The sequence below is a fragment of the Mercenaria mercenaria genome, chromosome 13 (genome assembly GCF_021730395.1).
Source record: "Mercenaria mercenaria strain notata chromosome 13, MADL_Memer_1, whole genome shotgun sequence".
Classification (NCBI taxonomy): Eukaryota; Metazoa; Mollusca; class Bivalvia; order Venerida; family Veneridae; genus Mercenaria; species Mercenaria mercenaria.
In genome coordinates, this window is record NC_069373.1 from 67574508 (window position 1) to 67635455 (window position 60948).

Below are 60948 nucleotides of genomic sequence, written 5' to 3' on the forward strand. Positions count from 1 at the left end.
TTGCAGGAAACACTATCTACCAATTTGCGCAGAAAAGGGAAAATTTGAATCTTTTATTTGGATTTCTTTCGAACAGGGAAGACATTTTCGCCGAATTACTGACCTTATTCTCCAAAAATGTTTGCAGTGGTTTTTAATGCAAAAATATGTGACATTTTAAATGACAGTGTTTTTACCTCCTAAAGTTTGATCTTCAAGGGATGTTTTATAGCGGTTCTTCTTTTATTCGCTCCATGGGAAAATTTGCTTTTTGAGTTTACTTTCTTCTCTGATTTTTTAATTATGCCAAATGAAATTGTTTTGTTTGGTTTGTCTTCCATTTTCGTCAGGAAAATATCCGAGATATTCCGCTTACGTTTCCCAACGTTGAGGTCATAGACTGCTATATATTTTTATTACTTTCTTCTAATTTCCCAAAGAAGTATTTTAAATACATTTTTAGCTCTTTGTTATCTCCAATTGAAAAAAAACTTATTTTGGGCAATCTAGTTGTCTTGCCATTGGTTTACCAGAAAAGGGGGTTGGGGCTAGGTATGGAAACAATTCCTCCCAAATGTCAAGTTAATTTCTCCAAAAAGGAAAATCTGTCATTTAGCAAAATACCTTGGGTGGAAAATTTAAAAGCCTTTCGCGCCAATAAATACATAAATAGGTCAAACAAAAAGGCAAATCAAAACCCAGGAAATAAAAAGGGTTTTTGCAAAAACCCAAAATCGATGGGATATCAGACCCCCGTCAGACCACAGTGAAAGGCTTTTAAAATGCAAAGTCTGGTCAATCACACAAAACCCAAATAGGTCCAAAAACGGGGGGCGTGGGGTATTCCCCTTTGGCTGACCTCCCTTTCACTGAATTTTATATCGTTTTAAACCCCGGCGCATTTTACTCCCCACTTTTCCCTTTTGTAAAAATCTCAAAAACAATGCCTGGTTACAAACCCCCGGAAGTTATCTAATCCCCCTAACAAGGGAATCGTGCCACTTCTCGCGGTTTAGCAAAATATTTCATATACGGTCATTAAATTTTATGTTTTTTTTTATTCAGAACGTGTAAAAGTTTTTTTCGGAGTAAGGGAACATGGTTAAAACACGCCACGGAATTTTTTGTAATTTATTAGCACGTTGAGAAAACGAACGTTCTAGAATTTGTCTTTCCCAAAAGCATGGCAATGTTGGTTTCAAAAGCCATTAGTTCGATCGATTCTATAAAGTCAGTAGGGAAATTTCTTCGAAAAGACAGTAAGTGAAGGAATTATGCAATACGCACTAAAAAGTAGTAGTACGCAAATTTAAAAAAAAATGAGTTTTAAATAGACAAAATAAAAGAGACTTTTTTGTTGGGGGGCACCCACACAATTTAGGTCTGGGACTTTCAGTTTGATGGTAGAGGAAGATCCCAGGTGCCCTCCCGGGATTATTTATCAAGGGCGGGCACCCGGGAGAACCCCCGACCCACCCTAAGTCAGTGGATGGCTCCCCCCAATGAAGAAATTTTAAAAGCCCCCGGGGGGCTCAAACCCAACCCCCTCGCAATAAACATCAGTCATGGTGCCCCCTGATAAAAAGCAATCAGAAAATTTTTAATTTCGTTTTAAAGAAATTGCGTGAAAGAAATACATTTTTGTTATTGTATTTTTGTGGGAAATGTCATATAGATAAATTTCTATTTATTTCAGTCTATCAATCTGTTCTATTATTCCGACTTCTGTCGTTATATACTCCCCTAATTCAAACTTAACAAGTTACAATGCACGACTGTAGAGTCGTCTGGTACAATTCTTAAAATATGCAGAACAATTCTAGAACGGACAGTATTCTCAGACTACGCAGAACATATTCAGAAAATAAAAACCCTTAACATTTTGTATATAGCGATTAAAAACCAAAAAAAATTACTTCCCTTTTTATCGTGACAAAATTTTTTGCGCGGAGGTTGAAAAAATGTACGGTGTTTGCTAATTATCAGCTCGAAAATTCCCGTAAATTACTCAAAGTTTCGATTTTGGTTCTGGAAAAATTTTGGGTTATTTCGTTAATAGCTCAAAATTATGCTTGCCAAACCCGAACTTTTTGGGTTATAACAAAATTTTTTTTTTAACTAACCCCCAAATGTCGTTTTGTGACTCGAAAAAACGGGGTTATTAAAAATCTATAGATACTAAAATCCCCGGGCCCAAAACAGGTGTTTTAGTACCCCTGGGTAATTGATGTAAAAAGTAGTGACCCCTTTCTGTGTGTTCGCATTTTAAAAATTTTTATTTACTAATTTCGCCCGATCGAGCCTTTTTGGGTAGAAAAATATTGTAAGTCTTTTCCTAACGAAGCGTAGTTGTAAGTCATGGACACGGTTTGGGACCCAGTGGAAACCTCTAAGGTATTGTCCTGGCTTCATATTATATTGGGAAATCCAGGGTAGGTGATATATGTGTTGGGTAAAGGGAATTTTGTATTAGCAGATCTTTGTTATGTTTTAACCCTTTTCTTAAACCCCTAAGCCTGGTCCCTAGAAGTGTTTTGAAGTGTAGGTGGGTTTACTGTCTCAAAGTCAAAAAAATGAATTTTAGAAAAAGTTTAGGGAAAAAAATGGGATTCCCTTATAATATTTTTGACCCTGGACACGGGCGGGGGCTCAACTTTTTTGGATAAGGCAAGTGCAAGCCAGTTTCGGGTACGTAAGTAACTATGTCGAAATTTCGACTTACGCGTGTCGGAATTTTGAGATAATAAGTCGATCTTTCTGGTCACATATCTCGAAATTTCGAATTACAAAGTCGACATTTCGAGTTAAATACTGATTACATGTCCTTAGCGCAAATTCTTTTTTTTCGTGGAACAAAGATACGGCATAGAGTAAATCATTAACTTCCGTGATAAGTCAGGTGCTTTCAAATAAAAATGCAACAAATGATTTTGAATGAAAAATATAAATGGAATACTAGTCGGACGAAAGATAGTTAGCCTTATTACGTTTTATTGCATAATGTTCATACATTAAGTCTTACATAAAACATCCTTTTTAAATATGTTAGGCAAAAAGTATACCAATGAGCTTTATATTGTCATGGCAACGATCATGTAATTCTTGGAAAATATATCTTGTTTAATATTTGCTTCGATAAACGTACATGTCCTAGTTCGTGTGTTACAGTTTTTTTGTCCATACCCGCTACGTAGTAACTTGTTTTAATCAATTCAAATTTCACTTTGATTTTTTTTTTCTTAACAGGTTTCAAAAAAACAACAAAAACAAGTGATAAATAAGCAACAACGAATGATATATGTTGCAGGTTAAATGTTTTTTTTCGAGTAGGGGGGGCCGATTAAATATCCCGTTTTCGCCCGGTATATACACCGATTTCGTCCGCTTTGTATTCGTTTCAGTCGGGTTAGTTGCGCGCGCATGCGGGACAATTACTAAAAGCTATTAGAATGGCAATTTGAAGTTAAAAACGGGTCTTTTGGAAAAAGGGTAGATTGGAATGAAGTGGTAATTTTGGTGTAAAAACTGACCATTGCATCAAAGTTTTAATGCTTCTTCTGAGTTTGGGAAAAAAAAAACAACAAAATTTTAACTGGCCTCCCTCTCGCAACGAAAACATGATTCTGATGTTATTTATTTGTACCCGAAAAGTAAATTTTAAAGTAAAATTATTTTGAATTAAGGGGCGTCACACGTCTAAAAAATGTAAAAACAAAAAAGAAACGCTGCAAAAGAAAAAAAAAAGACTTGTTTTTTGAGTGTATGTGTGGGCGAAAATATTAAATTAGCCCTGTTTACAATGCAAAAACAACCAAAAAACCCAAAAACCCCACTGCTGTATGGGCCACGCAGAAATTCGAAATAATTGTTTTTTTTCGTTTATTCTCCCCCTCAAAAATTTTTAACAGCCAAAAAAAACACACTACGTCAAACCCCGTATTAACTGGCTTTTTCAAACTAGCATTTAGATTTTTTTGCTTTATTTGGGTTTTAACGTTTGTATTAATAGTTTTCTTTATATTTATCATATCATGCAAATAATTCTTGTACAAGAAATACACGAGTATGCTAGGCCGCCAGGCCGCTAGGACGTTAACTTCAGTCCGCTAGGCCGCTGACTTCAGACATGTTTTATGTATAGGTTAATAAATGGGAGAGCGGTGCCTTTGAGTGTAATGGCCCTGGCAAGGTGATAATAGCCCGAGGGCTTTAGCCCCATGGCTTTTTCTTTTCCGGGCCATTATCCTCAAAGGCACCGCTTCCATGTATTTTACTGTTTATTACATGTTTACCTTTAAAAAATAGTAAGAATGTTGTTTTTTTTTTTTGTCATTTTTTATCGGTCTTGATTTTGGCACAATAAAATTTCAGCTTTTCATTTTATATTAGATCTCTATTTTTTGAAAAAAGGGATTTACTGTATTAAATCAAAAATCTGGAAGTTGTATTTTTTGTTACTGCATAATTTGGGATAAATACGTTTTTCACGAAGAATACACGATTTTTAGCCCCGTGAAAATTAAAAAAGGAATTTCGTGTTTTACCCCCACGAAACGCCCATGACGTCATTTTTGTTGCAGACGTTAATTTCCCGTAACGCGGGCCTTATCGATAATGGCCCCCGGGTTTTATGAATGTGATAATGCTGACGCAATGCGATAATGGGGGAATTTTCAAAACAAATTTGTTACTATTTTAGGTATCATGTAATAAAACGTGAAAAAACAATTGCATTAAAACGTGTATAAGCAAAACGTTTTACTAGTGAAAAGTCTAAAACATGATTTGAATAGACGTTGTGAAATTAATCAATATTTTCAAATGCACATTTGTAAGGTTAATTTGGGAAAGGGGGGTGCCTTTGGTGTAAAGGCCCTGGCAAGGTGATAAAAAGCCCGAGGGCTTTTTGCCGGGGCTATTATCTTTTCCAGGGCCATTTTCACTCAAGGCCCGCTTCCCATTATTTACCTGTTTATTCATGTTTACCTATATATAGTAAGAAATGTTTTTTGTGTCATTTTTATGGGGGATTGCATTTCTGGCACAAAAATTCAGCTTTTTGTTTCTTATTTTTTGTATAAGAGTTATTTTCTGTATAAATCAAATATGGATGTTGTACTTTTTTGTTTTGCACATTTAGGGAAAAAAAAACGTTATTTCACGAAAGAATCACATGTTACGCTCAGATGATAAATAAAACGGGAAAAAAATTTGCTGTTTTACCCCCCATGAAACGCCATGCGTCATTTTGTTACGGACGTTAATTTCCGCCAACCCCGGGCCATTATCGATAATGGCCCCGGGGTTATTATGAAATGTGAAATGCATACACAATGCGATATGGGAGAATTTTCAGCACAAATATGTTACTATTTATAGGTACTCATGTAATAAATATAATTAACATAAATTCAGTTAAACAATAACATTTATAAGGTTTTAAGTATCATATGATTATTACATATTATACGAAAAATGTTTGATGAAATATACAAAATGTTTGTCTTCACTTGGTTAATAACTGCAATGATGTGACTAAATGTTCTTTGCCATAAACGCGGGTCACAGTATCAATAACATGAAATTCCATTATAGCAAAATGCTATCATTCGGAATATCAAGAAAGTACTGACTTGGTAGTGATCTCAAAAACTGTACTGAGACTAGATTGGGAATGCTGAAAGCATTTCTTTGCTATACTACAACAACCTACATTGTTTTTTTGAGAGAGTTGTTGCAAACTACTCTTCCCATGCATACACAAAATATCGTACATGACAAGCGCGCACTGTTACATCTACATCTTGCAGATAAGCAAGCCTGTCGACTTTCGCAACCACAATTAATCATTTGAAGTGATTTAAATGGTTGCGAAAGTCAGGAGGCTAGCTTATCTGCAAGATGTAGATGTAACAGTTGCGCGCCTGTCATGTACGATATTTTGTGCATGCATGGTAAGTGTAGTTTGTAACAACTCTCAAACAAAACAAATGTAGGTATTTGCTGTATAGCAAAGAAAAGCTTTCAGTATTCCCATTCTAGTCACTGAACAGTTTTGTGATCACTACCTAGTCAGTACTTTCTTGATATTCCGAATGATAGCATTTTGCTATAATAGAATTTCATTTTATTGATGATGTGACTGAAGACTTACTGTTAGACTTAATTAAATTTATTGGTAACAAATTGGTAACGTATTATAACGTAGACTTCATTTTTATCAAAATCTGTGTTGCATTTGTTGATCACATCATTCTGGAGAATATCTACTTATAAATGGAATTATCTGATGGCAATATTGTTTGATTAAATGTATGTTATCTGAATGTGGCATAAACTTATCATTTGCTTAAGACGCCATTTTGATCGCCATGTCTAATCCTCCATAAAATTGCCCATGGATGACAGGGTGTCATCAAACGGATTCAACTTCTACAACACCACAACAACTGAAAACCACCAAAACATTTTCTTTCTACCCCAAAACAAGGTCCAGCAAGAAACCAGCTTTCCTCGTCAGAACTAGAAATAAATCTGACTGATTTAACATCCGGTTTCTCTACAGTATTTCAGTAAGGTAACGGCAGTCAGTTAATTTGGATTCTGTACCAGTACTAACTTGTACTCCACAAGTAACCGACAACTTCCCCGTACAATTCCGATGTGGTGGTGAATAACTTCTGACACATAAAAATAAATTCTCGCAAGTAGTCACGGAGAACATACGCTGCGCCCAGGTATCAAACTCTCGACACCAAGTTATCTTAGTGTTGAGCTGTCCTTTTACTGAACAAACCGGGAAGGCTCCTGACCATGTTGTTATATGTACCCGAAAATACTTATATAATTATCAAAATATAACATCGTTTGAGGCGCACACAAAGTTGAGAATTATATTCACATTTATTTGTACTCGAAAATGAAAGTACAAATTAATAGTAAGGGGATTCTATATTTTCGTTATTTAATTTGTTAATTGTATGTGGTTTCTATTTTTCTGTTAAGGTATCGTGAAATTGGATGTTTCGCAAGTTTCTCTGATTTAATATTTATGTATTTGGAAATAAGCACCCACATGATAATAAGCTTAATACACATTTATGTTAAAACAGTAAAAAATTGCTTAATCACGAATGCATTTTAGCTCGATTCTCTTTTACCTCGGAGCATCAACGTTCCGAAATCAACATTATATTAGTTTTAAAAATCTATTTTTTATATTGATTTGTTTGTGTTAGGGTTATGGTCGCGACTTCGGATCACTTGACCCTCAATGTGAGGAAGCCATACAGCTCGGTGGTTCTACCCTTGTACCAGCCCATGTCTGAAAAAAGATAAAAGATGGAAAAGTTCTCAAAACTCTTCTTGAAAGTAAGGTAGTTAAACTTGAACCTCAGTGGCATCTTATCTCATTTATTGAGGATCAGTGTCAAATATCAACATCTGATTGGTTAATTTTATGCACAAATTTTATATTTACCAGTTGAAATATATTCTTTTGAGACAGGTATCTAAACCTTAAATTAGCTTTAATAGAAATAAATTCTTTCAGCTAATGCTTATTTTCGAATATATGTACAATGAAAGATTAATTTATCATCTTTTTCATTTTTTTAATAAAAATACATAAGATATTATGATATAAATCTAAACAGAGGTAGACATCTTAAGAGTGTTAGGTTTAAGGGTCTTTAATAATAATTACATAAGAGGCACTTGATTTATCTTCTTACGCTAGATAAGAGATACTATAGACAAATATTGGTCCGTACGAAGTTGCATATCCTGCCCATCACGTGTACACCAGTTTAATCATAATTACTCTGTATAAATTGAATGGGAACGTACATAATTATGATCTTTCGATAATATCAACCATTGTTTTTGTAATTAATTTCCGGCTTAAGATGTTTCAGTTCATAGACGGACATTGGCTTTTAACTTCAATATCAAAGTGTACGCTACAATGACTAAGGCAGAGAAAATTATTGGTTTCTTGTGACCTATGTTATGATCTGTACCCATAAGGGTACGGAATTCCGTTAGGGCCATCGCCTTTGTATGTGTTGATCTGAAACGCGATACTCGATAGTACGATGATGAAAACGCGAAATCACGAAACTACGATAACGAAAACGCGACAGCACGATGATGATAACGCGATACTACGATAACGAAAACGCGATAATACGATAGTACGATGATGATAATGCGATACACTATCGCGTTTTCATCATCGTACTGTCGCGTTTTCACCATCGTACTATCGTATTATCGCATTTTCGTTATTGTAGTATCGTGATTTCGCAATATCATTATCGTACTATCGCGATACGATGGTGATAACGCGACAGTACGATGGTGATAACGCGATAGTTCGATAATGATATTGCGAAATCACGATACTACGATAACGAAAACGCGATAATACGACAGTACGATGGTGAAAACGCGACAGTACGATGGTGAAAACGCGATAGTATATCGCATTATCATCATCGTACTATCGTATTATCGCGTTTTCGTTATCGTAGTATCGCGTTATCATCATCGTGCTGTCGCGTTTTCGTTATCGTAGTTTCGTGATTTCGCGTTTTCATCATCGTACTATCGAGTATCGCGTTTCAGATCAACACATACAAAGGCGATGGCCCTAACGGAATTCCGTATTAGGGAGGCATACGCACGCATGACATGTAGATTTTTATAAGGTTCAAACATAACGTTAAAAGCTATTTCCAATACAAATTCTACTAAACAAATATCGAAATTTGTCTTAAATGAGACTAAAAGTAGCCTTAACCTTGTAAATTTCGATAATTCATTTAAACATTTGCTTTAATTTCCTTACTCTAAAAAGTGCATAAATGTCTACTAAATGAACACAGTAGAGTAGATGAATATAATCATTTACTCCTCTGTTCGCAAGAGACAATAGTAAAAATTGATATAGACACCTTGTTAATGATGTATTACCGTGATCGTTAAATTGATAGAGCTCTTTCAAACCAATACTGATATACATTGACCAAACTAATGAACAGGACGGTAGCTTAATATTTTGTCAATTTTGTTTGTGAAAACAAAACTCAGAGACATCTAAAGCGGCCTAGGTGCACATTATTGATAAACGTTCGCGTCGCTAGCAAATGCTTTAATAAGGAAAGGGGTGGTATCTTATGAAGCCGATCAACGGAGGAGTGCGGCTATCTCCATATAGAGCGAAATATAGATATGCAATTTTAATAGTAAACATTAAATTTCACGGGAGTACTAACTGATAAATTGTTGAATACAATATGGAAAGGATATTTAAGTCAGAGTTTTCGAGCTAATATTGGCTGTGCGGTTTCATTGATCTAAAGCGCTGAATATTCAGAACTAGAGATTTTATTTTGGAATTAAACACTCAATCAGTTTTTGGATACTTTTCAGCAGAGTGAGGATTTGAAGTAGCTTACAATGGTAGTGACAGTGTGTTCACCCGACCCCGAGGGTCAGAGCAACAGCCAAGACCCGCACCGTGGAGCCCAGAGTCCAGAAATCCCACAGGAAAACAGTGACAGCCAAGCCAGATTCAACTTCGACCCCACAGAGACTGTGATAGTTGTCAGAAGAAAAAAAGATCCCGGGGGTCGGGAAAACAGTGTCATGTTGAAGAGTTTGCTCAAACAAAAATCTTTATTGACTAACAATAATATTAAAGGTGGACGGATAGAAAAAGTTCGTGTGGTTAAAAGGTATGTACATTTTCATTCATGTCTATGTATTAATTAATACGCCTTTTTGGCTGTAATGTACTCCGGACCTTATTTTATCATACCACTGTTTCGTAGTCAAAAAACCGGTGAAGTGTTCTTATTTTTGTTTATAATTTGGTTATCATTATACCTGATATGGTAACCTGATTGACAAATGGTTTAAATATCGTTCAGACTTGCGAAACATTTTATTTATCTGTACATATCGTTATACTATGCATATGTCCTTCCATACCCACATATACTATATCTGACCTTGAATATTAAGTATACCATATAGCTTGCTATACTAAATATAGCGTGCGAGGAAAATACAAACCAATACGCTACACCAAATTTAACAACATTGATTTTCCTACCATCATTTGTAGAGTGGTGTTATGTGGTTCCAATCGGGAAACTTGAAGCAGGTTTGAACGTAAGAACTGATTCGATTTCCTATAATATTTTCTCCCATCAGTGGATCTGCTTTTATCCCTCAGCCGCCTACTCAGCGATTCAGGGAAACAAAATGTTTTTATCCCATGCAAATAATTTAACATCTCTTCGCCTAAGACTTGCATAATGGAAACAAATCCAGCACATTTTTACAACAAACATCTCGCTGGCGTAATGGTGGGCTAGGTAGGTAGGTTAGGGCATTGCTTAACCAAACAAAAGACATGGTGCATCGGAAGATCAAATGTTTGCCTTGCCCAATCAATATCCCAACCTAAGAAATTGTGTCTCACTCCAGAACTTTGATTTTCTAGACTCCCCGTTTCCCTTTCATTTCGGGTTTTTAAACGTGCGACATCCACTCGCAAGATCGTTGCTTCAGGCCAATGTTGCCCCAAAAATATGAGGGATGGGGCTGCTACACCCCTGAGCATTTAAGTGTACTTAATTTCCTAAGCGAAATAAAGTTCATTGTTTGTTGACCAACAAAAATGATATAATTTCCTTAATATTACATAACAGATACAACATCACACTTAAAGAGACAATTTCATCCTTGTAAGTTTAAATCTCGTGCCCTTACAGATACATCGATTGTATCTATTTATCAATGACTGAGAGATAGTCTGGTGGATAAGGGCTCGGCTGTTAGTCCCGGGGGTCACGAGCTGGAAGATGTATTATTACGATACTGATACTTTTGAGCATATAGCTTTAAAGTCAATCTCAGCTGTCGGACGACAAAAAGTTAGGATGGTCGATAATGGCGTAGATAATTAGATCTCTATGTACGCTAATTCAAATACTTCATCTTAGATAATGAGGTCAAGATATAAAACGAGTGTGATAAGATGTTTTAATTCAGTATAGCGACTGCCCGAAGGGTTTACAACAAGCTTCAGCCCTGGTTCTCATCCCAGACCATTAAGAGACTAGTATACAAACTTCTAGAAAAATGTTGAGGCATAGAGTAACGACACGAACAATGGATTAAAATGAATGTCTAAATTTCGCTATATTTCAGAAAATAATACGATTTTCTTATCTTTTTGGAAGTGTTGAAGTAACCAGGGTGCAGATCTGTAATAATTACGTAACAACATCAATATTGCTTACTTGTAGTTTAAGCAACCCGAGAAATAGGTACATGTATTCGTATTGACAACACTGTCCTCTGAGGATCTTATCAGACAGAATAGCGATTAAATTCTGATGAGCTAATTTCTTGAGCAAAGAGACGAGACAAACTGGGTAATCCTACAGTTTAAACAAAATGGGCGTAGTTACGATTTATTAAAAGTCTGGGAGCGAATGTCATTGCTACGATGAGGAGACAATACTTACTACATTTATTTTTGAAAAAAGTTCCATTTGTTCCAGCCACATATATTATTCCATTGACACTGTAGCGACGCATGTGACAAGAAGGGCAATTGGGCGACTGGCAGACCTCAATGAAGACGAAAACCTACAAATCCTCTTTTGTAAAAGCAATTTTATCAGTACATCTTAAATGCTCCCTTAAAAAGTTTATTTTACATACATTTTTTTCTGTGAAAATACAGATGTGATGCCCCAAGCATATAGTATACCTGCTCCTACGCCTATGAATTCAACGTGTTTCATGCAGCCGTATGTACAATAAGACGGAACGGAAATAGTCAGTTCAAACCAAGTCATCCAATGTTGGAAGTACTTTATCCAGAAAGCGAGGTATCCGTGAGTACTTTGTCGTGGAGTACCTATCTCTGAATTGTTTTTGTATTCCGTCCCATATAGCACACATGATGTAAAACAGTATGAAGTATATATCGAGACAAAAAATGCAAACAAAAACTTACCAACTTTTGAGGATCGTTTAGAGCTTAAATGACAGCTTTGGTAAGAGTCAAGTTACACACTACAGTAAGCTGAAGACCGCTTTAATTGCTTACTGTAAAACAGTTCGAAATAATTTTGTATCAAGTAACAACCCACAAACTTTTAGTCGTATGGGGTCCAAACAAACAATTAAAGCCGCTTTAGGGGGACTTTATTCGCACACTAACGTCTTAGAAGTATTTCTGTATGCCATCTTTGCCTCATACTAAAACTGTTTTAAGACTGAAGAACCTTGCCACAGAGTAATGACATTTAAAGGCAGTTTTATTTATTTAGAATCTTACCACATATTTAGGTCGTTTGAAGGCCGCTTTAGGGGGATTTACTCACACACACAAGTCTTGTAATGATTTTGTAGCAGATTGCCCTGATTTGAAGACTGCTTTACATCACTGCTTGTAAAACATCAACGTCTTTTGAAGGTCGCATTATAGATCACCTTACCACAATTACTAAAGTCAACTCTATAGTAAATTTGAATGCTGCTTTTCAGAGAACCAAACCATGCACTTATGTCATTTGAAGGCCGTATTACAGAGCACCTTACCACATATCTGAAGACCAATGTCACAAACTGAAGTCAACTGAGGATTTCTGTATTGGCAACTTGACCTTACATTAAATTTATTCGAAGGCTGTTTTATAAAGGAAATCTTACCACACACTATAACACCTCAATCATTTGAAGGTCACTTTATTGCGTGTTTGTAGTGGTGGTGGTGGCGGTGGTGGGGTAGGGGTGCGGAGGAGGTTGTGCTCACTCAAACACTGCAGTCTTATGAAGATCGACTTTGTATTGGTAACATTATCTCACACTAAAGTCATTTGAAGACTGCTTTTAAAACAGCTTACCCTAGCACATATGGCATTTGAAAATCAATTTATATAGACCCTTACAACATATTCTTCAGTCATTCGACATCCACTGTTTTCACACAGCCTAAGTACATATTTAAAACTTCATGCAGAGCCTAACCGTACACTATTTAAAGTAATTTGAAGACCATTTCATTGAACACCTATCCGCGCATTTAAGACAAGACCATTCCACTTAATGCCTTACCACACACATAGTCATTTGACGGTCATTTCAACATCATTCCACAGATTACCTAGCCAAGCATTCAAGTCGCTTGAAGAACATTCCATGGTGGGCTTAACTTACACTGCAGTCATTTGAAGAACATTTCATATATGGAACATAACCATTTACTCAAGTAAACTAAACACACTAAAGGAAATAATATTTCATAGGGAATGGTAATAAAGGTCATTTGAAGACCGCTTCGTTGTAACCTTACCTACCTGCAGTTAATTGAAGATCAATTTAGAGACAGCATTATTACTCAAAAGACACTTGAAGACCTTTCTACCGACATTAAAGTCATTTGATACATGCATGGTGAACCTTACTCGAAGAAAATTTCACAGAACTGCTAACCACGTCATTCGAAGACATTTGTATAAAGGACTCAGTTATATACTAAAGTCATTTAAAGAATAATTCATAGAGCCCCTAACTACACACTAAAGGGAAGACCATTCCAAAATGTGTCTTAACCACGCATCCACGTAATTTAAAGACCGTGGTGAGCCAAGCCATGCATTAAAGTCATTTGAGGACAGCTTTACAGAGGTTTACTTCACGCTTAACACTTACCATGCTAAATTTCTATAATGAACTTGTCCATCTTCCAATTTGGACAGTACCATTAACTGTTTAAAGGGTTTGCACGGATGTGCAGGCTGATCATGATATACACTGGTCGCAAATGCAGAACCAATCGTGTGCAGCATGGTAAGGGCTAAGCCAATCATTTGAAGACCTTTTTTTATTGATAGCCAAACCCAAAACTGTAATTATTTACTAAAATTGGTTGTTTAAAACATTGATATGTGAGTACAAGTAGTACTAAATCATATATATAACAATAAAATTACGTCGGTAAAATGCATTGATCAAATTATGGAAAGTACAATTTACCAAGGCTTGGTTCAATGTCATGATAATTTGTTTGGTATCCGGGCATTGTGAGTGGATCATAAACGTCATATCCTGTTTCAATTCAATAGTCAGTATAAATATACCAGATTGTAAATTAAACAAAATTGACAAAACGCGTGGATATTATAAGAATTGATATATTAATGAGTGTTTTAAGTTCAACTGAATAATTTCGTTTTACATCAATTTTTTACTGCGCGACTAAAGCAGTATAGTGCGACACAATCGCACTAGACTGTGAGACTATCGGAGTAGACTACAAGACTAACGCGCTAGACTGCGAGACTAACGCACTAGACTGTGAAACTAACGTACTACAGTGCAACACTAACGCACTTGACTGCGAGACTAACGCACTAGACTGTGATACTAACGTATAGACTGCGCTAGACTCTAATACTAACGCACTAGACTGCAAGACTAACGCACTAGACTGTAATACTAACGTACTAAACTGCAAGACTAACGCTCTAGACTGTAATACTAACGTAATAGATTGCAAGACTAACGCACTAGACTAAAATACTAATGTACATAACCACAAGACTAACGCACTAGACTGTAATACTAACGCACTAGACGGCAAGACTAACCCACTAGACTGTAATACTGACGCACTAGACTGCAAGACTAATGCACTAGACTGTAATACTAACGTATTAAACTGCAAGACTAACGCACTAGACTGTAATACCAACGTACTAGACTGCGAGAGTAACAAATTAGACTGCGAGACTAACGCACTAGACTGCAAGACTAACAACCTAGACTGCTAGACTAACGTACTAGACTGCGAGACTAATGCACTAGACTGTAAGACTAACTCGATCACTAGACTGCAAGACTAACCCACTAGACTGCGAGACTAACGCATTAGACTGTAAGACTAATGCACTAGACTGCGAGACTTACGCACTAGACTGCAACACTAACGCACTAGACTGCGAGACTAACGCACTAGACCTCGAGACCAATTCACTTGACTGCAACACCAGTGCAGTACACAGGTGTTCTTACGTTTTTTGTAATTATAATACAGATTTTTTTTATCGGTGAACTGATATATAAATCAGTTCTCCGTTTGATAAAACTTCTACAAATACAGGAAAATGAAATACTTTTTAGTTCAAAATATATGACATAAGTCTGCAGTCATGTGCTGCCTTACGTCCCTGGGTCAAACTGATTTTGTAACTTTTCAATTTCTGACTCATTTTTTTTCCCTTAGTTTCAAAATTTTTGACATACATCTTGCGTTGAGTCCCAATAGTTCCAAGATGGAGTAGGGAATGTTCAAGTTAACCGGTTTCTAATGTTTATAAGCTGTTTTGTGACCACATTTTTGACGCTAAACCGTATGGTTATTTGTTCCCAAATATTATTATCATGTTACCATTTAAAACTAATGCATACATTACGTCACTTCAAGCAACTTTTTATACTGATTTTTTTACATATTTTGTTGAAATTTCGAAACACTATCGAATTTAAGTGGCTTTTTAATTAATGCTCAAGACTAGAACATGATTTGTGCATAACAAAAACAAAATGAGAATAATAAAAGAATTTAAGAACAGTTAAAGTTATAATACTGTTCAAAATCACTCTAAAAATAAAGAAAGTAACTGTGTACGTTTGTAGAAAACAGTCTAATGTACTCATTCACCCGTTAGTCTGATTTGGATGGCTAAATAATGTTGAGATACGAATGGATAAAATGAGCCGCGCCATGAGAAAATCAACATAGTGCGTTTGCGACCAGCATGGATCCAGACCAGCCTGCGTATCCTCGCAGTCTGGTCAGGACCCATGCTGTTCGCTTTCAAAGCATATTAGCAGAGAAACTGTTAGCAAACAGCATGGATCCTGCTGGTTGCAAACGCACTATGTTGGTTTTCTCATGGCGCGGCTCAAATAATGAAATTCATTATGCTGACATGTCCGATTAGCTTGATATGTAGAGCACAAGAATTTCAGCCAGGAAATTGTAGGTTTGAATCCCAGGCGAGACGTATACTAGACTAATGGAGACTTTCTTGCACATCGCAGTTCAAAGCTTTGTTTTACTGAATTGTTAATCCGCTCTTATTATTTACATGTCTTTCTTGTCTGTCAGTTCTGTGTGTAGAATTATGAATGGCAAGTGTGGACACCACTTGTTTTAAAAATGGGTCTGTCGGTAAAGTTCCACCATCGGACTTTGTGAGGTACTTGAACTTGGTGTCACCAAACTTCTTACTAATGGCCAGACAATGACACCAATTACTTTATTATTAGTATGTGAGAATTCAAGATATGTAATATTGAGACCGGAAATGATTTTCGAATCTGGACGTGTAAGGTCTAATTAAAGCGATCAAATTTGTAGTTTGTTGTTCGGTATGGAAAACTAGATTCATGACATAAGAGTACATATCGAATATGTATAATATTACATTTGCATGCATCAACATACACATGTAGTTCTATTACTTCGTTAGTTGCACGAGTATTTTTCAATATAGCATGACATAGTTACAGTACTGGAAACTGTAACATTAATTTAAGAAATGCTTGTACATGCAGTGGTGTGTTTTACTACGAGTTTATTTCAAAATTTCAGTCACGGAAATTTTGAAATAAACTCGTAGTAAAACACATCTTTTCTTTAGATACATCTTTCAATCTTTTCAATCTTCGAGACGCAGTTTTCACAGGTCAAGGCCTTGAGAAGTGTCGGACTAGCTTAAAAACTTTGAGATAACGGGAACTAAGAAAACAAGCCTCTTTTGACCACTGACATCAACGTCAATAAGGGTTTTTACGAACAATAAGGATATAGATTCTGCGGTTCGAGCTCGCGGCCTTTTGTTCAACGTTGTGTCTTTCGAGCCACTAGATAAAACACGTTCGATCGCATTTGAAGCGGATCTATCCTTATAGTATGTTTGTAATGTTTGGATAAAGTTAAATCGACGATTTATTTTTTTGGTTAATCCAGCGTTATGCAATGTTGTAGTAGCACAAATATCTAGGACTATAGGTTATCAACACTACCATATTACATAAGTTTGACAAGTTCACGAGTGTAGATATTACAGCTATTTGGTGAAAAAAAAATAACCATACATTGATAAAGATTGGGGAAATATCACGAAAAGTGAAAATCAGTGTTAAATATCTCTTAAACATTTCAAAGTCTCTTAGGCGCGGCTTTCCAAAAGCATTGTGTCTGCACTCTACGTAGATACTGGGACCTTCATTTATACCAAACGAAGTGCAGATGCCTTTATAGGGCTACCTTCTCCTTGTTGAAAGTAAGAGACCCATGATCGTATGTTTAATGCCCTGGCCTAATAATAGTATAACTAGTTATGAGAGAAGCATTAGATCGACAAGATATGCGAATGCCACAGATTCAATCCCGTCTGAAGATGAATTGTGACTCATTTTTCTAATTTTGGGTTCAGAAAAACTACTAGCTTTTTGAGATATATACAGCGTAGAAATAAATAATGAAGAGAATTGTCCTTTCAACTAATACAAATTTTCCAATTAGCTACCCGAAACTTCGCCACTCGTACCTGTAGACAGGTATGAATTTTAAAAAAATCAAATAAATATAGGTTTAGTTAATATGTTTTATCGCTAATATTATATACAATTACATGAATGATAACAATTACATACGGCTATGTATAGTGCAAGTAAGTCTGGCTTCAAGCTCACTGTCTTTTGCATACCAGAAGATGTAGTGTTGATGAAAGGCCGCGAAAAGCGACGTATTCCAAAAAAAAAAAAAAGACCAGTTCTGTAATATTACATAGGTATGATGGCTGATTTGTGCCATTACGTTATTTCGTTCTGTCGCAGCGACACTTCGACAAACGTCGTTATGGCGCCCCACCGAACGTCGCCCAGCCAAATGTCGTTTTTATCCGAGTCACAACGGTTGATGGGTGGGGTCCCCAAGTAGCTGAATATATATATTTTTACATTACTTTTCTTCTATTTTCGTATTTTTTTTCATCCGTCTACATTTGGCTGAAGAAATACGTATTAGGAAAAGGATTCATATAAGTTACCTTGTAACTTTTTTCCTAATCCTAACTGTATTTGTTACAATGATGTTTATGTTATGTTTACTTGATTGATTGAAATAAATAAATACTGTTTAAACTAAATGTCGCCCCAACAAATGTCGCCACGCCAAACGTCGCCCCGCCGTAATGATGTGTAATCGTAGGAAATTGCTCACTCTCGCCCCGTCCCACCTCCAATCTTCTTTAATCAGTCAGTGAGTCCTTTAGTGGCACTATGTGTAACTTTTAAATTACAAGACTTTTTTCATGACATTTACATAGATAGAGGACAGTGGAAAGATTTCTCTACGAGACTACTCTACGAAAGTAACGCGACCAACCCCCTCAGCAAAGAGTGACATTAACCTTTAGATAGGGATATGGTGTTTGCTCACGACAATCCATCTCACTGAGGCAGGCATAAAGTATTTTCCAAATGCATGAAAAAGTTATAATTTGGACGCGAGAGGGCGGACGCATATTGCCGTCTATCTATCTATATTAACTGAAAAAAAATATTACAATTTTAAAGTTACACAACGAGCTACTGATGAATGCACCGTTGAATTAAAAGTCGAGGGATGGGGTGGGACCGGGGCCGGAGCGCCATAACGACGTTCGGCGAGGCGACGTTTGGTGGAGCGACGTTCGGAGGGGCGACATTCGGTGGGGCGCAGAAACGACGTTTGTCGTTCTGTCGCTGCGACAGAAAGAAATAACGAAATGGCACAAAGCAGCCACCATCATAGCCGTGTAACGTTATAATTTTAATCTATTGCTTGAAAGGTGTTTAGAATTGAAAACCCCTTTTCCGTAATGATCTTAAGTTAAAAATGGCATGTCCAGGCAACGATTGCCGATTACAAGATAGCTCGCTAGACCTACTAGTTCTGCATATCTGCTATATATCTTAAAAGGTGATATTATCCCTAGGAAAGTGTTGAGTATAGATCAGTAATGAATATTTAAAAAAAATGTCAATCTGCTATCTAGGGCATTTTTGATGGTTCGGTCGTTGACATAAATTTGACTCGTCCTTCAAGTCACCTTCTCTCCGGCGTCATAGTAAACGAAATGACATAGTCGTTCACTCTTTGTTAGATAATGTAAGATATCATTCGGTTACAAGGTGGTCAAATATTTTACCCGGTACCCCGTATCCAGGTTCGACATTATCAGTGCCAAGGGAGAGTAGTTACCATGATTGAGTGATAGAGATAGTCAACAGTTGCGACACTTTGACATTTAGTTATGATAAAGTGGTCTAGTTTCAATAACTTTGTGATAGATCTTAGGTTGGAAGTAAACATTTTCTTCTATTCTGGCCGCTGAACGGTATATAACAGCGGGCAAAAGAATATCACGAACAGACCAGATTACACTATACCATGCAGTCCCTGTTCAAACGACAGTCTGAGTTATGTTTTTTCCCGAAAAACATCAAATTACCTTTCATGCACAAAGTCTCACCCAACTCACTATGATACTAGTATACTAAACAACAAAATTAATACCTTTGATACTTTGATAAAGTTCATTACTTCACATTCGATATGTCAGCATTCATTCAATGAGGCCAGGTTGCAGGACCTCGCCAATCTACCAAAAGACAGACTCTCGCTAACTGTGTGCCTGTATGACTCACATGGCTTTGTTTTTAGCTGCAGGGGCATTGTTATTGTCAGACACATGTGAAATACCTTGACAAGAATGACATCTTTCTTGATTGTCAGCATGGTCTCAGGACGTGTAGGACCTGCGAAACTCAGTTTCTGACCCTCGTACACGATCTGGCCTTGAGGGTCCTTAACCTTGATAGAGCTTTCGGTAGGGTCCCACACCAGCGGCTACTAAAAAAGGTCCAAACCAACGGAATACGAGGGCAGATCTTAAAGTGGGTTTCTTCCTTCCGGCATGACAGAACACAGAACATAAGAGTTAATGGTCAGTCTTTCGAGGAATCCCCAGCCGACCTGGATTCCCTATTCATATCGGAATAGAAACTAGGAATGGACTTTCACTCTAAAAATGTAATGTTATGTGTGCAACAATGTCAAAATCTACTGTATCAGCAAAATACTTACTGAAAAGGCATTAACTTATCGAGAAACAAGCGAGTGGACCTCCAATCAGGTTCCAGCTGAGTGACGGAAAAGACCGTAACAGCCTTGATTTTTACGACGTAACCAGCAAAGAGACGAAGACCAGAGCTTAGTTCTCCCAGACGCGTCCAAATCTAGAATACTCATCCTCACAAATCACTCTAAAATAAAGTAGAAACATTGATTAAGCGTCAAACGCCTGTGATTATTGCACCAACATTGGGTGCACACAGCAAAAACTGTTAATTGTTATGCTCTACAATAGCGCCCATGCATCACCTAGTATAGACATTATCTAAAGCCGACAAAGAACCAGCAGTGGTATTCACCTAGTACCATATTCTTTTCTTACTTCACATTTGTATACATACAGCTACTAGTATATTTTTTTTCAGATGTACATACGTACCCCCAGTGTGAAATAATCTTTAAGCATATCATTGCCTTATTTTTACAGTGAGCAATTTCCTTGTATTCCATTTCAAGAAAAACGGTCTCAGATTTTCAACATCAGCTATTTCGAATGATAAAGCAGGTTGAAAGTACTTCAAATTTTGAATATTTGGCAGTTTTATTGAAAAGTTTTGTCGCAAATTATCTTTTTTTTTTTTGGAGATAGCTCAAAGATGCTAAAGAAAGAATAGCATTTTTTGCTATTATAATACGCTACCACTTGTTCAATAAATGTGTTTGGACATAAATTACTATTTAATGTTTAGATTGTACTCACTATGCGATGAAACAAAACGGGAGTTATCTCAGTATGTATTGAATCAAAAACTTAAAAAATATAGGTAAAAAAAAAACAGCATACGTGACGGTGTCAACTCCAGGACATGTCACAGTGTGGTATTGAAACGCGTGTGTGAAATGTGGAGATAGCGAAATATGTGACTGAAAATGTCTTTTACGGGGCTTGCCTTCTGAATTAAGGACACCAATAATAGCTCTGAGACGAATTCAGTGGTATTTAAGTATATCTTTATATTTTCAAAAACTTATAAGAACAAGGCGACGATCTGTTGCTTCTAAGGCTCACTGTTTCGCATCCTTCGAGAGTGGTCTGTCCAACAACAGGAGTCTGAAATTCTATCCACAAGACTCTAGAAGTCTGTCTTTTAAAAAGAATTCCCCGTATACTAGTATATAAAATAAAGAACACAGATTCCACTACAAGAAGTGAGAGTCTAATGAAAGAAATACGAACTGCACCTAAAAAAGCAGTTAGTAAGTCCAGCAACAATTTCCATATAAATATATAACCCACGAAGCTTGATCCACAAAGTGGACTAACATAATACCAAAATATGACGCACAGCTTAATGATATTAGTAATCAGATTGCTTTATCAATGGTGTCCAAGCGATGGAGTAGTTGGAGTAGCAGAAAGCTTACAGCAAGATCTCTACTGTTTAGAAACATGGGAAAAAGAATGGTCAATGGAATTTAATCCCGATAAATGTGAAGTTCTAAGAATTTACCGTAAAAGAAATCCTGTCATATATCCTTACACCCTACATAATGTCCAACTTCAGTCCACTGACCATGCAAAATATCTTTGTGTTACCTTAAGTAATAACTTGAGCTGGTCAAATCACATAAATAACATAACATCCAAGGCCAGTAATACCCTCCGCTTCATCAAAAGGAATGTAAAGACTATATTAACAGACAGGTTAAAGAAATGGCCTATAAAACCTATGTCCGCCACAGTCTGGCACCCCTGGCAAAAATATCTTACTTATAAAGTAGAAAGGGTATAAAGATCTGCAGCCCGCTGTGTTTTTAATGATGACCGGTATACCAGTAGCGTCTCAGATATGTTATCAGAACTAAATTGGAACACCCTAGATCTAAAACAAAGATCAAATCATTCCTCACTGGTTATGTTCTATAAGATAAGAAATGAATTAGTGGCAGTGGACCATCATCATCTTACACAGACACGAAATTTAAACTTCTTAATTCCCAGTCCAAAACACTGTACCATGCGAATTCCTTTTTCCCCAGGACTGTCAGGCTATGGAACAGTTTACCAACATGTATCCAGTCCAGCCCCATTTTGCAGACATTTGTCAGCGGGCTGGACTCGCACTCTCTCTAAATACTATAATCTACTGTTTCAACTGTATACGTTGGGTCTTTTATCTTTTAACTTTGCACGTAACATTTTTTACTAAAACACTGTTTCCAGACAGCGCCTGCTAGTCATAATCGCTAGATTCGATTGTTCGGCAGTGAAGTAGTTGTCTAAGACCAGATAAAATATTTTCACATATTTTCAATCCTATCTAGACACCGCTTTTTGGGATTTTCCATCCCGTGACGAATTTTCCAAAAATAGCACCATTTATTCACGAACGACCAATCAAAACAATTAGATATACCACCTGTTTCCGCCAAACCAATGAAATGTAAGGACAAACATTATTCAATGGTGGAGTAGAAACAAAGTTGTGGAAATCGCCCAACCGGTAATTAACCACAAATAATGACAGATTCTGGCATTGACATAGACTTTTCTAGTCTTCTCAGTGCAGAAGATAGTCCGACAGAGGGTCAGTACTACGAATTAAAAAGCAACACGATCATTCAAAGGTAAAATCGGGTTTCAATCTGTTCTTGTTTTTGTTTCGGTGTGACGTCACAAATATTTGTGTCAAAATAAAGGACACATGCAATGCTTTAATTTTCTTTTATTATACAAAGATGTAATACTGCCAATTTCAGAATAGCTCGCCGTTTCAGTGTTTGCATCATACACTTGTAGTCACTGACTGATATCGATTTTCTTATCGTGAGTGGCTTATTTTGTAACCGTCATTTACATTAACTCCGCCCAAGTCGCGAGTCAAGTTATGTGGGTTTTTCCCATTAATTTGTCTTAACAACACATAAATTGCCAGGCATACAATGTATTTATGGTTTTAAAACTTGATGATATTACAGTTTAAGTCGTATCTCAGAATCAGTTTCAAATGAAACATTTTTTACAATCTGTGACTGATTACAATTATGTAAAACTGTCCCGATTAGTGTCGCATTATCTAAAAGTACTTAATTTTTCTGTCAGCGATGATAAAAATCATTAATCCATTATAGCCTCACTACAAAATGCAAATTAAGTCAGCGCATAAAGTTTATACATGTAAAATTACACATGTGTTTTTACCACTTGGTCTGAGATCTAAGTTTACAATAGTAAATCATAGCCCGATTGGCATCACTTTTCATGTCAAAAAAGTAAAATATTTAATTTAAACATAAACTCCCTGTTTAAATACGTTACTCAAGCTATAAAGGCAATAAACAGTTCTGTGAGTTTGAGATTCTACCAAATATTGGCTCGAATTAACTGAAATATAGCCGTGGTACATGGGAAGAACCTCTGCAAGAAACGTCCAAATTTCTCAGATAAAGAGATGTGATCGGTAGCAAGGCTCGAACCCGTGCTCTCCCCACCCACCCAATTGACCAAATCAGGGATGACAGTGATTTCAAGTTAGCGACTAACCACTTGACTACGGGGATAGTCACATGATGGATGGATACTACAATTCCTAGTTTAGAAATCACAAGGGCACATTATTGCAATAAAGCAGAAGTCAGCATTGACTTAGGGCGACGAGTTAGACTTACAGCTTATTTTTACATCTATTTTTTCCGTTTGACTAAAATGTTCATGACATCACATACTACATGGTTTCTGTATGCAGTAATAATTTGACGGATTTCTATGAAAAATTTATCCTTTGTTTTAATATTTTACACATCACGCGTATATATACAGAACTTACGTGTCTCAAAAGTGGACTCGTTTGAGAGAAGAAAATATCGGTAAAAGTATTTTATCTTTAATTTCATTTAAAACTGTGATAGTAGAATTTGAATTGTAAAAGGCGATCTTGCATAGACTTTATTCACCGTTAAATTGCCTGTCACAAATACTAGAATTTAACGACCGTACCATTTAACAATATGCAGTTAATCAGAGTCACATGACCTTTTGAAAGTTTAAAATCATAACTATAGTTTTCCTATCATATCTTGTCCAACTTCGACAATTCTGGGCGTCGAACTTTGAAAAATCGAAATACATGTAGCATTTAGACACCAGACCCAGATAGACGCATAATTATACTAGTAGTGACCTCATCACATTGTATTTTACCGACAATCGGATTACATCTCATCATATGTAGCTTTTTACCATGTAGGAAAGGAAATACGTATTAGTTAAAACATAATTGAGCCGCACCATGAGAAAACCAAAATAGTGCGTTTGCGACCAGCATGAATCCAGATCAACCTGCGCATCGGTGCACTCTGCTCATGATTCTTACTGTTCGCTAATAGTTACTCTAATTGCAATTGGCGTTGAAAGCGAACAGCATAGATCCTGACCAGACTACAGACGCACTATGTTGGTTTTCTCATGTCGCGGCTCATATTTTTTTGTATAAGTAAATGTTTCCGTTGTCATTTAAACAATGAGATTTAATAATGACAGGTTCTTCATGACATTTAATTTGACGGATTGTATATATTTCAATATAAATTAACGGATATCTAAGCTTGTGAAATGTAAATATTTATTACTACGTCGTGTGTTTCCGGGAGTGACTGATGAGCCCCGTTAGGCTAGGTTTCGTAATTGTATATTCAAACAGTCTTTTGATTTGCTGGGCCTTTTTGTGTTCTCATCGTTCTCAACAACATGTATTAAAAAAGAACATAAATATTATATTTTTCCAAAATACCTTGCACAAATATGAACTTCCGCTTTAACATGACACTGTTATCTTACGTTCAAATTAATTAGATATTGAAAATCTATCATCTAAACTAACATTAAGAGACCTTGAGAAACACTCAAGGGTCCACAGGACCTCCCTCAACAGTCACCCACTCTTGAGAGTTGGCTCGACTGTCACTCACCTTTATGAATACAAATGGAATCTTTCCTGAGTAAAGACGTGACCGTTAGGCAATTTATTTGAGTGTACTCAATGAGTGGTGTTGGAGTGTTGTATGTATCCTTGATAAGCCAGGGGTGTTGAAAGATATCCGTCATAAAATTACCTTGGGGCTATATTGCAACCTGTATTTGAAAGTAAACGGTGTCGATTGTAAAGATGTCAACTACTACATTATCAAAGTTTATTAATAGTCATTAAATTTACAAATGTGATTGAAGTGATCGTTTACAAGAACTAGGAAAACAAATGATGAATTGTTTATGTTGGACTATATAAGGAGAGTTGTCATTCTACAATTTCGATACTTGAACTGTGCTTATCATTATGTAATACATTTGGAATGAACATTGAAAATGTTGACACATGATTAGATTGAAAGACACATAGATCTAGTTTTTAACAGACTGAAAACATTTTACACAAAACTTTGTTTTTTAACGATATAGTGACACTGCTACAGGCATAATTGTAAAGAAATATTGTTAAAGTATATTACACAATACGAGACTGTACTTCCTCAATACATCACAGTGTTTGTTGTTACTTCTCCGAATGATTTTGTTTGAAAGAATCGAACTAAGAAATAATAAGTTTTGTTGTATTTCGTTTAGAGTACATCAGTGTCAATCCTCAGACAGTTCAAATCTTTAATCTAAATAATTTTATGTGTATATGCTGCGGACGTGTCATGCACAAGTATGTACGCATTATGCAGGATTATCTTAAAATAAATTCCCGCAATATTTTACTTTTGTACCTAACCCTTTACATCGTTTTTTGTACATTTTAAACCACTGCGATCGATAGAAATACACTTTTGGGCGGAGCAAACTACACGCGTGATCCTCTCACTGATAACTAGAGTGACAGCTACGTCATTTACTACATGCGTTTGATGTAAACGCCCATTCGGCGAGCTTTTCTGAAATTGGCAGTATGTACATGCTCTTGATAAAATGATTATTATACATACGAGTTAATTTCGAACTGTGCAAAGTATAAAGTTAAAGTGATTTTAAGTGTAGCTCAATTAACTGGGTTGTCAGATTGAACTTTGCAGATTTTGACAGTTGACTTAACTATTGAATTCGAAGTGAATATAGTTTCCTGTTTCTGTAATTATTAATTTATTCATATGTTGTTTGAATTTGCTTTTGATCCTATTATTTGAAGAATATGTAGAGCTATTCGACTCATCCATAATGGCCATATGTTGGCGTCTGTATTAGTCCAAATTATATGACGTTTTGGAACCGTACGTGTGATAACTGTCTCTGTCCAATCAGAGGGATACAGGGATGACAACTATAAAATAACAGATCATAAAATAAGTCATCCTGAAAAGCCTAATTAGTAAGGCTAGGTCTGTGTTGGTGTTTTAAATTTGGTTAAGATTTTGTAAGCTGGTTGTCCAAATAATTGTACTCAAGAGTTGCATGAATATCATGAAAATTTTTTTACTGGTCAATATCCCCCTCCAACGTGAAATGTCAGAATGTAAAATCGGTCTGCCTGAGGTCTCATTATTTAGACTAGTTAGCTGGTATCTAGATCAGTAACTGCTTGTTGGAATAGATTGAAACTTCACACTTTTATTCACTGTGATTAATTGACTTACATTGCACGTACAGGTTCAATAACTCTGTTTGCTTTTTACAAACTTATACCCCTTATTCGAGTTAGCAGTTTTTGGTTAATACAAACTTATACCCCTTTTTCGTCGGAGTTAGCAGTTTTTGGTTAAGTTTTTGTATGTAATCTGGTATCTTAGTACCCACTAATGGAAATGGATTGAAACTTCACACACTTGGTCTATGTGATGATCTGACATGCAGTGAACAGGTTCCATAACTATCCTTTGCAGTTTTACCAAATTATGCCCCTTTTTCAACCTTATTCATTCAATTGACAAGGCTGTTGAATAGTTGAGTGTTGCTGTCCTTCTGGGGACAGCTCTTGTTTGATCTGGTCAACTGTCTGTCTTTAAGATCGTTTCAATAGTTTGGCTAAGGAGACCTGTAACTGCCCAATTTGGGAATGGGGCCGGGGCCTTTACAATTGGGAAAAATGCGTCAGAAAATGCCTAAATTGGGAATTGTTAAAAGTCATATCTTCTGTTAAAATGTCACATTTAAGAGAGAAAATGGCCATTTTTATAATTTATCATTATGCATTAATTTAGAAAACTGTCTTGTGTTTCAAAAGAAAATATATTTAACTTTGGGAATTTTAGTCTTGAATTTGGGAAAAAAACATACTATTTGCCATTGGGATTCGGGCCCTATTTAGGACCCAAATTGGCTAGAAAAAAAACACTGTGATGACATCCACCGGGTAACCTTTATGTAGTTATAACTGAAATTTATTAACGGGAAAATCATTGCTGTCTGTATGATAAATTCTTTTGACTTTCTACTGCTGCCTATGAACTTCCAGTGCTTCACTTCTATTTTCCATAAATACATGACCCTTATAAACTGAAACAAATTATACTTTTTACTTACAGTAAATGCATAGTGTAGCTCAGTTATTAAAATTTAAGCGACCCAATTCCATTACATACTTCATTGTAGTTGAGGTTAGATTGGCACATCCACAGTTTTATACTAATACCACTGTCACCAAGAAGCTACTTCTTCTGATCAGTCTGTTTCATGGTAGGAAGTTATATAAAGCTAGACAATCTGTCAGAATACAAATTGTTTTTATTTTCCAGTGTTGTGATGTTGAAATATTGATCCCCATAATGTCACCATGGAAATTGTTGCTGGACTTGTAACTGACTGCTTTTTTCGTAGCTGTATGTTCTTTCATTAGACTCTCACTTTCAGTAGACTTTCATTAGGCCTTCACCAGTGTTAGACCTAGGAAACTAATAATACAAGAAGGGTTTATTATAAGAAATTGTAAGTAAATTAACTTCACTGTATGAGTATAAAAAGTCTGTTTGATTTACAATCTTTGAGCAGCTCCAGGATATATCCTGACATTCTCCCATTAAATTTTGCTTTGTAATCATGCTGCATTTAATTTATTTCGGAAGTGTTTTCAGTCCATTTTGCCCATAAATTATATTATCAAGGTACTAGCATTATGTAACTATAATACATTTTTAGCTCACCTGAGCACAAAGTGCTCAAGGTGAGCTTTTGTGATCGCCCTGTGTCCGTCGTCGTCGGCATCATCGTCGTCAATTTGACTGTTAACACTCTAGAGGTCACAATTTTGGCCCAATCTTAATGAAACTTGGTCAGAATGTTACCCTCAATAAAATCTTGGATGAGTTCAATATTGGGTCATCTGGGGTCAAAAACTAGGTCACCAGGTCAAATCAAAGGAAAAGCTTGTTAACACTCTAGAGGTCACAATTTTGGCCCAATCTAAATGAAACTTGGTCAGAATGTTACCCTCAATAAAATCTTGGACGAGTTCGATATTGGGCCATCTGGGATCAAAAACTAGGTCAGCAGGTCAAATCAAAGGAAAAGCTTGTTAACACTCTAGAGGTCACATATTTGGTCCAATCTTAATGAAACTAGGTCACCAGGTCAGATCAAAGGAAAAGCTTGTTGACACTCTAGAGCTTACAATTTGGGCCCAATCTTAATAAAACTTGGTCAGAATGTTACCTTCAATAAAGTGTTGGACGAGTTTGATATTGGGTCATCCGGGGGAGAAAACTAGGTCACCAGGTCAAATCAAAGGAAAAGCTTGTTAACACTGTAGAGGCTACATTTATGACTGTATCTTCATGAAACTTGGTCAGAATGTTAATCTTGATGATCTCAAGGTCCGCTTTGTATATGGGTCATGTAGGATCAAAAACTAGGTCACCAGGTCAAATCAAAGGAAAAGCTAGTTTACACTTTAGAGGCCACATTTATGACCATATCTTAATGAAACCTGGTCAGAACGTTAAGCTTGATGATCTATAGGTCAAGTTCAAATCTGGGTCAGGTGGGGTCAAAAACCAGGTCACTAGGTCAATTCAAAGGAAAAGCTTGATAACACTCTAGAGGCCACATTTATGACTGTATCTTCATGAAACTTAATCAGAATGTTAATCTTGATGATCTTTAGGTCAAGTTCAAATCTGGGTCATGTGAGGTCAAAAACTAGGTCACAGGGTCAAATCAAAGGAAAGGCTATTTGACACTTTAGAGGCCACAAAAGACCTAATTTTAATGCATTTGACAAAGTTCTTACATTTTTAGTTTGACTAAACAAAGTATATTGAGAGCTATCCTATTCCACCGGGCGTTGGCGTTCTTCCGCATCCACACCTTGGTTAAAGCTTTAATGTAGTTTCTCTTTATCTCTATAAATACTTCAAACTTAAATAGTTATTCCCCATCACCACCCACGTTAATAACAAGGCGCAAAACTCTGGCACCAAGTTTTCATGAATTTTGCCCCCTTTTTACATAGAATTTCAGGTTAATTTTGATGCATTTTCACTGAATCTCAGCTATTTCATAACAGATTTAATTCAAACTTGAAATAATTGTTCCACATTACCCATATCATTTGACACAAGGGCCATAACTCTGGTAACTTGATGTAGAATCATAATTCAGACACACTTCATAATGCATTTCAGAATGCCCTGATAAATGACTGAAAACTTCATGACTTTATGTCAGCTATTTTCCTTGCTGTTAGCAATGCCACAAGATGGGGTTCTCTGATGAAACTTACAGACTTAAGAACATCACTCCATTGAAGGTTTAGTGAAGGGATCTTTGGGCTTGTATACCAGTTATTAACCCATACCACAGGGCTAGACACTAACCATTTTGAGCCACTGGTCCGAAGAGCATTTTCCACTAAAATTTTAAATAAAACAGTTACTGGTCCTCCAAATATTTCACTGGTCCTTGTTGCTTTTCACTGGCCGCGGACCAGTGTTAGTGTCGAGCCCTGTACCATGTTGGACAAGATTGGATTTGCCTTTGCGACCAGTGTAGATCATGATTAGCCTGCACATCCATGCAGTGTGATCATGATCTGCACTGTTCGCTATTCAGCCAGTATCTTTTTAGTATGTACCCCATTTAACAGTTAATGGTACTGTCCAAATTGAAAGATAGACAAGTTCATTATAGAAATTTAGCAGGGTAAGGGTTAAAGAGGTCACAATGAAAAAGCAAAACAACATCAGATCTGTACACATATATTCCTACTAATGCATTACATGTAGTTTTCTACAGTACTGTATTGGAAACAGGGCAGGGGCTTTTAGGTATCCGATCCACAAATAAGCAAGTTCTATATAACAGTACTATTAAAATATACCAAATATTGATGCCTGGTAAGCTCATATAATTTTGTATCATTCGAAAATGTATTGTCTACTGGAAAAGAAAATATAAATTACATGACAAAATATATGTTATATAATTTTTAGCTCGACTATTCGAAGAATAGGGGAGCTGTCCTACTCGCCTCGGTGTCGGCATTAGCGTGAGCGTCACACAAATGTTAAAGTTTGCGTACCACCCCAAATATTTTCAAAGTGCATTGAGATATTGCTTTGATATTTTTCATACTTGTTTACCATCATGACCCCAGTCTGTAAAAAGGAGGAGGCAACTCTATCAAGCATTTTGACTGAATTATCGCCCCTTTTCGACTTAGAATAAATGTTAAATTTTGTGTACCACCCCAAATATTTTCAAAGTCCATTGAGATATTGCTTTAATATTTTGCATACTTGTTTACCATCATGACCCCAGTCAGTATAAAGGAGGAGGCAACTCTATCAAGCATTTTGACTGAATTATGGCCCCTTTTGGACTTAGAATATGCTTATTGTAATGTTAAAGTTTGCATACCACCCCAAATATTTTCAAAGTCCATTGAGATATTGCTTTGATATTTTGCATACTTGTTTACCATCATGACCCCAGTCTGTAAAAAGAAGGGGGCAACTCTATCAAGCATTTTGACTGAATTATGACCCCTTTTCGACTTAGAATAAATGTTAAAGTTTGCGTACCACCCCAAATATTTTCAAAGTCCATTGACATATTGCTTTGATATTTTGCATACTTGTTTACCATCATGAGCACTTGGTTATTTAACTCACCCAAATGCCTGTTTATTAAAAGATATTGTTATGAATATTTTCAAGTAGTCATTATCTGACTTTTGTACTTTTTAAGTATACAGCGACTGTAGTTGTGAAAAGTTCAAGTATGTGAAGTGCGTTGGCAAGTTAAGGCATGTTCGGACAACATATTGTTGCAATGATCCTATTTACATTTTACTCATTGTTTTACCGCATCTTAAATTATGTGTCATAAACCACAGCACTTGAGGAGGCGTATTAATTAAAATTTTGATAATAAGATTGTGACAAAGATATGTAAATACAATGATATTTCACTTGAAAAACTTTTGATGAAAAACAGTTCATGACAAAACAATTCAAGGGTTTCTGAGTTAGGAAAATGAAACAGTCATGTGTTTCTAGTAAAGGTCTAGTTCCTTTAGGTTTCCTGTAGAAATTGTCCCATTTATTTTGAGTTTTGGTCTGACATGTTGAAAATTTAAATGATTTTATTGTCTTTTATCAAGCCATGGGTGTAACTAGACCAGAATGTATTTGCAGGCCCTGTATTCTGTATGCGGGTTCAGGGCATTTAATATCATCTGGGGAATATGTTTTGTCTTACGTCATATATTGGAGCATTTCCTGCTTACGTAGGACCCTAAAAAAGGAAGAAAACTGCAAGTTTTCTTGGACTTGATTAATTAGTTTTACATAAAAATTATGTGCAGGCCTTGGTTGTGATAGCCTGGCTCCCTGGCTGCATGGTTATTTTTTTATTATAAACACTTCAAACGCTTTACAAGTTAATTTAAAGCCTTGATAATAGCACATATTTTTCTGATGGCTAAACCATCTTCGGAGCCAGGGGCAATAAAAATGACAATATAGAAAGAACCTGCAGGAGTTACTTCCACTGTTAATGAAGAAAACTTACATATGAGAAATATGACAGAACAAACATAGGGATGGGAGTAAGTCTAGGGTCGTGAAAGTGCACATAGCTATAATATAGTATGTCTTCAGTTTAAGGCTCATATATCCCTTTTAACTTTGCAACCCTTGCAAATACTAGTAATTTAAAGCGGTTGGTAGAGCAGAGAGAATTTTTATTGCAAGGTGAAGGTAAATGATGAGTTGCTGATACCAGCCAACATAATTTATGCTGCTTAAATGTCTCACACTTAGATGTTACCTTTTTTCATGCAAACTGTGTCTTGACAATTTGAAATGGTATAAGTACAATTTTATGATAATTATGTGTAACAAAGTCATAATTCAGATGAAATGTTCTGGTTTGGTTCACTTCAGTTAACAATCAACCACAAATTGATACAGACTGATAAGACCTCCCTCATTTAACTTGTATACTGAACTACTTTAAATAGGCAGCATTTTTTGACATTGGCCTGAAAATTATTGTGAATATTTGAAGCAATATTTTTGACATCAAAATAGGCATACACTTGTTGCAGATACAATAATATATCATTAATGTTAAAGTTACAATAAATTTGATTTCCGTTCTGTATTACCTGTCAGTCCTAAAAACATTTCGTCTTTCAAAGATTTTAGCATGGATAATGTCTCAAGGCCCAGAAGGGGGAGATTTTACTGCACAAAATGAAATTTCAAAGTACCACATTCTAAAAGGTTGATGTCAGTACATCTTCCTATATATGTTATTTTGGTATTAGAAATTTTAGTCCCATTTTGGAAAATGATGATAAAACAGCGTTTAGGAGAGCTTTTTGATTCACACTGGAAACTCAGTGTAAATAAGCTCACATATAGGCTGTTAAAAAGCAGTTTGATGAAAAGAATTTGCTGAATTGATTAGCATATCAGATGGAAGTTCTAATATTTTAATGAATTTTTAGTCATATTGTGTCAGACTTCATTTTTGGAGTGCATGTTTTATGATGCATATAAAGTATTGCTTCACAAGTGTTTGCTATAATGCAACATACCTAGAAAATTTGATTCGAAACCAGAGCCCAAAAGAAGAGTTTAAAGTTAGGGCTGTGTTAGTGTTGTGTTTTTAAAGCGATTCAGTGTATTTGTTGTTAAAATCCTTTCAGAAGCAAACTTTATTTACAAGACATTAAATTTGAAATCAGACATGCATAATATTTTATTAGAATACTTAAGTAAGAAGTATTGAATTTATTTAAAAAAAAAGAATTTATACAAATTTATCATGTTTAAGATTAAGAAAAATTGAGTGCATGAGTTCTGCAAATATGAGTTTAATATTGAAGGCATGTGATTGCTTTGTACAAGATGTGTCAGTTATAGTAGAAAGATGAATATGACACAAAGAAAGCAGTTGTTTTTGGATTTGTTGATGGATATAGATAGCATGGTTCCAGAAATCCCATATCTGGAGCCTTGGGGTTACAACAGCTTATGGGAATGGTAAATACCACATTTATAATTGATATTGTTTAAGGTATTACTATAATCAGACCCGTAATGACAGTCAGCAAATTATGTATTTTGATTTTCTCCAGTTTTGACAGGATTAGCTATCTGCGCATTGAGCTACATTTACTGAGTTACATTTACAAATTTACGTCCAAAGAATGCCGAATAGCTTAACAAGAATAAGTAATCACACTGAAATTGCTTAGAGTGAATACTAGTCTTCTACTTAAATGCATTATTAAAATATATATTACCAACATAGGTCGGACTATATTATCTACAGACATAGGTCGGACTATATTATCAATACATAAATAATTGCAAGTAACTATACAAGCCCAACGGTGAAACCATCTTGCTGTCTTTATTTCACGTTTGATAACTGCAGAAACATGTACTGTTTACATACATGAGATTCATATTTGATATCCACCTCTGTATTACTGTTATCTCTCTTTATCTTTTACTACAAATGTTAAAGTCGAAGTTCAGATTACCTTACATATTAATGTAATTTCATTTTCTAATATAATCTCAATATTTAGTTTTCTTAATACATATTCATGTAAATTCTACAAATTTTATTTGAACCACTTATTTTACTTAATACAAATGTATTTAAGCTCAATTAATTTCATTTGAATCTGTCCGAGTTCCCTTCTTGCTAAGCATCAGGACTGGTGTCAAGGTAATAAAACTAGGTCTTTGAAAGCTGCCTCACCATTGGTCAGTTTCAACACTGAGCTCAGAATCGACCAATTAGAGACTGGTGTTTTTATAGTGGTCTCTAGACTGCGCTTATATAAATTAAAAATTAGTTCAGGGCCCAAGGTTATAAATTTGAGTTCGGAGACAAGTCACCCAATAGATTGAGTCTGAGCACAGTTTTAAAGTTGACTAATGACGTGCTGGTCTCCAAACCATAAAGCCAGTTTTTTTTTAGCTTTCATTCTCAATCTTCGAGACTTGTTATTTAAATTTTCTATGATAAAATTGCTTCTATTTTAAGGATTGGACAACCCTATTAAAAGTGACATATATAATTCATGATATAAGCTTATAGAGATTCTTGGGAAATTTGCTTCATAAATATGAAAGAATGATGAGTTAAAACTTGTAACATGATCATATGGTGGGAAAGTTGCCAATTTTGAGTTTTCATGTTAGTACTTGTTTTAAATAATGATGATGAATCCAAAAAAGCATTGACTACTTTTATATCTAAGAAATCTAAAAATAGCTTTTGATCCAAGGTTATTAAAAGTTCAACACTTGTGATTAATTATTGGCATCATCCTCATTATGCACTTGTTTATAGCTTATACATGTAGTTATTTAGTACATCTGCACTTACAAGGTCGTAATTTCTTTGGTTATTATTTGCCTACATTTTGTGTTACAGATACAGACTGCATCAATTTCTTTTGTATTTAATAGGTTTGGATATTTGATCAACATTATAAATAGAAAGTATTACTAAATCTGTTCTATTTGATTACCTCCCTTTATGTCTCTGAGTGCAACATTTAAATTAAGGCTATTTGGACAGCTGTGTTTTCTACTTCAAACTAAAAATCAACACTGATGGACCTTACAGTTTGTTGTGGCCAATGCCTGTAATGTCTTGTTTGAAACATACAACTTTTTTGATATAGTAAAAGGTAATTTGTTTATCTCTGGCCAATTGTGGTTGCAGTTACATTAACTAAAAATGTTATTTATATGTAGGGAGCCATTATAATCATGTTAAACAGTTATTGTATTTCATTTTGAGAATTTGTGGTAAACTGCTGATTAGACTATAGTACCCATGAGGAGCAGGTTTACCCTTCCATCTCAAGCCTGAATTTTTTTGTCCTGTGTATTAAAGTTATGCTTAGGATGGATAGTATTCAATGTGTACTACTTTTCTGGTACTCTTTGGTTGCACTTTGTACTGTAACTGGAATCATGTGGTATATTTTAGAATATTACCATTATTTGACAAAGTTAAAGCTATTGCTTTAAAACTTGCAACTCTTGTTCACCGTCATTAGCTGACTCTGTACAGCAAGAAACATAACTCCATCCTGCTTTTTGCAAGAATTATGGCCCCTTTTTGACTAAGAAAATATCAGATTTCTTGGTTAATTTAAGTTTTGTGTTTAGGTCAACTTTCCTCCTTAACGGTTAAAGCTATTGCTTTAAAACTTGGAGCAGTTTTTCGCCATTTAAAGCTCACTCTGCACAGCAAGAACTGCAACTTTACATTGCTTTTTGCAAGAATTATGGCCTCTTTTGGATTTAGAAAATCAGATTTCTTGGTTAAGTTTGGTGCCCCTTTTGGACTTAGAAAAGTTTATAAAAACACACGGGTAGGACAATATTTCTATTAATCAGAGAAAAAATCAGATGAGCCTCTGCACCTGCAAGGCAGTGCTCTTGTTATGACATTTCTTTCAAATATTGTCACCATAAAGCAGGATCTATTTTTTGCTTCAGACATTTAACAAACCAACTACTTCTTACTGCAGAAAGGAATAGTTCTGTAGACTTAGGACTGAAAAATGTTGTAGTACAAATCAGTATATTATGACATTTAGCAATGCCCAACCTTGTGTTATAGGCCCTGGTCGTTTATTGTAGAAAATAAGGTACATGTGTATAATTGATAGCAACAGATAATGAGCAGTGAAACTTGATATCCTTCTTGATACATTATAAAGCCTGTTTAATCTTATTTGTACATATACATATATAGAACAAAGACATGTATAGTTATGAATTATTTACAATTCAGTATTGTTGTGAAAACGTGTCTTTTTCGTATATTATATGTGGGCTTCGACTAGGGAAAACAAGTTTTAGATCCATTATTATCAAAATGACCTTGATTTCATTGTATTCCGACAATTAAGCTTTCTAAATAAGGAAGAAAAGTGTGTCAAAAAGCTACTGATTTGCAAAAGGATATAAACTGTTTGTCCGACTTAAGTTGTTTCAGTTTTTATATTATGTGAAATTTGTGGATTGTTAACAGAAGAAAATGTTAGTTACAAAAGCATGGATTGTACAAAAAGATAAAATGTAAGAAAACTCTTCTTGGCTAAATCTTTGTTTAGATATAACAAATTGCCAATGATACCTCTCCATATTTCTGTCTATGTCTTCCCCTGGCCTCTCCGCTCTCCTCCACTCTTTGATGTAGTTGACTTGTATGTATAGTTTGATAAACTCTAAAAGAGCCATCAGATGCGTGAAGCTATTCTTTCTAGTAGGTTAGAAAAAGCTTACAAATAATTGTCAAAGATGCACAGAATGCAAGTTAAGCTTTGCTGCAAGTGGTTCACAATCAGCTAAAGAACATTTCATGATTTGTTCAGGATGGCAAAGTTTTCCAGGCTATACTCTTATGATGAAAGTAAACCTACCTTTAATTCTTCTACATATGGAATTTTTAGTTATTGCTCTGTTTTATGATCTCTTTCCCCATAATTCCCAGGTCTTCCCATAAGCAGTCGTTCTGTTAATACTGGAAAGTACCGTTTCAGTATTTTCCACGGAAAGAATTGAATTGAGTCAATTGACCAAACTTGATGGGTATTCCTGTCAGACAGGCGATGTTAAATTACGTATATATAATATTTAAAAGATATTTATATTTTTATCTACAATAATTTTTTAGCCCAAAGACAACAGAGATCAAAAATGCATCAATGGCGATGCGGACGAATCTCAAGCTGCAGCTTATGCGACAACAAGCTGAAGAAGAAGAAAAACGAGAAAGGCAGTATTCACAGTCCCTGAAAACATCGTACATTCCAACCAGTGGTATTGACGTACCGCCTCAAACATCACATACATCGGAAGTTCCACCACAAGTTCTACAGGTTTGTATTATTTTGTTGAGATGTCAGTTTCACAAAATAATATACCAATCATGAAACTCAGTATCTCAAATTCCAAGGGATCGAGTATTTTATTTCAAAATTACTGAAGGATTTTACCTGTGATAATATATTTGTTCTCATGTTTATAGAAAGGGACTTGAAAATGTCTCCAGGATAGCTGGAATTTTAAGATAAGTAAGTTCGAGATATTAAGATTAATTGTATTGTAATTTTTCACATTTGTTAAAATGTAAAACATGTTTTCAGTGCAACCCGAAAGACATCAAAAGCAAATTTTTGAATTGTCTAAATTTGGTATAATTTTAGCTGTAGGTACTGTCTGTTGAAATCAATTTTATACCAAAAGAAACAAAAAGCCTCAGTATAGATGGCACCACGATAGCTGCAAATGTGTGCATAAAATTAATGGGTGTTTGTTAAGGCCTTATTTTCCACTGATTTCTTTACTATAGGAAAACAGTTCCAAGTGTGAGAAGACTGTTTTGACATTTACTGTTATTAATGTGTGGTCAAAATTTTATGCTGATATTTTTTAATTTCAGGTTAGAACAAAGTTGGAAAACCCGACTCGTTACCATGTTATACAGAAACAAAAAAATCAAATCGAGTCATACCTTAGTCAGTCGCAGGGTAATCATACAGGTATACAGTCGATGCCAAATGTCAGACTTACATCAACCAGTGACATTCCACAACATATGCACAGTGGTAGTGCACCTGTTGACCCTGATAGTCCACTGTCAGTGGGCATGAGTAGTACAGCCACAAGCATCTCTGAGGTTGGTAACAAAAATCTCTAATATTATCACATATTAAGACTACACGTTTGCTGGATTTTAGAGCCTAAAATGTTTGAGTATCTGTTTCTTAGGGTTTATGAACAGCTTTTGAACACCTATCCTGTCTGTCCCAAAACTACTAGGACATTAATTGACGCCGTCTGAAGGAAATTTAGTAGAATTAGATACTACAATGTATGATACAACACAAGGAGAGGAAATGTTGAACACAAGAACCTTAACTCTCTACAGATCTTGAATAATTTTAGAATTATCTCCTTTAGTTTTTCACATGTTTGCACTTAACAGTAACTTTGACTCCACTCAAAGGAATATAATGTAATGTATGCATTCAAAGCAGTTCTTTCAAACAGACTTTGGTAGGGGTATAATTAACCTTTATCTATAACTAGATATATGACCATTTTGTGTTGATTCGCTGTAAAACCCAACTCACTCATTAGACATGCAAAAGTTCAGAAAAGTAAATGTTTCAGTTCTTAAGTTGCAGAGTTTTAATACATCTTTTGGGGCATAATTTCAGACACATTGATAGGTGGGGACGGGAATGGGGTCACCTTGAAAGACCTGCCAATCTTCAGCAAGTTACTGGATTGCTTCCTGATTAACTAGTTTCAAACATTTTTAATAAGTTTGTTGGCAGATTCTGAAACAAATGAAAAACAGTTTTAAACTGTTAATTTTATAACATGCAATGTATCACATGTATTTGTATTCATCATTTTAGGTTGAAAGTATTCTCAATGACCTTCAGGATCTTGAGTCTGTGGACACTAATTTCGATGATGATCTCAAATTCATTACGCCGTCTCTTGTTCAAATGTCGTCTACAGTAAGTACAGGCCACTCCCTTCAAATCTGTCAAAAATAGTTGACAGCATACTTTTTTCTTGAAAAATAGTTCAAGGGCCTAGGGCCTCTACATTTATATATAATTTTAGGAAGTACTTTCCATTGTTAGTAATTCTAAATTAAACAGAATAAACAAAGGTGTTTAGTAAATTTTAGCCAGTCAATGTTGATGTGCATGTATATGAAGGAGGCAGTCTGATCCCCAAATGCACAAAATCTTACAGGTTTTTGTTTCTAAAATTGTAAAATCCTTATCATTCATTGGGGACTACTTTTTGTATAGATTTGGTGGTTTTGCATCAGTTGACAAAGTCCCAACAAAAGAATACAAATCAATGACTATTTTCATTTTAATAATTTTCTTAACTGTAAATTCTGCTATATTATTAGCCATTTTTGTGGAAGATAAGTTTTAGTACACTAAATAAAATGTTTTCCCGATATTTGATGTTATTTCTTTATGTTAAGTAACTAAATTTTTTATTTCTTTCAGAATCCTGCCACTAATGACTATGTTTTCACCCCAGTCGGTGCAGCCGTTACCTCAGCAAAGTCTGCTCCCACTGTTTTACCAGGACAGAGAATTGCCACACCTACTTCTTTCCTCACAGAAGATGATGCAAGAATGTGGGCGAAAGAACGTCAGAAGAAAGACAACCATAACATGAGTAAGTCAGCTGGAAAGCTGTTCAGTCAGACACTGTATGATATTAATCCTTTATTTCAAAAATATATATATATAAAAAGCATTGTAACATGGCTAGCTTTGATTTCCAGTAAAACAAAGAAGATCAAGCTGTGTATATTCTGCGATAAACAATGGTTTACACGTGGACCAGTATCAGAGCATTATGACATCAATAATGACGTCAAATTACCATATGATGTCCTGTTCATTATTACTTCGATATATGAATTTTTATCAAAATATTCCAATGAGTATTTAAGAATGAAAATGGAGGCCTTCTTTTGGTTTATTGTCTAAATTACCACGGTTCATCTTTCAAATGCCTGATATCTAACCACTTGGGCTAATGCCCTCATGGTTTAATTCCTGTGCATCTGGACTCTGAAGCGTGATAAATCAGGTGACAAACCACTCGAAGCTCTTGTTTATTTGATAATCGAATACAATTGTTGTGCCCCCACCACTCAGTGGATGAGGCAATAGATTTGGTCTTGTCCATCTGTGCGTCCGAAAAAAGTTTGTGACGTGCCTAGCTCAAAAAGTATTTGATATAAATTGATGAAACCTTGCATGAGTCTTTATCATGATGTGAACTTGCGCACCTCCTATTTTTCGTCTGGCTCTGCCCCCTATTTCCAGAGTTATGGCCCCTGAAATAGTCAAAAATGCACATTTTCACATTGTGACGCGCATAGCTCAAAAAAGTATTTGATATAAATTGATGAAACCTTGCATGAGTTTTAATCAAGATATGAACTTGTGCACCTTCTATTTTTCGTCTGGCTCTGCCCCCTATTTCTAGAGTTATGGCCCCTGAAATAGTCAAAAATGCACATTTTCACCTTATGACGCAAGTAGCTCAAAAAGTATTTGATATAAATTGATGAAAACTTGCATGAGTCTTTATCATGATATAAACTTGCGCACCTCCTATTTTTCGTCTGGCTCCACCCCCTATTTCCAAAGTTATGGCCCCTGAAAAAGTTAAAAATGCACATTTTCACTTAATGACGTGCCTAACTCAAAAAGTATTTGATGTAAATTCATGAAACCTTACATGAGTCTTTATCATGATGTGACCTTGCACACTTGGCATTCTTCTTGAGATTTTAGCGCTAATTACAGAGTTACGGCCCTTGAAATAGCCAAAATAGTGGATTTTTTGTTTGTGATGCTCATAGCTCAAAAAGTATATGGCCTAGAATAATGAATCCTTTATATAAAATGTTTGTTGAGGCTATACCCCCTTAAGACTGCAAACAATTTAATTATTGCCACTTATTTGTGACAGATATACTAGTGGGGGCACACCCTGTGTCCTACAGACGCATTCTAGTTTCTAGAATGACATGCATTCATGCAAGGTATTTTATTAAGATTAAACTCCTTAATCACATGAAATGTTAAAGGGCCAAAATTGATAATTGTATATTATGAGAGATGTTCAGTCTCAAGTCGATCTGTCAGAAGTTTACAAAACAGTTAAAAGCATTTTTTTCTTTCAGTTGAGAGAAGGAGGAGATTTAATATTAATGACAGAATCAAGGAACTCGGAACGATGCTTCCTAGACATATAGACCCGTAAGTGTTTTAACTAGTTGCAAAGGCAAAAATTACTTTCCGCCAGCAAGCTAAAGGTTAAAAGTTAAAACAAAGTTGAATAGTGAAAAATCCACCGGTCTTTGGTATTAAGTTCAAAATCTGCAAAATGCTTGAGTAATTCTATTATCCAAGATCTAAAAAGTTACTTAGACACATTTTGCCATAACTAATACATCTTTTAATCTTTGATCAATAGCCAAAGTAAATCATTTGCAAATATTATCCAAATCACAGTGCTGATGTCAAGTAATTATTTCCCATATTTGTAGGATTCAAGGACCCTGGTTTAATAACAAGAATTAATACTCTTTCTGCAAAAAAGTAGATATCAGAAAATGAAAGTGTTGCAACATTTTTTTATTCATTTACTGTATTGCAGTGATTTACGGCAGAATAAAGGTTCAATATTAAAGGCATCTGTTGATTATATTAAGAAGTTAAAAAGGGATCAAGAACGTCTTAAACAAATTGAAGAAAAACAGAGACAAACAGAGTTACAGAACAGGAAGATGATGCTGAGAGTACAGGTAAAATATTCAGAATGAAAACAGACTTGTATACGTGGAAAACAAAGAAGTTAGGTCTAAAAGTCAGATAATTTGTATAGAATAAAAACATAAAAATACCAGGAAAATACTTTCTTTACTACATTTTTGTAGAAAAAAAATGTTTTGATGAGTGCATTCTTCTACAATTATCCCAAAATTTGATTAAATTAGGTCTGTTAAAATACAAAAACAAAAAGAAATCTCTTTCATGTTGGGTGCAATTTGGGACTTTAAATAATATGTGACCAGATTTATACAATACTGAGAGAGATTCAGAAATATAATTATACTGACCTTTCAGCTCACCTGAGCACAAAGTGCTCATAAGGATTGTTGAATTTCAGTTGTCATCCATTGTTTACAGTTGTCTACTCCTAAACCACTAAGCTAATTTCAACGAAACTTCACAGGAATGTTGGTTTGGTCGTCCTCTTTCAAATATGTTCAAATTTAGATCATCCATGCAATTTCTGGTTGCAATTGCAACCTAAAGGAATGCTTAAAAAATCTCTCCAGAAACTACTGTCCCGATTTCAAAATGATTTCACAGCAATGTTCCTTTGGCGACCCCCTAGTCATTTCCTGTAAATCACGTTGACATGTAAAAAACATGGCTGCCAGGGTGATTGAGTGAGTTTTTTTTTTATATGAATATGCGGAAGATCTAAATCTTTCCACTGGCCCAGTTTCATGATAATTTTACAAAAATATCTAGTGGGTGACAATTCCTTCAAGCGATGAGGATTTGTTTATGACACCAGGGGCATGACTAGTTTTCAGTATATGGCTACTTTGAAAATTCCTAAAATCTTCTCCTTAAAAACTGCTTCCCTGATTTCAAATAATTTCATAAAAATATCTCTGAAGATCTACTGCCAAATTCCTTCAGATCATTTTGCTATGTTAAAAAAGATGACCAGGCTCTGGCACTACTTTCTTACATGTGGCTACCATGGAAACTTGTCAGAAACTGCTTGGTTAATTTCAAAGGCTTAGGGGTTGAAGGCATGATTCTATTGATATTTTTGTTGTAATGTAAGTGAAAACAGTTACTGTACCCGTTTTGAGCTTTCGTGCGTGTATGTTGATAACTACTATAATTTTGTTACAGCAACTTGAATTGTTGATGAAAGCCCAGGGCTTGAACACAGGATTCTCAGATGACATCCACAGTCTTACAACTCTTGTCCAACCAAATACTGTAAATAATTTGACTGTAAGGCAACAACAAGTTAGACAAGAACGAAACAATTCTGCACCAAATTTTCAAAACATTCAGCAAGATATTCCAGTTACTGTAGCAACGACCTTGAACTTGGATGACATCATGGATGATAGTTCATCAGGACTCTCAGCTGACCCGATGTTATCGTCACATCCTGTGAGCCCAAGTATGGATGATGAGAGCATGGATTATGGCTTATGAAAGTGACACTGGTAAAAGTGACAGAACATTGTTCTCCCCCTCGTATTTTCAGTTTACAACTGAATGGTATCCAGGCAGGATAAACAAAAGGACCTGTGGTGAAGTTATGTGATTTTTTTATGCATTGTTAAACAAGATGAATAGAAAACAAACATTAAATTGCCATATATCTAGATTTAAAGTCTAATATGTTGCAGTATAAATCGGCAAAGTTTACTGGATTAAGTTAATCAAGTTATTTTGTTCATCTTTTTCTATTAACAAATAATCAAACATAACCTGCCAAGGGTACTGGATTGTTAGTTATGCATCTTACATTCACAGAGGAATTACTCGAAATATGAAGGGGTAATGTTTGAGGTGTACAGTGCAGCAAGATGTTACACGATAGACTTTCATTTTAATCATGTTTTGTACATGTTAGACCATTAATTGTATGTAAATTTAATGGCATTGCATAAAAATGGTTGTCAAATCCATGATTTTACATTGAAAACCATAGTTTTTAAACTGTTAAGACCATAGTTTTTCTGTTGACAGGATCATAGTTTTACTGTTTTATCATGATATATTGTTTCATTTCAAGTTTTTAGACATAATCCCTGCGGGCAGGTTTGGAGTAGTTATCATTATTTTAAAATAATGTATAACTAAAGTATTCTGTTATAGACTCAACATTTGAATGCAGGGTTCAGTAAAGTGTGCTATAGTTAACTGTATATTAAGTTATCATTTATTTGTTATCATCACCATATGATGTTAATGGACGATGACTCCAAAGATTAAGAAAACAACTCTAGAAAATTTGCATATAATGCTATATGGTTAAATTTATTTCATAAATATATTAATGAGAGTTTTGAGGAAGACAAGTTTTCATAAGTTTGCATTTGAAATGCTTAAATGCATCATGACTTTCCTATCAGTGTGAAACCTGGACAGCTTCGCTTTCTTAAAACCATTACAGTGGGAAATTGGGAATGGATTCAGATTTCATTTTTTTGCTGTATTTTTTTTTTTAAATTCTGGAACGTATGTGAAGCGACTTTGTGAAGGGCAGCCATTACTTATTGAAGTACCTGTGCATTTATTAATTGTTTGTGTCATTTATCACCCATGGATGTTTGTGTGAAAGGTAGTTATTTAATCTTTGTTAAAGACAGTTCTTGGTAGTCCACCCTGTTAGTAAAAGATGGTTGCAAAAAGACTTAGGCTTTTATTGGCATTTGACAATAGAGAATGTCTGAAGGCATTAGTCTTTCATTTTTGACTATAGTTCGGAAATAATCATTTTTTGGGGTGTGGAGAGCACTCATGTCATAAAAACAAATTGTTCTTGATTTAATAGAAGTCAAAAATCACTAGAAAACATTAAAAATCAAAGTAAGATTGAAAAACATGTAAATGTATGCAGCTATGTCAAATTAACTTGTACGTCATTTCCATCGTCCTAATGTTTGGTGCTATGCATTTGAATTTCATGAATTTGTAGTAATTTTCTTGTTTTTGTTGTCAATACCCATTAACAGAATTTCATGTTGTGTCGATTTGTAAACATTATGATATTAATATTATATAAAATTTTATATTGAAGATAGGGTGTTTGCAACATGCACTTTTGATCAGATGCAGCTTGAGATTATGGAATCTGATGTAAATAATAGTTTAGACCCTAGACAATCTAATGAGTGCTACTGTGTGAAAACCAACATCAGGGCTTTGTGACCAGTAAAGATCCAGATCAGTGCACATCCATACTGACAGTTTATCAATTTCTACACTTGCATGTAACTGAAAAGCGAACGGTATGGATCTAGGTACGACTGCATGGATGTGTAGGCTGATCTGGATCCATACTAGTCACAAAACCCTGATGTTGGTTTTGTACAGCGGCACTTGTAAAACTCTCCATTTATAAAGTTTCTATTTGGTGATGAATAACATAACATAACATCCTTTTCATGAGCAAGCATGCTATATCTGAAGACTTCTTGGTCAACTTCAGAAATATGTCTGAGGTTTCTCCCCATTTAAGATTGGACGGGAAGTTGGGAAAGAATTTTTTATGCCAGTTTTTTTTTATTTAATACAGTTATCAGTTAACAAATATTTAAAATAATGTGTGATACAAAATGTAGTGCAGAGACAATTTTTTTGTGTGTAGACAACTGGAGAGGAAACAAACAATATTTTATTTTAGGCCCAACGTAGGGGCTACATGTAGCAAAATGACCACCAGGTTGAACCAGCCATTGATTAGTTAATTGTCATTGTTATTGTTGAATTCACTATAATGTTTGTTATGTTTTTTTAAATATCTTTTAAGTTTAGCGATTTTAAAAAGTGATTGTAGCAGTTTTGTAAATAAATCTATTTTAGGTTAGAAGTGGTTACTTTATGACTTTGTGTATATTGTAATTTCTGTATATTTACCAGTTTGAAATAGATTTGGAAGTTGGTTGGTATAGTTTGTCTTCCAATCATGCCAAAAATCTTTGTAGACTGTTTAGTATATATTGACTGTTAAATGTAACAAAGGAATATTTAGATCAGTTAAGCTTATTTTTATAAGTGTATTGATGATTGTCTACGCATTAGTAGCAGCAGCAGCTTTTTCTAGCACTGGCTCGATTATTTATTACTGTGCTTCTATGTACTTAATCGGAGACATAGGGTTCAAAGTAAAAGTTACCTGTAGATAGATACAGGCAGGATTCAACATAAAAGTGTAGACAGAGACTAGGGTTCAGAGTAAAGTTGTCTGTAGAAAGAGACAACCTGGATTTAAAGTAAAAGTTACATGTAGATAAAACCCAGGGTTCAAAGTAAAAAGTTGAGTGTAGACAGAGACCAGGGTTCAAAGTAAAAGTTGCATGTTGGTAGAGACAAACAAGAAAATTAACTGTGTACTGAGTTCACTAGGAATTTAGGTAAAAGTTGCATGTAGAGAGACCACCAGGGTTTAAAGTGAAAGTTACATGTAGGCAGAGATCACCACGGTTTAAAGTAAAAGTTACATGTAGGCAGAGACCACCAGCGTTTAAAGTGAAAGTTACATGTAGAGATAGACCACCAGGGTTTAAAGTGAAAGTTTCATGTAGAGATAGACCACCAGGGTTTAAAGTAAAAGTTACATGTAGGCAGAGACCACCATGGTTTAAAGTAAAAATTAACTGTTTACAGAGTTCACTAGGATTTTAAGTAAAAGTTGCATGTGGAGAGAAACCACCAGGGTTTAAAGTGAAAGTTACATGTAGAGAGACCACCATGGTTTAAAGTGAAAGTTACATTTAGACAGAGACCACCATGGTTTAAAGTAAAGGTTTAAAGTAAAAGTTCATGTAGACATAGACCCCCATGGTTTAAAGTAAAATGTTACATGTAGACATAGACCAGGGTTCAAAGAAAAAAAAACATTTGTAGAGAGAAATCATGGTTTAAAGGAAAGTCTGGGACACTAGAATTTAGAAGTCGTCATTAGCCAGAGACCATCAGGGATTGAAGTAAAAGCCATATGAAGACCACCAAGCTTTAAACACCTTATTTATTTCTTGTGTTATAATACTTTCTGTGTAATATACCTCTGATTAGACTGACCACCCCTTTAAAAGGATTCTTTTATGCTTTCCTTGATTTTTTTTTTTACTTTGGTTTGATTTTATGGGAAATAACTAATTTATCTGAAATAAATGCTGTTTTGGGGGCATTTTAGATATTCATTTCGGGCTATTTTGAAGACTGTTCCTGAGTTATTTCAGTTTGAAAAGAGTTTTAAAAAGAGAAAAAATAATAAACACTTTGTATTTTGTATGTTATCCATCTTCTGAAGCAAACTATCATGTTTACTTGCTTTTAATCCCATTTATCATTATGGAGGATAAGTGCAATAGCTCTTTACTTGTATGTATAGATTTAAAGTTGTAAAAATTTAACCAAAATATTTTTTCTAGATTGATTTAAATTTGTGGGAAAATGGCTGAAATGTCTGTCTAGAATTTTCTTATTTAATAGAAATTCGACAATGTCATTTCTTTTCTTTGCAATTTTTGCCTGCACAAGCTTGTATATACCACCATAAAGTGACAATGCACCGTAGTAAGGTAAGCTGAAATTTGCAATTGTGTTTTACTTGGTTGAAATGGACAAAAATGTGCAAAAGACAATATTGCATTGTAAAGAAAGAGTGTATCATTTTGTTATTATGGTTCTACTTGCACATTTTTAAAAACATTAGAATATGTAAATTACCTGTTTATGTATATATTGTTAATATCATATCACATATTTCCAGGTCATATTATAATAAAGCTTGATTGATCAAAAACTGCAGGATATAGCATTTGTTGTTTTTATGATGGACTAATTAGCTTACCTGAGTACTAAATGCATGGGGTGAGCTATCGTGATCACTCACCATCTGTCCATCCATCCTCAGTATGCAGTCTCTCTGTCCAGTCTTTTCTTCAGGGGACATCTCCTCTTAAACTACTGATCAGAATTGCATTATACTTGGTCATTAGCATCTTGCATGATCCTCTTATCAAGTTTGTTCAAACGTTCCATGTTAGCCCTTTTTAAGGGTCTGTCAGAGCTAAAAATAGAAATACGTTTAAACCTCATGAACTGCTTTATGACTCTTCATTAAGCTTGATCTATAGCATCATTTTAAGGTCCTGTCCTAGATTCATTCAAATGGGGGCCTTTGTCCCTTTTCGGGGCTGCTAGAGCTGCTAAAGAAATAAAGATAAAAAATAAAATTCTTCTCACTCATTGCTCGTTGGATCTTTATCAAACATGTTTTTAGCATCATTATAAGGTCTTCTCCAAAATTTGTTCTTATGGGAGCACATGGCCCCTTGTAGGGGCAGCTGGAGATCAAAATAGAAATGCTCTGAAACATATTTTCACAACTACTTTGTTGGATCTGTATCAAACTTGGTCCTTAGCATCATCATAAGGTCCTCTCCCAATTATCCCCCACTAGAGATGAAGGGATATAGTTTTGGCATTGTCCTTCCAATCGACCGTCTTTCCGCCTGTCTGATTCAACTGTCCGCCGGTCCCTTCAAAACCATATCTATGACATTGTGTGGAGTATTTACACAAAACATAATAGAAAATTTAATGTTAAATGCTGTAGGGAAATGCCATCCTGCAAGTTTAGATCAGATTGCATGATTGAATAAGACGGTATTTATGGCCCTTTGTATATGCACATATATTACATAAATTGTATAGTGTTTTATTCCATTTTCTGTCCATCTGGAGACTCAGACATGACATGAAGGATTTCAACAAAACATGGTAGAAATGTTAACTGCTGAAGAGCAATGGAGTCCTGTAAGTTTATTCAGATTGGTTGAGGAAGACCAGATTAATGGCCCTTTGCAATTATATATACATATATATATAGTACATAGTGTTTTCATTCGATTATTTGTCTGTCCCAAGTCATATCTCAGAACTGGTTTGTAGGATTTCAATAAAACATGAAATGTTGACTGCTGTAAAGAAATGCGGCCCAGCATGTTTAAGTTGGATTGCTTGAGGAAGACAAGATTTATAGACCTTTATATTTGTGAATATAGTACATAAAAAGCTGGAAAGTCGCCATATGACCAATAGTTGTGTCGGAAAGTTTATATTTGTGAATATAGTACATAAAAAGCTGGAAAGTCGCCATATGACCAATAGTTGTGTCGGAAAGTTTGTTAACTGCTGTAGGAAAATGAGGAGATAATAGAAATACCTATAAACGTCTTCTTTTCATGAACTGCTTGATTAATTTTCACAAAACTTAGTCTGTAGCGTCATTTTAAGCTCTTTATAGCTAAATATATAAATACCTTTAAACAACTCATGAACTGCTGGATGCAAATAAACATTTTAAAGAGACCTTCCAAAACACCATCAGCCAGCTCGAATAATTATATTATCATACTGATACGATTCATGTAGTCAATTTCTACTGTTTCTGGAACTTTCAACACTTGCAGCTGATTATGATTTTCTTCCAAAGTTGCACATTTTGTCACCTTGACCCTCTTGTTTCGAATACATGAAGAAGAATTTTTTCAGTGTTTCACGATGTCCTCGCCACAAAAGTTTTGAATGTAATCATTTCACATAAATACTGGTAACCATCTGGTGACATTCTTCCAGGATTATTGAAATTATTCCAGTCCGTCAAAACACGACAGTCACTTTTCCTTGTATATATATAGTGGAAACGTTAAAAGTCTTCTTATCAAATTTGCTGTCCCGATTTTATGATGATAATTCTTTGACTCTACCACGACTGTCAACTTTTTTTATTTGTCAGAAACATGAGCGTGTTCACTTTTCCCTAAATGTATACACAGTGGAAACATGAAAATCTCCACTGAAGAAATTGTGCAAAAATTGTTAACAGACTACTAGTATTCTTTGGGTGGCCCTTCAAGAAGAATCTTCAAATTATTCCGATTAAAAAAACCCATTCCGATGGCCACACGAGATAAAATAGAAATTTCAATGGTACATCCTAAACTGTGTCCAATTTAAAACAATTTTAGAGATATGTTCATTGACTGACCCACTACCTTGATATAACTGGTATGTCAAAAAAACATGGCTACCATGGTTTGGATGGAGCGGGGCTAGGGGTAGGTCACTCAAAAAGTACAAGGCTTTGAGATAATGCATTGGCCGGCAGTCCTTTAGCATGTTTTTTTCTAAAGTTTGGGTCTTTTGTACGATCAAATTTCGGGTCACTAGAGGGGTCAGTGCTTTGACATAGAGCTACATATGGTTAACTTTAAAATGCATTTTTCGAAAGAAGAAAGCTTAAAAAAGAGACAATTTTAAAGATTTTTTACATGAAGCATTGACCAGTAGTCCCTTAACAAGTTTGTAAATAGGGTCGCTCGGACGCCACAGTCTGTTTGCCTTTTTTGTACATTTATTGTAGAATTACATAAGGAATAAATTAAAAATTATATTCTAAAGTGCAATACTTAAAGGTTATGGTGATGATTATTATCATTATTATTGTTGTTATACAAGTAACATTCTTTTCATGTATCTGTACACGTTAAAAAGTGCTGTACAGAATATATTCCACAAATGCTATCGATTTCGAAATAGGAAAGTAACACCCTTTTCGATTACATATTTACGTGAATGTCAAAAGGCAGACAAATACCAAAAACACAAGACAAATACATATAAGTTGATAGGAAGGTTGGTCATGACCAATTAACAGATGACACATATTGATTTTGAGGTCAGTAGGTCAAAGGTCAAGGTCACAGTGACCTGGAACAGTGAAACCATTTCCGGATGATAACTTGAGAACGCTGGGCCTAAGATCACGAAACTTAATAGGGGGGTTGATCATTACCAGCAGATGACCCCTATTGATTTTGAGGTTCGACTTTAACATTGGCTTACTTCTGTGACAAGACCGTATTGTGGGAGTATAATTCGTCACTCTTGTGACAGCTCTAGTTTTATCTTGTTTTCTTGACTTTAAATCATTGTTCTTATCTTGGTCTACAGCTTTGCCATACGGTAATCTTCCAGCTCCGCTTTGCCTATTCTGCACCAGGTGTTTCTTGAATGCCTTGGTTTTCTCTCCCGTCTGGTGTCCACGTAAGAACAATCGTTTTGATGACGGATTGACCATATGCAGGACGTGGCTTAATAGCTGTCGGAATCACTTACGCTTGATCTAGTGATATTTCTGCATTATGACTAGTTGTATAACTACGGCTTACTAAAAATCCCTTTTGGCTGAATATTCAAGGCAGCTATTGTGGAAGGCATCACATTTTCTCACTTGACTTCAGATAATCATCCAACACCCTGAGCAACATGATTCGGGCTGATGTTACGTAGCTGTTGTATAGCCTTATTTTGATATTTTGTCTGTACTAAGTGAATGAGCAGATATTTTTGAGCTAAGAGTAAGCATTGTGGGTATTTCTTAGTCTTGAGTGTTGTCGATCGGAGCTTCTCAACGGTGACAGATGCAGTCGAATTTTTGTTCATGTATTATTATACCAGATTTGTTGAGCGCCCTTTTCATATGGAATATACGTTCAAAGGTGCTTTACAATTAAACATGTGACACATCGCAGATATGTAGGAAATTAACAAAACATGACATATGCAGTCACAAAACCGAAACTGAACAATTTGATTAAACGCCTTTTTTATAAATGATATATTCAATGGCGTTGTACATAATAATAAAAAATAATAGTTATTACAACAATATCATAAATGAACAATGATAATATTTACAGCCTTATTGTAACAAACAGCCATGACCGCACCCCCACCCTTGAGGTCGTTTTACCCCTATTGCCAATACCAGTGCTTTAAACATCTGGTACGCCCAGACGGGCTGCATATATATATATAACCTCCAGGTAAATGGTGCCATCATGTACTGTATTAAATAGAAATACCACACACTTCAAGTGAAACTCAAGTCTTGCGAAAACACACACATAGAACGTCATAACCCTTAAAATGTGACATGATGAAATAAAAGCTGGATTGTCAATTTAGTTAATTACATGATGAATTGTACAGTTAAGAGATCTTCGCCAGCGACGAATGACTTGCCGTAGTTCTGTATTACAAAAATAACAATGGCATATTTATTACGGATAGAAACAGTCACAGTTTGTGACTATGTGTTGTAGAAAATTTTGAAAAGGTGTGTTTTGAGAGCTATTCTGAATGAATTAAGTGATGAATCTTTTCTGAGATTGTCAGGGAGAGAGTTCCATAGTTTTGCGGCGGCAACCCTGAAACTTCTATCCCCGTAGGTAACCAGTCGACTTTTTTGTGGCACAAGGGTTGTTGCTGCACTTGCTGACCTCAGATTTCTAGTTGGCACGTACACCTCCAGTAAGTCTCTCATATACACAGGCGACTGTCCATGCAAGGCCTTGAATGTTTGAATGAGAATTTTGTATTAGATTCTATCTTGTATTTGAAGCCAATGAAGATCTTTAAGGATTGGTGTTATATGTTCAAAACGGGTTGTTTTCGTAATAAGACGTGCAGTTGTGTTTTGGACATTTTGCAGTTTGCTCGTTGTTGATTTTGGCACGCCGTATAAAAGAGCATTGCAGTAATCTAATCGTGAGGTCACAAGCGAGTTTATCAGGGTTTTTGTGGCTTCAGTTGTCAAATATGGTCGAATATGACCAACGTGTCGTATTTGGCCGAAGCATGTTCGAGTCACAGAATTAACATGATGGTCCATGTGCATGTTCGAATCAAGCGTAGCACCAAAGTTTCGAACAGTTTTTGACGGTCTTATGCTCGATTCGCCAACTTTCAGTTCTAGATTTGCAACATGTTTGGAGTGTTTTTGACTCGAAAAAAAGAATTACTTCAGTTTTGTCTGCATTCAATTTTAACATGTTTGAATTCATCCATGAGATGATTTCTTTTAGGCATTGTTCAACTCGTGTGATTGTGAATGCCTTTGATGCTTGGTCAACTGGTTTAAACGATAGATAAAGAGTTGGGAGTCATCTGAATAAAAGTGGTGGTTTAGACCGTGGTTTCTACAGATGGACCCGACTGTCTTTGTGTACATCGTGTAGAATTTTGGGCCTAGAACAGTCCCTTGAGGAACACTGAATTTCATAAGGACTGGTTCAGAGAGTTTGCCATCGATGCATACTGTTTGGTAGCGGTCTGTTAGATATGATGCCACCCATTGAAGGGGTTTATCGGCGAATCCAAAATTAAATTCGAGTCTGTGAGAAGGGTGTTATGGTCAATGGTGTCAATGCAGCCGACAGGTCCAACATCACAAGTACTGTGACGTCACCTTTGTCAAGGGATTCGAAAATGTCGTTCTGAACTTTTAACAACGCAGTTTCAGTTGAATGAAATTTTCTGTATGCTGACTGGTTTATTTCATGTAATTGATTGTTCGTCAGATGTTCCTCAATTCTTCTGTTTACCACTTTCTCAAGGATTTTTGAGAGGAATGGCAGATTGGAAACAGGCCTGTAATTCTTGAGTGTGTTTTGGTCAAGACTTGGCTTTTTTAACAATGGTCTTATTCGTGATGTTTTAAATGATAATGGCACGGTTGCACTTTCTAGAGAGATGTTAACAATTTTCGTCAATATTGGGAGAAGTTCGTTTATACAAGATTTCAAGAGCCATGTAGGAAGAGGGTCTAATTCACATGACTTATTAGCTGACTTTTGAACAAGCTTTTCACCTCCTCCTCTGTTGCTGGACTAAAACTAGTCAAACGCGCGGTATCACATAGTGATATGCGTCCGTCTTCTGGAGTAAATGATTCATTCTGATCCTGAGATGCAATATTAGTTCTGATTTTTTCTATTTTATCTATGAAGAAATCGCTGAACTCCTGTGCTAGTAGTTCTGGGTTCTTGCCTGATGGAAGTGCCGCTTCACTTGGACCGTTCAATAAATGTTTCGTTATTTTGAACAAGCTTTTTAGGTCTCGTTCACTTGATTCTATTTTCTCTGAGTAATAATCAGTTCTTGCCTTTTTTAACATTTTGTTAACGATTGCGCATTGGTTCCTATACATTAAGTGGTAAACGGCGAGTCCTGAAGTCTGCCATTTACGTTCTAGTTTACGTTTCAAATGTTTGGCGTCGTGGGAGCTCCTCCGAGAACCAGGGACAAGATGGTCTTAATGTGATTGTTTTTGAACACAAAGGCGCATGATTGTCAATTAAAGCTGATGGTTCACTGTTGTATAATGAGACGACAGTTTCTGCATCTGATGTACTTTGTGACAAATTCAAAAGATCGGATGATAGAATATCAGCTTTGAAAGTATCAACGTCAATCAAACGGAGTTTCCTGTATGTCACAGTTTTCTTTACCGGAGGGGGTTTCGCGGCAAGTGCATTAAACATTACCGCGAAATGGTCCTTGGCTATTTTTCCAGAGCTGTCTGATAACCCAGGATCAGTCACTACTACTGCCGATACTGTTTTATCTATGTCTCTGGTGATGACCACGTCTAGGGCATGACCGTGGACGTGGGTGGGCCCTTTCACATGTTGATACACGCCACAGGATTGTAACACACTGTTAAATCTGATGGTGTCACGATCAGAAGGAATGTCTAAATGAAAATTTAGATCGCCAGTTATGATGATATTCTTGTCAACTGCGGCGTATTTTGATAAGAAATCTGGCCACTCGGTATCCAGAAAATCATTTGTATTCAGACCATTTTTCTTTGATGGAGGAGGTCTGTAAATAACGGCCATGAGCAATGTGTAGTTGTTGATACTAACATTACACTCAATATGTTCAAATGTTGAAAAAGTATTGTCACTAGTTGAAGAGACTACTTTTACATCTATCACCGATCTATAAATGAGGGCCACCCCACCTCCACGCCTACTACCAGGGCGTGACACATGCTTGATTTTGTACCCATCAGGTAACAGTTCATCTAGACATGCTTTATCGATGGAGGTGCCTAACCATGTCTCAGTCACAGCAATAAGATCTAGATCATCCGAAATATTTAAGTCACAGAAGGCTGTCGTTTTGTTTTTCAAGGATCTTGGGTTAACGCAACAATTTTTATATTTTTCTGGCCTTTAACTATTGTTTGAGTTTCATATTTTATGTGGGATAAATTCATTGTTCTTTTCGAATCAAGCACTTCTTTGTTGATTTTTTTCTCATGCTTTGGCCTATCTGTTGATATTACAGTTGAAACTGCCTCAGGTAATGTTCTAATATTGTCTAGTTTAATCCCTTGATTGATATCCCAATTACGTGTAAGTTGATTATTACCACCTCTGGCAGATCTGTAAATCAAAATATCATAATCCTTTAGAATTTTCAATGTTTCTTTGTCTGGTCGTGAAAACCTTCTGGGTATGTTTTCCAATTTCAAAAATTGGTCTCTATTATACTTTATTCAATTCAATTCAATTCAATTTATTACTCTCATTTCATGATACACATGATAATATGAGGCAAAATATAATATTGACATATAATATCAGTGAGGCTAAATATTATACATTTAACATGGTTATACAAAGGGAGATGTTCCTTTCAACAGAATATATATAACCAAAAACATTTCATTTGTAGTAATGACAATAATGCCTGACAAAAAGTATACATATATCAACACTAGCATAAATCACTGTATTCAAAACATCACTCAAATATTTTAATAATTTCCTTAATAAACATACATAGCTTTCTATATTCAACATGATTGTGTAAATTGGTTGTCATTAATTTTTCAAATGATATGATATTAGGGTTCCTTATGTATTGTGGTTTGATAAATTTTTTTCTTGCAATATTTAATGCTGAACATTCTAAGAGATAATGAAACTCATCGCCAATATTTTGATTACATAATGTACATTTCCTTAATTCTAAAGGGATTCTATTCCAACAACCGGTTTCTATAGGCAGTCTGTGATTTCTTGTTCTGAATTTAACAATATACTTAAGATATTTTGTTTGTGTACTGATCAGATATTCTTCAAAACCAAATTTTGTTTTAAATATCCTATAATTTTTACAACTACTTGAATTTTCGATATTTGAATACCATTCATTTAGAAATAAATCACGTAATTTTTGCTTTATAGTCATATAAAGCCATTTACCATTTGGGAATGTTCGTGTTTCCCATACATTTATCATTCCACTGCTTATCAATATATCTTTAACATTTCTAATCCATAAATAATGTCTTACGTTATTTACATTTGTTTCCTGGAAATGACTTAAAAGTATGGCATACATATCCCCTGTTAATTTACTTTCATTTGAGCTAACAAGTTTTGACCAGAATGATACAATCCTCGATTTGATGTCAATTGATATTGGTGTAACACCTGTTTCACCGTAAACAATATTATTTGCCGTACAATTTTTCACATTCAAAATATACTTTAAAAATTTCAACTGTACCCTTTCAATTACATTTAAGTTTCCATATCCCCATACCTCACAACCATATAAAAGTATAGGTTTTACAGTTTTTGAAAACAGTTCAATCTGCATGTCAAGCGATAGACATAACGCTTTAGACTTTTTAATCAGACAGTACATTACTTTCGTTGCCTGCTTGGCTATCTCTTTTTTAGCATTGTAAAATGAACCACTTCGGCTAAATAAAATACCTAAATACTTGAATTCTGAAACAGTTTCAATACTTTCACCTTTATACTTAAAATCATATGCTCTTTGTCTACCTCTTGAAAAAACAAGAACTTTTGTCTTTGACGTATTCAAAGTTAATTTGTTATCATCACAATATGATTCATAAACATTCAGTGCTGATTGCAAATCTGCTGCTGAGTCAGATATTATAACCGTATCATCAGCGTATAAAATAACAAACAGTTTAATATAATTGTTAATATCATTTTCTATACCATGTTTATGACATTTTACACCATTTACTAAATTACTGTTTTTAATGTAATCATGCAAATCATTTAGATACAAGGAGAAAAGCAAGGGCGATACATTTTCCCCTTGTCTGACTCCGATATTACAAGGGAAATAATCAGAGTTAAAGCCATTTGAAAAAATACACGATTTTGCTTTGTCATACATATTTTTAATAACTCGTAGAAAATTTCCATTTATATTATCAACAATAAGTTTAGCCCAAAGTCCATTTCTCCATATGGTATCAAAAGCACTTTTTAAATCGACAAAAGCGCAAAATACATTCTTTTTACTGTGTTTTAACAATTCAACTAAAGTACTAAGAACAAACATGTTATCAACTGTGGAGTAACCCTTTCTAAATCCAGCTTGAAATTTGTTTATGATATCATTATCAGATGTAAATTTTTCCAGTCTTGAATTTAATATCGCTGTGAAAAGTTTTCCTAAACAGCTTAGTAAGGATATTGGTCTGTAATTTGCAGGATCTGTGATTTCTCCTTTGCTTTTATAAATTGGAACAATTTTCCCTACAGTCCAAGAATTCGGCACAACTCCAGTTTTAAAAATGATATTGAAAAGTTTAACCAGTACATGTTTAAGTTTCGGAACAGTGGCCTTAATGTATTCATTACAGATATTGTCAACACCGCTTGATTTGTTATTCTTTAAGTTTTTTACTGTTTTCTCTAATTCCTCCATAGAAATGGATTGATTTAGATCCTGATTAATGTTATCATCAGTGACATCTATATCAACATTATTTTCATCAACATTTGCATAATTACACTGCCTGAAGTATTCATACAAGTCATTTAATTTCGCACCTGATCTATTTGTTTTTCTGCCATTCAATATCTTCCAATACTGTTTAGGTTTTGAAAATTTCATTTTCTTCAGGTTTTCGGCATTTGTCCTCTTATAACTAGCAAATGCATTTTTTAACGATGACTTGTATGATTTACTTTTACATTGCAGGTTTCTTTTGTTTTCATCATTTTTACGCAATTTGTACAAGTATTTGGCCCGATGGAAGTTCTTTCGTGCCACTTTACATTCCTTATTAAACCATTTTTTATCCTTATCATATTGTATGTCATTTACATGTAGCTTATGTTTACACTGACCAAATGTTTTACTAGCACTACCTATAAATAAATTCGAGAGATGTTCTACAACATCATCGATTTGCTTTTCAGTAACACTATTACAGTTTTCAATGCGGCAAAGATCTGTGTATATATTTTGTACAATAGAGTCATCAATGTTATCACAATATAAATTTGACTTAAGAGGGTCCCAGTTTTTTACCTTATTTACATATAATTCTGTATTACTTTGTTCTTCTACTTTAAAGTTTAGTGAAAGCTCTAAGGGATTGTGCACATCTGACCACAAATGACAAAAATCAGCTACCTTTAACTCACAAACATGTGAAAATAAACTAGACGTGCATAGAAAATAGTCAACTGTACTGACCCCTTTACACGTAGTTTTCCCCTCTATGTCCCCATTTGTTCTACCATTAAGTAAGTACAGATTGTTATACTGCAAAAATTCTATAAACCTGTAGCCATAATTGTTACATGAATTGTCACAATTTTTTCGTTCAAGTCTAACACAGCCTTTATCGAAATTATCTAATTCCATTTGAAAATTATAATACACCTCATCTAGGTCGATTTCGTGAAAAATGTTAAAATCAGCATTTATATAATCTTGTAAATTTTTTGTTCTAGCATTCCAATCCCCAAATAAACACACTGAAGAAAATTTATCAGAAAATGAGTTAAATTCATTTTGAATTTCAGTGAATGGATCATCGATGGAAAATTCGGAATTTTCTGGTGGCAAATAAACTACACCATACAAAATATCATTATGATTTATCAATGTCTTTGAAATAACAAACCATAATACCAGTTTACTTTCACACTCAATCACAGTGATGTATTTGTCAATATTTTGTTTGACAGCTAAAGCTAAACCACCGGACTTTCTTTTAGAGATGACTTTTCTGTGCTTGTAATAAATGTTAAAATTTGGTAAATTGACTGTATCTAAAGAGTCCATTTTGGTTTCTTGAAAACCAACAATATCATACCTCTCAATAAATGTATTAAATTCAGGGGCAATTTGTTTGGATTTGAGGCCACATACATTTAAAGAAAGCAATTTCAGATTATAATCCGGTGTCTTATTTATACAGCGTTTGACACATTGATCAGAACTCTGACTATTCGCTAATAATACATTTATAAAGCACATTATGTTGTGAGATTGTGTTCACTAAAAATATACACTATTTTACAGGTAAAAGCAGTCTATTCTATTGTACATCCAATTTTTTTATTGAATAAAATCCACTACCGAATGAATAAATCCAATTAAAATCACAGAAATGTTATCTATATATATTCATGAAATACCATGCAAAAAATCTTGTTCATAAGTCACTGGTTTTTACAGAATAATCAAAATATCAAGAGCACATAATTTCTGCTGCCAACACTTGGCGCAATAACAATATGTACATACTATCAACTTGGTCTCAGTTGCTCTGATGCTTAGTCTAACTTGCTTAGTATGATGCCCGTTTTGTCTGTAAATAATCTTGTAAATCGCCCCGTCTGCTTGACACATTTGCGAGGACATCAGCAAAAATCAAGTGATCTAGGTGAGAAAATATGGCTTCCCCTTGATGTAACTGTGTGGTTTGTAGCAGAACGCGAGAAAGGAAATGGGTGATAGGGTACAACCTTGTGTACGCAGGACGTCAGAAAATGTGTTGTCTTGTCTAGAACGACACTGCACTCGTATTTCTCTTAATGTCAAAATGCCAGTTTAGGTGGAAGACCTTCCATAGTATATCTATATACGCTGTTGAATGCCTTCCTCAGTTTAGCAAAGTTGATGTTCAGAACAATGTTTCAATCTCGATATTGTTTGATGATTTTTCGAAGTGCCCTCTTATAAACCCAGATTTCTCTAAGTTTCTTCCAACAGCTGCTTGAATCCAATAAAAAAAAACACCGAAGAAAACCTTGCATGAGACAAAGAAATAGGTGTTCACTAGCCAATTGTCACAGATCCGGAGACTGCATTATTGGGGAGTTTCACAATTATGCTCTCTTCCTAATCATTTGTGATGTTACCTGTATCATAGATTGCTAGATTCCTGTTTCCCCCGTGACTGAATGGGTCTACCTTCAGCATTCCAGCGCGGATGAAGGCAAATGTCTGGCGCTTTCAGCTTCTTCAGGACGTTGATTGCTTCTTTGCTTCATCTTCTCACGTGAACAAGTGGTGATGTCAGCCAACACTTCCACAAAAGCCGATAAGTGTCAGCTCTGACTGTACTCTTAGCCTCATTGCAGTCTGGATGACATGATATATAGTTTTGTCACTTTGAGCGATTTTTTTTTCTTTTGTTGTCTGTTAAACGTTCGTCAACTGTGTCCAGGTCTAGATATGCACAACCCTTCTGAATAGGTCATCTAAGGCTATACTTTACCAGTGATGCCATGATCTCTCTTGTGTACTGCTTTTTTACGAGGTATTCCATGTGTCATATTATACACACTATCGGAAGCTCGTATTTTTACAAGATTTTCAAGATTTTATTTCAAGTCATAGGCCTTTAAGGGCATATAAGCCATTTACAATTGCAAATAAGACAATATATTATAAGAAAACAAAGTGCAAAATGATGTTACAAGTATACTTCAATTAAAACACTGAGACACGTTGCACCACGGTAATAATATTACTACTGTACTGAAGGAACTCTGTTTACAAATAAGGTACAACACACAAAAATGATTTACCCGCACCTACAATGCACAATGTCATTCGGCAACCTGTAAAAAGGATACAATATCAGTATACTTCCACCCTTAAAACACTTTATTCCGAGGTCTCCTTTATGCTAGGCTACTAGATCTTTGCATGCAAACTACAGGTCCAAGGCTGTGAAACTGTCTCTAAAACATGATAAGTGAAGTCGTTTTAAAT

General features: G+C 35.2%; 1 protein-coding gene across 3 annotated transcripts; it reads left to right on the plus strand.

Annotated features, from left to right (window-relative positions):
* Positions 1-9086: 9086 nt before the first annotated feature.
* On the plus strand, positions 9087-47820 carry LOC123529273 (microphthalmia-associated transcription factor-like). Of its 3 annotated transcripts, none has more exons than XM_045309531.2 (8): positions 9087-9719; positions 37350-37554; positions 38118-38354; positions 39103-39207; positions 39721-39895; positions 41421-41496; positions 41897-42044; positions 43177-47820. In XM_045309531.2, exons 1-8 carry the CDS (start codon positions 9442-9444, stop codon positions 43489-43491), a joined length of 1539 nt encoding a protein of 512 aa, XP_045165466.1. In that variant the 5' UTR covers positions 9087-9441; the 3' UTR covers positions 43492-47820. The 3 variants fall into 3 exon arrangements, with proteins under 3 accessions (XP_045165466.1, XP_045165468.1, XP_045165469.1); XM_045309533.2 differs by lacking the exon at positions 9087-9719 and adding an exon at positions 22645-22825; XM_045309534.2 differs by lacking the exon at positions 9087-9719 and adding an exon at positions 36594-36751.
* Positions 47821-60948: the final 13128 nt, after the last annotated feature.

Excerpts from the sequence above, each read along its gene's own strand:
- LOC123529273 (XM_045309531.2), top strand. The coding sequence starts at position 9,442 with ATGGTAGTGACAGTGTGTTCACCCGACCCCGAGGGTCAGAGCAACAGC. Across the intron at positions 9,720-37,349 it reads AAAGTTCGTGTGGTTAAAAG|CCCAAAGACAACAGAGATCA; the intron begins GTATGTACATTT and ends ATAATTTTTTAG. Across the intron at positions 39,208-39,720 it reads TTGTTCAAATGTCGTCTACA|AATCCTGCCACTAATGACTA; the intron begins GTAAGTACAGGC and ends TATTTCTTTCAG.